This window comes from Bos indicus, chromosome 14, assembly GCF_029378745.1.
Source record: "Bos indicus isolate NIAB-ARS_2022 breed Sahiwal x Tharparkar chromosome 14, NIAB-ARS_B.indTharparkar_mat_pri_1.0, whole genome shotgun sequence".
In the NCBI taxonomy this organism is placed as follows: domain Eukaryota; kingdom Metazoa; phylum Chordata; class Mammalia; order Artiodactyla; family Bovidae; genus Bos; species Bos indicus.
In genome coordinates, this window is record NC_091773.1 from 22,384,624 (window position 1) to 22,456,712 (window position 72,089).

The 72,089-nt window shown below is 45.7% G+C and overlaps 1 long non-coding RNA gene across 3 annotated transcripts; it reads right to left on the reverse strand.

Annotated features, from left to right (window-relative positions):
- Positions 1-16,263: 16,263 nt before the first annotated feature.
- On the reverse strand, positions 16,264-36,311 carry LOC109568677 (uncharacterized). 3 transcript variants are annotated; one of them, XR_011570572.1, is made up of 4 exons: positions 36,206-36,311; positions 35,643-35,791; positions 18,761-21,750; positions 16,264-16,904 (listed from the first exon to the last, which is right to left on the reverse strand). It is a non-coding gene; the product is annotated as an uncharacterized lncRNA (long non-coding RNA). The 3 variants fall into 3 exon arrangements; XR_002182294.2 differs by adding an exon at positions 34,789-34,823 and having other exon boundaries at positions 16,264-21,750; XR_002182292.2 differs by having other exon boundaries at positions 16,264-21,750.
- Positions 36,312-72,089: the final 35,778 nt, after the last annotated feature.

A 72,089-nucleotide genomic window follows, 5' to 3' on the forward strand; every position in this document is an offset into this window, starting at 1 on the left:
ATGCTGACAAAGTGTCAGTGGATACTTTGTTGTGCAGTCACTCAGTCGTGTCCAACTCTTTGCAACCCCATGGACTGCAGCACGCCAGACTCCTCTGTCCTCCACTGTCTCCTGGAGTTTGCTCAGATTCATGTCCATTGAATCAGCGATGCTATTTAACCATCTCATCCTCTGTCACCCTCTTCTCCTGCTTTCAGTATTTCCAAGCACCAGGATCTTTTCTAATGAGTCAGCTCTTCACGTCAGGTGGCCAAAGTATTAGAGCTTCAGCTTTAGCATCAGTCCTTCCAATGAAATTCAGAGTTGATTTCCTTTAGGATTGACTGGTTCTATCTCCTTGCAGTGCAAGGGACTCTCAAGAGTCTTCTCCAGCACCACAATTAGAAAGCATCAATTCTTTGGTCCTCAGGCTTCTTTATGGTCCAACTCTCACATGCATACATGACCACTGGAAAAACCATAGCTTTGACTAGACAGACCTTTGTTGGCAAAGTAATGTCTCTGCTTTTTAATATGCTGTCTATGTTTGTCATAGCTTTCATTTCAAGGGAAGGCAAGTGCCCCTCTTCCCCTTCCTCTTCCTGGGTGCCTGTGCTGTTGATTCCCATTTTACAGACAAAACAAAGAGTTTTGGTCCCTGTAGCTGATGACTCATCAATCAAAGTATTTCCCTTAGAAACACCAAATTGCACCAAAGGCGAATGCAAGGGGGAGGGACAGATGGTTGTAAAGGGTCAAAGGTCTTCTATTTTTCACGAAGGATTGCAAAATGATGGCTTTTCCAGTGGGGCATCAGCTGCCTCCCTGGGGCCCCCGGTCACTCATGCAGTAGGCACCGGGCACTGGAAGAGGGTGTCCTGGCCCTTGTTCCACAGGCTCCTCCGAGGGCCCCACCCAGGGGAGGGCCTTTCCCATCCCCCACTCTGCTTGCATATGGGGGAAGGTATGTGAGCCGTCCTGGTCAGAAATAGGATTCAGTGTTCTGAGTCCATTATCACACAAAAGAAAACTATCAAGGCTGTTCTGGGCTCCCAAGAACATACACAATCACCGAGCTAAGCTGAAATAATTAGAGATGGAAAAAACTGTACGTATGCACTTGTGCTGACCCGTAAAGAACATGCCTCCCTTGCTGGGATGTCTCTGAGCCGATCTGAGTCCTGGCTGCCGGATACACATCTTTGAACTTCATCCCAAGGAGAGCAGACCTCAGGCTACCTGGCAGAGCTGAAGAAATATGTATATGTATATATTTCAGAGTTCTTCCTTAGAGGTTATTATAAAATATTGAGTATCATTCCCTGTTGCTGCAAATGTTTCTTAAAAGCAGAAAAGAACTGGGCTTTCCTGGTGGCTCAGTGGTAAAGAATCCACCTGCCAAGGCAGGAGACACAGGTTCAATTCCTGGTCCAGGAAGATCCCACGTGCTGTGGAGCAACTAAGCCCGTGTGCCACAACTACGGAACCTGTGTTTTAGAGCCCGGCAGCTGCAACAAGAAAAAGAGAAGCTGCACTGAGAAGCCGGAGCACCAGCTAGAGAGTGGCTCCCAGTTGCCACAGCTAGAGGAAAGCCTGGGCAGCAACGAAGACCCAGCACAGCCAAAAATTAAAAAATAAATAAAATTATTAAAAAAAATTTTTAAAAAGCAGAAAAGAACTGATGTCTATTGACTGCTGACGGTGTACTAGGACTGGGCTCCATAAAGAAGTGAGGGTCATGACCCTCAGTTGGGGCCCAGCAGGAATGTGACTCCTTGCTGGGACCCGAGGCACCGCCTGCCCAGAATTTAGCATCCGGCTGTGGTCACCGGGCCGGTCTTGCTGCGCATGCTCACATGTGTTCCTGGTGGCCTGGAGGATACAGAAACCCTCGCTGTCTCAGGGGATGGACGGGTTGGGGGTCACTTGGAAAGGCCCGTGGCCGTGCTCTGGAAGCTTGACACCTCTGGGAGATCAAGAAAGCAGCAGTAAGAAAGTGACGCTTGGAGGAGTGGTGTCTGAGGCTTGTCACGAGTCCAGGAGGAGACGGTGCAGAAGCGCTCTGCGGAAATGCTTCTGGGGCTGCAGTGCCCGGGGTGCCAACGGCCAGGCCGGCAGGCCGTGGGGAGGGTGGAGAGATGGGCTCTGAACTGGGAACGGGCTAGATGTCTCCTGCTTCATCAACTCAATGCACATGAGTTTGAGCAAACTCCAGGAGATAGTGAAGGACGGAAGAGACTGGCCTGCTGCAGTCCATGGGGTCACAAAGAGTCGGACAGGACTGAGTGACTGAACAACAGCAGAAGTCTCCTAATTAATTTATTTTTCCTTTTTACGCCTGTATAAGAGTGGCATAGTAAAAACCTGCATCTTAAAAGGTCTAAGATGGATTCTTCACAAAATATAAAATCAAAAATTGGAACAATAAGAAAGCACTGGGTCATAGCGTTTTTTTTTTTTTTTTTTTCCTGCTTAGTGGCTTGTAAAATAGCACATCTTACAATTGGCAGCATTTTAGGCTTATTGCAATGTATTTCTAAGGTTATTTTACATAGGACGGTTTGAGGCACAGAGAAGTTAAGCAAGAAGCTCAAGGCTGCACATCTAGTTTGTTTTGTTCGTCGCTTAGTCATGTCTGTCTCCTGTGACCCCATAGATTGCAGCCTACCAGGCTCTTCTGTCCATGGGACCAGGCAAGAATACTGGAGTGGGTTGCCATTTACTCTTCCATCGGGTCTTCCCAACAAAACAACCTGCCTCCAGGCTGGTCCACTGTGTGGGGTGGTATGCATGCTATGGTCCTGCTGAGATTTTGGCTGGCCTTCCCCTCCCCGGCTTGTCTTTGTTCCTACCGGTTCTCTGAATCCGGGTCTTCAGGTAGGCTGAGCCTGAATCTGCCGGGATCAGCTTCTCCTGCTGATGGAGACACATTGGCATGACGGCTGGTGTGGATTCACCTGGACTGATCAGGCCCTGTGGGCATGGGGAGTAAGAACTGCGCTAGAGCACCCCTTCGCTTTTGTTTTCCCTTCAAGTTCCGTGTCTTGGGGATGCCATCAGGCCTTCCATATTTCCTACTGAGATGCACCCCAGCTTTTTCTGTAGCTTTCCTCTTGATGTTCCCTAAGTTTGCAAAAATCCACACCGTCATGGTGCCCAGACTGCATATTTACCTGGAGAGCACACAGTGTTCCTCTCTTTATAATTGTTCGTTGAGTGTCTCCCTGCCCCATTAGGTCAAAGTCACTGGGATAGAGTCTGGGCTGCCTTAGGCCAGCTACCAGATGAGCGCTCAGAAACTATATCTGCGACCCGAACTTTTAAAGCCTGAGGGCCTCAGAGGCCCTCGATCAAGCATTGCTGATGCACAGACGCAGGGCAGGCTGGGGTCTGGGACGATGATGCACCTGGTCCCCTGTCACCACAGGGGAGGGACTGTCCTCCCCGGGACCCAGATGACATCACCCCCAGCTCCTAGTTCCGTCCGCCAGGCCTGGGTCTCTGTCTGGGCCCCATTGTATACATCCTTCCTGAATATTCTATACAGAAGAAGTCAGTGCCAATTTATTAGAGCCAAACAAACGTGTTTGTAAACGTCACTTCGCCGTGGTTCAGCAGTGGGTTAGGAGGCTGACTGAGGAAGCTGAACAATGGGTGAGTCGAGGTTGAACCCGGGCACCCTGGGCAGGAGCAGGGTGAGCAAGAAGAAAACCTGGCGGCTGCTCGGCAGCGGGGCGGGGGCGGTCCCCGCTCAGAAAGCTAGTGTCTCAGCTCTCAGGAGCTGCTCAGAAGTGGGAGACATGTGCTTCTTTGCCCCGTTCATTCCCCAAACCTATGAATATGCGTTGTGTTCCTTCAGCAGAGGCAGTGCCTGCCGTCTGGGGCTGCTGGGTGGAGGGTCCTGGCTCTGAGTCATCTCTGATGTAGCTGCTGTTTGCATCAGGCTGGAGCCTGAAATCCCTCTTCCTCCTGTATGGACCTGCCAGCTCCTTTTCCTAGACCAGAGCCTTGGAACCCCCATCCTTGGGCGAGTGTGCCCCCCACCCTGCCCCTGGAATGATGGCAGCTTGACTAGAGTGCCCTGGACTAGGGGCACAGGGAGCCCAGGTCACCCACACTGTGGTCTCAAAAGGAGCCTCTGTCCAATCCTCAGACGGACACAGTGGCAGTAGCATCAAAGGCAAATTGTATGGGATGTGGGCTCAGGAAAGGTGTAAGAGGGGCCAACTCTTTGCTCCAGTGTCCTGCCTGTAATTCTGGTTCACATGGAATGAAGAGGAGAAAAAGACCAGGGCTCAGGGCTCTTCTTGGACATGGGGGATCCTAGAGGAGAACTAGGGTGAATCTGACTGTGCAAAGATACGTAGGCTTCCCAGGTGGCTTAGTGGTAAAGAACCCACCTGCTAATGTAGGAGACACAGGAGATGTGGGTTTGATCCCTGGGTCAGGAAGATCCCTAGAGGAGGGCATGGCAACTCACTCCAGTGCTCTTGCCTAGAGAATCCCACAGACAGAAGAGCCTGGCGGGCTGCAGTCCATGGGATCACACAGAGTCAGACATGACTGAGCACGCACGCACTAAAGATTTGTGCGGTGTTTGCCACTGGTCACACTTGCTTCCTACTTGACCTGAGGGATGTGGGCCTGGGGATGCTTAGGGGTGGAGCTCAGGACATGGATGAGGATAGCTGACCGCCCCGCCTCCAGCCCAACCCAGCTGTGGTCACCTTCTTGCAGAAAGATGGAAAGAACTCTAGACATGTGTGTCTGTGTGTGAGAGAGAAAGAGAGAGAGAGAGAGGATAGGAGCCACAGAGCCTAGAAACACAAGCCTAGTCAAACCGTTGCATCCTGTTTTACCAGAAGGATGGAAGCTACCGCGGGGTCTGGTCATATGAGTGGGAAGCATCACTCAATGGAAGCAGGTGAAAGTCAGGGTCCAAGCTCCAAGCTGGAGGGAGGGCAGGTGGGTGTGTTCGCAGGGGTTCTCACTAAGGATGTGGCTCCTCACAAGACCCTCGGAAGGGTTGAAGTTAACCTCCAGCTCTCACAGGTCCATCTGCTCTCGAGCTAGCACGCTGGTCAGTCCACAGCGATGCTCCTTATTTACCAGTGGGGACACGTGCAGCCCCTAAGCGGGAGATGTTGCGGGCGAGGACCCGGGACTCTGTTCAGACACACAGGCAGAGTCAGGCACAGAGAGAGGTCTTTGAAGAGAGGCGAGAACGTCACCCTCTGGACTGCGGTGCTGTCTCCACCGGTGTAGAGGTGCAGGCCCGGGCAGGAGGCTGGGGCAAGTGTGCCAGCTCCCCTTCCCTGGACCGCCATCCCCCGGGGTGTCTTCCCTGGACACCGGGTTTAACGACGCATCATCTCACGGCCTGGCTTATTTCTCCAGTGACTCTCTTCTGCATGGCAGCTGCTAGGGACATAAAGCCTTGGGGTCAGTGGCCTCGGTTACCCCCCACAGTGCTCCCAGGCTCTCCGTGGGGCACAGCGAACACCCCTTATCCTCTGCCCTCAAGATGCTAAAGGGCATTAGGGTCATAGATTTTCAGGCCTCTATCCCTCGCCTAGGAACCACCAACTGCTTTATAGAACCCCTAAGTTCTCTTCTAACAATGTTGTGACAGTTTCAAATGAACAACTAGGGGGCTCAGGCATACATATACATGCATATCCATTCTCCCCCAAAGCCCCCTCCCATCCACGCTGCCATATAACATTGAGCGAGTTCCCTGTGCTATGCGGTACGTCCTTTTTGGTTATCCATTTAAAATACAGCAGTGTGCACATGTCCATCTCAAACACCCTAACTACCCCTTCCCCTCGGCAACTGTGAGTTCGTTCTCTACGTTTGTTGAGTCTCTTTCTGTTTAGTAAGTTCACCAGTTTTTAGGATGATGCTCATGTACTCAGAACCCAGAGGCCAGTTCCCTTTCCAGAAAGAGAATCTGCTGGAAACGGTTGTGTTTCTTTCTCCACCTCTTCAGTGTCACGATGACAAGTGGCTCGTAGGTGTGGGGTCTGTGTAGGAAGTCTCTGACATGGCCATGCTGAGAATGTTTATTGTAGAAAGGGAACTTTTGCCCTGTGAGGTCACCTCCTCCCAGCTACCACTGGCGTTCTGATATTCTATCACAGGAAATGCCTGGTGGTCCACAAAGCACTCTTCCGATTGCAGCTGCAGAGAGAGAGCATAATTGCTGCAGTGGACAGTGAGGTCTGGGGACCCGCGTCCAGGGGTGGCCAGCACCTGGGCCCTGCGAGACACAGACTGGGAGGCTCTTTGTACAATCTCAACATAATCCCAGGAACCCAGGGCAGCTGACCTCTCATTGTCACACAGCTCATGTGGAGAAAAATGTACCAGAGGAGGCCCTTTCTGTTCAGCCGTGCTGTGGGGGATCAGATTTAGATTTGGTTTGTTGAGGCTGCAGTGACTGCCCATCCCCCTCCTCCATATTTTACCCAATTAATTTGACATTGATTATCCAAATCTCACCTTCATCGTTTGGGTGGGACAGTGGCATGCTGGAAGCATCAGCTTTGACTGGAAAACTGTCTCGGATCAGTGATTTTTGACCCAGAACATTAACATACACCAAAAGTTTACAATCCTTCTCTAAAACCTCAGTTCCCTGTGTGACACAGGCCAGACCCTGGGTTCTCTGGGCCTCAGCTTCTGAGCACCAAAGAATTGATGCTTTAGAGCTATGGTGCTGGAGAAGACTCTTCAGAGTTTCTTGGGAAGCAAGGAGATCAATCAGTCAATCCTAAAGAAAATCAACCCTGAATATACACTGGAAAGACTAGTGCTAAAGCTCCAGTACACTCACTGGAAAAGACCAACTCACTGGAAAAGACTCTGATGCTGGGAAAGATGGAGGGCAGGAGGAGAAGGGGATGACAGAGGATGAGATGGTTGGATGGCATCAGCAACTCAGTCAGTGGACATGAGTTTGAGATGGTAAAGGATAAGGAAGCCAGGCGTGCTGCATTCCACAGGGTCGCATAAAATCAGACACGACTGAGCTGCTAAGCACACACAGCTGGCCAAGTAGCTTGAGTTGGTCCATTGTGAAGGCTGAGGTTTCATTTGATGTTTCTGAGGAGCCATCAGAGGACTGGCCTGGAGAGCTTGAATGTGCCCATGATTCTCTGCAGTCAGATGGAAGACCAAGGTCAGGCAAGAACTGAATGTGAACCAGAGGGACCAAGACCATGGTGGGTGGAGGAGGAGCAGGTCCACAGTCTATGTGGCCTTCAGCTGGCAGCCTGGGATTTGGGGCCCCCACTGGCGGCTGCTCCACACCTCCCAGCAGCCACAACAATTCATGGAAATTAATAAATGCATTTATTGGGAGGGGTCATGGGTAAAACAGGAAAATCAGTCCCCCTGCTTCTCAGACAAATACTCCAGGATCGAGTTTCAATAGAAACACGGCCTCCTCCACAGTGCTGAGTATTTATAGCAAACAGAAGTGGTTCAAGCTCTCAGGTAGTTCAGCAAGGTTAAGTACGCTTCTTTTGTTTGTTTAGTTAACAAATGCATTTGGCTGAGGTTTGTCTCACAACTTACCCGGTACTGGAAATTCAGGAATGTGAATGGTCTCATTGCCCTCTGCTCAGGCTGTGGTCAGAGCAAAACAGAATTATTTTTGCTTAAAACTGACAGAAGAGTTCCGTAGAGTGAGAAGGGTCTTTTCCCACACATGGTGCCGGGAGAAGGGCTCTCCACATGTAGAAGAGTGAACGCTAACCCCTTTCTTACGTCACATACAAAACTAAGTCACAATACATCATAAACCTAAGTGTCAAGACTAAAGCTATTACATTTTTAGAAGAAAACATGAGAGTACATTTCTGTGACCTTGGGTTAGCTAATGTCCCTTTAGATGTGACCCCAAAAGCACAAGCAATCAAAGAAAAAAATAGGTAAATTGGACTAGATCACCATTTAAACTTTTTGTGCTACAGATAATGTATCAAGAAAGTGAAAAGACAACCCACAAAATGGGAGAAAACATTTAGAAATCATAGATCTGATAAGAAACCAGTACCCAGAATATAAAAATAGCTCTTCACATCAACAAAGAGACAAGTTACATAGTTTTTAAGGTGGGCAAAGGATATGAATAGCTATTTCTCTAGAGACGATATACAAATGGCCAATAAACACATGAAAATATGCTCAACATCATTAGCATTTTATTCAGTTCAGTTCAGTCGCTCAGTCATGTCCAATTCTTTACGACTCCATGGACTGCAGCATGCCAGGCTTCCCTGTCCATCACCAACTCCTGGAACTTGCCCAAATTCATGTCCATCGAGTCAATGATGCCATCCAGTCATCTCATCCTCTGTCATCCCCTTCTCCTCCTGCCTTCAATCTTTCCCAGAATCAGGGTCTTCCAATGAGTCAGTTCTTCGCATCAGGTAGCCAAAGTATTGGAGTTTAAGCTTCAGCATCAGTCCTTCCAATGAATATTCAGAACTGATTTCCTTTAGGATGGACTGGTTGGATCTCCTTGCAGTCCAAGGGACTCTCAGGAGTTTTCTCCAACACCACAGTTCAAAAGCATTAATTCTTCAGTGCTCAGCTTTCTTTATCATCCAACTCTCATATCCATACACGACTACTGGAAAAACCATAGCTTTGACTAGACGGACATTTTTTTAAAAAATTTTTAATTGAAGGATAATTGCTTTACAGAATTTTGTGGTTTTCTGTCATACATCAACAAGCATTACCCATAGGTACACCCATGTCCCCTCCCTCCCAGACCTCCCTCCCATCTCCCTCCCCACCCCACTCTTCAGCCTGTTGCAGAGCCCCTGTTTGAGTTCCCGAGTCATATAGCAAATTCCCATTGGCTTTCTGTTTTAACACATGGTATTGTAAATTTCTATGTTACTCTCTCCATATATCTCCCCTTCTTCCCCCTCTCCTCCCACCTTGTCCATAGGTCTGTTCTCTATGTCTGTTTCTCCATTGCCACCCTGAAAATTAGTTCATCAGTGCTGTCTCTTCAGATTCCATATATATATGTTAGTATACGACATTTATATTTCTCTTTCTGACTTACTTCATTCTGTATAATGGGCTCTAGTTTCGTCCACCTCATTAGAACAGATTCAAATGTGTTCCTTTTTATGGCTGAGTCGTATGTCATTGCATATACGTACCACAGCTTCTTTATCCATTCGTCTGTCAATGGACATCTTGGTTGCTTCCATGTTCTGGCTGTTGTAAACAGAGCTGCAGTGAACATTGGGATACATGTGTCTTTTCAGTTTCAATTTCCTCAGGATATATGCCTAGGAGTGGGATTGCTAGGTCATATGGTGGTTTTATTCCTAGTTTTTTAAGGAGTCTCCATACAGCTAGAGGGATCTTTGTTGGCAAAGTAATGTCTCTGCTTTTTAATATGCTGCCTAAGTTGATCATAGCTTTTCTTCCAAGGAGTAAGCATCTTTTAATTTCAAGGCAGCAGTCACCATCTGCAGTGATTTTGAAGCCCAAGAAAACAAAGTCTCTTGCTGTTTCCATTGTTTCTCCATCTATTTGCCATGAAGTGATGGGACTGCATGATCTTCATTTTCTGAATATTGAGTTTTAAGCGAGCTTTTTCGCTCTCCTCTTTCACTTTCATCAAGAAGCCCTTTGGGTCTGCCTCTCTTTCTGCCATAAGGGTGGTGTCATCTGCACATCTGAGGTTATTGATATTTCTCCCTGTAATCTTGATACCATCTTGTGCTTTATCCAGCCTGGCATTTTGCATGATGTACTCTGCATATAAGTTAAATAAGCAAGGTGACAATACACAACAGGCTTGACGTACTCCTTTCTCAATTTGGAACCAGTCTGTTGTTCCATGTCCAGTTGTAACTGTTGCTTCTGATCTGCGTACAGATTTCTCAGGAGGCAGGTAAGGTGGTCTGGTATTCCCATCTCTTGAAGAATTTTCCACAGTTTGTTGTGATCTACACAGTCAAAGACTTTAGCGTAGTCAATGAAGCAGAAGTAGATGTTTTTCTGGAATTTAAGGAAACATGAATCGAAACCACAAAGAAATACCACTTCAAACCCACTAGGATAAGCATAATAAAAAATCACTAGTGAGTGTTGGCCAAGAGGTGGAAAAAGTGGAACCCTCCTAGAGTGCGGGTGAGAACGTAAACTGGTGCAGTGGGTAAGAAAAGCAGTTTGGCAGTTCATCAAGATGTTACACGTAGAGTTACTATATGCCTCCTTTTGTACGTGCCCAAGAAAATTGCTGATATACAACCACACATAAACTTGTACATAAATGTGCTTAGCAGCATTATTCATCATCATCAAAACATGGAACAACCCAGGTGTCCATTAAATAGTGAACAGATACACACCAAGGGGTGCATCCAAGTGTGGTGCACAACAGATGTTATTTGGCCATAAAGCAGGATGATGTGCTGACATGCCCTACACCACGGAGGAGCCACGAACACACTGAGCTGCATGAAGGAAGCCTGGCAAAAAGACCATATACCACGTGATCCCGTTTGTGTGGACTGTCAGGAACAAGCAGAGTGAGAGACGGAAAGCAGACTAGCAGTTTTCTCGGGCTGGAGTCAGGGGTGGTTGGAGAAATGACTGCTCATGGGTCTTGACATTTGGAGTGGTGTCATTATCCTAAACTCAGACTGTGGAGAAAATGCACATCTCTGTGAGTATACTCACACTATTGAATGGTGTATTTTACATGGGTGAATTTTTTACGTGGGGGTAAATTCTATCCCAATTCTGTTTTTAACATAACTGACGTGGAGGGAGGGAGGTGATGAGACAAGATGGAGTGGCAACTCTGGGCCTCCCACACCCTACACTGCCTTCTCCTCCCCCACCCCGATCCTGACCCCAGGCCACCACAGGGAGGCCTTTTCCAGCTGGACTGTGAGAGGGAAGGGCCCCCCATACCCTCCTCCTACCTGACTCAGTCCCACAAACATAAAAGACAGAAGTCCCTCAGGCTGTTTTTGGTTATGGAGAAAAGAAAAACATGATGGATCCCACTGAACAATTTACATAAAGATTAGCATGGCTTTCTCAGCAGGATTTAAAAAAAGATGGTGTTTGGTTCTTCATAGAATCTTTTTAAAGTATAAATATTTACACACTACAAACTTGATTCTCTGTGTGACACTCCCTCTAGTCCTTTTCCTTTTCTCTATTCACTATACTTGTGTGTGTGTGTGTATATATATACACACACACACACAGAATATGTACCTAATGTTTGCTGTTCTATTTTTCTGCTTCAGTCTTAATCCCTACTTCCTCATAATATGATTTATTATGGATCCTTGTTGTTCTGCACAGGATTGTGGGGTCACAAGGATGCACCTTGTAAGGTTTCTGCTCTGAGAGTGTGGGTGGACCCAGCTCCATCAGCTGACATCTGACCCCATCTCCATATCACGTGGAGGGCAGGCAGCGCAGCCTGAGGGCTCCCAGGGGTCCTTAGGCCAGTTCCAGAGGTGACCAGACAGCCCTCCTTGGTGCGAGGACTCTCTGTCAGCCTCAAGGAAGCTGTTCCAGAGCTGTGTGTGCTCTCCCCTTCTTCATCCACCCTCACAAAGTGGGGGCCACATCACGTGGGATGCACCCTTGGCTGCCCTGGTCAGTGGAACACTGACCCGCATTTGTGTTTGGTTTTCTGGACCATTGGCATCTCGACAATGGTGAGGTTTTAACGCAGAAGGCTCTGCCAGTCCAGCATCAGATGGAGCTTCACTCTCCCCCACTCACAGGTGTCCGGTGTGGCTGAGGGTGGGAATAGTCTCCTCCAAACTTGACTCTTCGCCCTCCTCTCTTCCTGGTCCACACATCTGAGGGAGGCAGTTTGCTCACTGGATCTCTCAGTCCCCAGGATGGAATTGTCTCCCTTCTCAGCTTCCAGGGTAAGCAAGGTGATCAGGGTGACCGTTAAGAACCGGGAGGCATGTCTCCTGCTGGCAAACTGAGAGCTTAGCCTCATCGTTCTAGCGCTGCCGGCAGAAGACGTGTTTGCAGCAGCAGAGGAGCCCACACACGCAAAGACAAGAGCATACGGTTGGCACCACCGGATGTCTTCCCGTCCCCTACCTCGTTTCTGGTTACTGTAGCCATGGCCGCACCACCCAGTAGGGTGAACGGAGACTGCCCACAGGCAACGTGTGCAGACTTAACAGGTTATAAGGGCTGCTCTTCAGGCACTCACTCTGCTTGTTTTTTTGCTGCACTGATCTTTGCTGCAGTGTGCAGGCTCCCTACTTGTGGTGCTCGGGCTTAGTTGCCCTGTGGCGTGTGGGATCGTAGTTCCCCAACCAGGGAAGGAACTCACATGCCCTGCATTGGAAGGCAGATTCTTAACCACTGGACCATCAGGGAAGTCGCCAGTCATTGTAAACATAAGGACTAGACTCCATTTTCCAGGCTGAACTGGGACCCACAGACGTACCAGCTGACCAGGATACCACTTCATTGGCCTTGTCCATCTTCCACACTCACCTGGTGATGTGGGTTCCATTGAGTGGCCCCCACAGCTGTGGGCATTCTCTCCAGGGGCCTGGAGTGCACTCAGTGCTCTGCATCAAATCGGGAAGCCCAGGGGTAATCTTCCTTTTTCATGACAACTCGGGGCCTAACTTCTACGAGTGGTTCTAGGAGACCTGAAGGTATTTAAGAATACACCACCAGGAATCATGTGGCCTGTGGATGGCAGTGGAGCCCCTTTCCCAAAGCAGCTGTACCCTGGGTCTCAGGGGTGCACTGTGGAGGAATGCTGGCTTGTTATTTATGCATAGCTGTGGGCACTTTCTCCTGTGACGTGAGACTTTCATCCAGTTAGGAGAGGTGGCGTGGAACCTGCCCCTGGTTTTACCTGAAATGGTCAGTGCTGTGACCGCATCCCTGAAGGCCAGTTAAATTGGGCGAAACTCATTGGTCAGGATGGTCGTGGCTAATAAAATGTCCTACATGTTCTCTTGGACCAGAATTAATGCCTTGGGCTTGTATTCAGTTCAGTTCGGTCACTCAGTTGTGTCTGACTGTTTGAGACCCCATGGACTGCAGCACGCCAGGTTTCTCTGTCTATCGCCAACTCCTGGAACTTGCTCAAACTCATGTTCATCGAGTCGGTGATGCCATCCAACCATCTCATCCTCTGTCCTCCCCTTCTCCTCCTGCCTCCAATCTTTCCCAGTATTAGAGTCTTTTCCAGAGAGTCAATTCTTTGCATGAGGTGGCCAAAGTATTGGAGTTTCAGCTTCAGCATCTGTCCTTCCAATGAATACTTAGGACTGATTTCCTCTAGGATCGACTGGTTTGATCTCCTTGCAGTCCAAGGGACTCTCAAGAGTCTTCTCCAATACCAAAGTTCAAAAGCATAAGTTCTTCAGCACTCAGCTTTCTTTATGGTCCAACTCTCACATCCATACATGACTACTGGAAAAACCATAGCTCTGACTATACAGACCTTTGTCGGCAAAGTAATGTCTCTGCTTTTTAATATGCTTTCTAGGTTGGTCATAGCTTTTCTTCCAAGGAGCAAGCGTCTTTTAATTTCATGGCTGCAGTCACCATCTGCAGTGATTGTGGAACCCAAGAAAACAAAGTCTCTCACTGTTTCCATTGTTTTCTCATCTACTGGCCATGAAGTGATGGGACTGGATGTCATGGTCTTTGTTCTTTGAATGTTGAATTTTAAGTGAGCTTTTTCGCTTTCCTCTTTCACTTTCATCAAGAAGCCCTTTAGTTCTGCTTGCTTTCTGCCGTAAGGGTGGTGTCATCTGAGTATCTGAGGTTATTGATATTTCTCCCTGCAATCTTGATACTATCTTTTGCTTCATCCAGCCTGGCATTTCACATGATGTACTCTGCACATAGGTTAAATAAGCAGGGTGGCAATATACAGTCTTGACATACTCCTTTCCCAATTTGGAATCGGTCTGTTGTTCCATGTCCAGTTCTAACTGTTGCTTCCTGACCTGCATACAGACTTCTCAGGAGGGAGGTAAGGTGGTCTGGTATTCCCATCTCTTGAAGAAGTTTCCACAGTTTGTTGTGATGTACACAAAGGCTTTGACATAATCAATAAAGCAGAAATAGATGTTTTTCTGGAACCCTCTTGCTTTTTCTATGATCTAACGGATGTTGACAATTTGATCTCTGGTTCCACTGCCTTTTCTGAATCCAGCTTGAACAACTGGAAGTTCTTGGTACACGTATGGTTGAAGCTGGCTTCGAGAATTTTGAGCATTACTTTGCTAGCATGTGAGATGAGTGAAATTGTGTGGTAGTTTGAACATTCTTTGGCATTTCCCTTCTTTGGGACTGAAATGAAAACTGACCTTTTCCAGTCCTGTGTCCACTGCTGAGTTTTCCAAACTTGCTGGCATATTGAGTGCAACACTTTAACAGCATCGTCTTTTAGGATCTGAAATAACTCAGCTGAAATTCCATCACCTCCACTAGCTTTGTTTGTAGTGATGCTTTACTAAGGCCCACTTGACTTCAGACTCTAGGATGTCTGGCTCTAGATGAGTGATCATACCATCGTGGTTATCTGGGTCATGAAGATCTTTTTTGTATAGTTCTGTGTATTTTTGGCACCTCTTCTTAATATCTTCTGATTCTATTAAGTCCATACCATTTCTGTCCTTTATTATGCCCATCTTTGCATGAAATGTCCCCTTGGTATCTCTAATTTTCTTGAAGAGATCTCTAGTCTTTCCCATTCTATTGTTTTCCTCTATTTCTTTGCATTGATCACCGAGGAAGGCTATCTTATCTCTCCTTGCTATTCTTTGGAATTCTGCTTTCAGATAGATATATCTTTCCTTTTCTCCTTTGCCTTTTGTGTCTTTTCTTTTCTCAGCTATTTGTAAGGCCTCCTCAGACAACCATTTTGCCTTTTTGCATTGGGTTAAGTTTCCTTAACACAGAAAGTTAAGGGAAAATCCACTTTGATTTCTAAGGGAGACCCTGATGGTTTGTGGATTTGTTCAGCTGGTTGGATCCAGGACCCTGTGGGGTATGATTGGGGTCTGTACTTCAGGCTGACCTCCCTCTATTGCTCAGGGTCCAGGAGGTCTTAACCTTAACTAATTGCTGTATGAGACTAACTGAAGAGGCCTAGCCCTAGCCTCTGTGGTCAGATAAATTGGAGAGAATGACAGAGCAGTATTTTTACAGGAAAATCTACTAGAAACCGAGATGGTACAGAAATGAAGGGTGGATACTGTTTAGAAATAAATAATTCTTCATGGGTCCCCTGGATTCCTGCAAACTGTGCAGCAGAAGTACTGACTCACTGGACTTCTCTGAGTAAGAGGGAGAATTGGGTACTTCCCTGGTAGTCTCATGGCTAGGACCCGGGCAGGGTGCTGGGTTCCATCCCTGCTCAGAGAACTAGATCCCACATGCTGCAACTAAGACCCAGCACAGCCAAGTAAATAAATAAATATTAAAATTAAAAAAAGAAAAGAAAAGAGGGAGACATGGTTGGCAGGTCTGGGTGTGACGAGTTGTACAAGACGGCTCTGGAACCAGCACTGAGAGATGGGTGAGGAGGAAAAAGAGGAAGCCAGGGCTTTAGGGGCTCAGCTGGGGGGGGGTCTCTGGACTTGTCAAGAGATGGTTGGATTGTGCATTTTGAAGGTGAAACCACCAGAATTTGTTGATGGATTAGGTGGGAGTGTTTGAGAAAGGAGCACAGATTTCCTGTAGGACATCCTTAGTTTTCAGGGCTGTGATGTTTGCCATTTGTCAACTAATATGAATATTCAGTGAACAGCAGCTGCTCTGCAGCGCACGTTCATGTCACCTTGCCCCTGTGTTTGGTAAATTAAGATGTCACCTGCCCATGCACCATTCCTGATGCCCTCGGTCAGGCTTTGGTGTCTTCCTCCTGCATCTGTCATCCTCTCTTCTTGGTACATGGCTGCCTGTGCCAAGCCCGGTGGACTGTTACTGCCCCTCACCTGCTTCTGTCCCTGTGCAGACGGCAGCCCGCACCCCCTTGTTCATCACTGAGCACGCTGCACCCAGGATCAAGTCTGGGAGACAACGGCGGTCAGCCCAGAGGTGTTGATTATCAGTAACAGCTTAATAACAATCATCTATCCTGGGAAGAGTGGTTGTTCCTTCATCTCTAGAGTGGAGTCTGGGGTTCATTCACAGGGGTTCCTCTTACCCTGAAGAGCCTGGGATAGACAGTTATTACCCTGGCTAGCTGTGGGCAGAACAGAAGGGGCCAAAGCCTTATGGAACAGTTGGTATTAATTTTTATTTATTTAAAGAATTGGAGAAGAAAATGGCACCCCACTCCAGTATTCTTGCTGGGAGAATCCCATGGACAGAGGAGTCTGGTGGGCTTACAATCCATGTAGTCCCAAAGAGTCGGACACAACTGATCATGCAACACTCATTCTTTGAAAGAATATTTCAATAAGATGGCATTTATCTTAATTACTAAGTTTTTTTGGTGTCTCTGGAAAATTACCATGTGTCTTGTGTCCCAGCCGTGCTGGTGAGGCAGGTCGGTGGCAAGGAAGGTGTAGCGGGGCATAGTTTCAGGGCATGGCGTTTTTCTCAGTGTTAACGTGGAGAGTCTTGAAGAAAAATTTCTCAAAGCCCCAAGCTGGGCGTCTGAGTCTGCGAGGGCGGCCCCAGCAGACTGGGCAGCTTCAACAAGGGCCGGGCATCTTCTCATGGTGCTGGAGGCTGGATGTCTGAGGTCAAGCTGCCTAGAGAGAGGATTCTGGTGAGGACAACATCCTGGCTCAAGATGAAGTCTTCTCCTCTGTGGCCATGGAAGGAGAGAGATCTCTAGGGGCTCAGCTTCTTCTCTAAGAACTTCAGTCTTATTGGATGAGGGCCCCACCTTCACGACCTCATTTAACCTTAAAGTGAAAATGTCAGTCGCTCAGTCATGTCCGACTCTTTGTGACCCCATGGACTGTAGCCCATCAGGCTCTTCTGTCTGTGGAATTCTCCAGGCAAGAATACTGGGGTGGGTTGCCATTTCCTGCTCCAGGGGATCTTCCTGACCCAGGGATGGAACCCATATATCCTGCATTAGCAGGTGGAGTCTTTGCCATTGAGCTACCTGGGACACCCACAAAACAGGTTAATATTTCTTACCTCATGGGGAGGTAAAGAGGCTAACCTGATATACCTCTATATTTACAGAGAGACCTTGAACAAAATCCTCAGTATGTTAGGTTCCTGCCCTTTGACAGACTGGTTGGAGTGCAGGAAAGAGAAACTGGCACAGTGATGAACTGAGGGAGGCGATTCTGCTCATAGGCTTCAGAAACCCGAGGGCTGGAGGGTGACCCTCACAGGCTAGCTGCCATTTTTCCAAATCTCAGCGGCTGCCCACCCTGACCCCATGCGATGTTAGATCTCCAAGCAGACACCGGGCAGTCGTCCCAGACCCCCCAGATATCCTCAGGTCGAACAGGAAACTCTCCCCAGCCCTTGGATGGGAGGGGGGAAAGTGCTGAGTCATGACTTCGTTTCCTCCTGATTCCATGTGGTTCTTATCGTGTGCTCCAGGAAACATCCCCACACCCAGCTATTAATAATGATGATGAAATGAAGTGTCTGACTCCATGGGACTCGATCCGGGGTGGAGGTGAGGGTCACCTGCCCGGCTGAGCTGCCCCTTTCTCTGTCCAGGAAGGCGGGCGGTGGAGATGGCAGAGATGCCAGAGACACCCTTGGGCCTCAGCCTCACGCAGCAGCGAGGCTGAGGCCGTGGGCCGTGGGTGGGGGTTGGGTGGGGATGTTGTTATTGGCAGCTCTTCTCAAGCATTTCCAAGATCCCTTAGTGGGCAGAGAGCCAGTCAGAGAAACGCCATCCATGACCTTACAGGGCCCGGGAAGAACCTGCTGCAGGATGGAGGGTTTGTTCAGGTTAACAGGGAGCTACACCCACAGCCTCACAAGGCAAAAAACATCTTCCCGGGTAGGCAGGGGGGGCGGGCTGTCACCCTCGTGCCTTTTCTGTTCAAGCACGACACTTCACTGATGCAGTCCCTCCCTTCCTGTCCTCCGGTCCCCCGGTCCCCTTCACGGGCCTGACCAGGGTTGACAAGCAGGACCGCTGTCAGATAATGATTTCTGTTTGGTGCCTAGAGCTTTCTAGAAGTGATGGTCACCCGAGTGACTCACAGGAGAGGCTTAGGTTCTGTTTTTTTCTCCCAGGAGGGGAAAGACAGCTATGGCCATGCCCCTTCATCAATAGATTTTCTTGGGGTATTGCATTATTGGCTTCAGCAGCTCATCCTATTACCCAGAACCCAAGTAGAAAACTTCACTCAAACGAGGGGACTATATATATATATATATATATATATACACACATATTTGCCCTGGTTATATATATACTCATTGCCCAACAAATTCAGACCTCCCTGACATAAGGGAAAGTTTTTGTCAACTATTCTTGGTCCCTTCCCCTTATTGAACTCATACTTGAGAGGTTTCTTGTCACAGAATTTAATTTCCAGCATTGAGACCAGGTTGATGATTAACTTGAGGAACCGGGGAGGAATTCTGGTCACAGCCGGTTGCCACAAATGGAGGAGTGGAGCTTACCAGAGCAGTGAGGCTGAGCAGGCATGCCACGCCTGCACCTGCATGGCTCACCCCCGCAGCCGCCAGCCAGATGTGGCTCTCTAAATTTAAACTAAAATTAGTTACTGCTAAAGAGGCAGTTCCTCCGTCACGGAGACACATCTCACGTGCTCACCAGCTCCAGGGAGCTTGCTGCTCCTGCCTCAGCGGGGCAGATCCGGAACCTCCTCACCATCCTGGGAAGTTCTCTTGGGACGGCGCTGGTCTGGGCTGTGTCGTCTCTGGTATCAGATGAGGTGGCGTGTGGGGAACACCTTGTGCGCAGTGAAGCATAGCACACGTGTGTCACTGGTGACTAGGGTGGAGGCAGAGGGCCTCCCAGATTCCCTGAAGAGAAGTCTGATGGGATGATGTGGCTCTAGGGTACATGTCCGATCCTCTCACAAGGCAGCTCTCCTTTTCCTGTGACCATCCGCAGCGATGTTGTTTGTTGTTTATTCGCTAAGTCGTGTCTGCCTCTACAACCCCATGGACTGTTGCCCACCATACTCCTCTGTCCATGGGATCCTCCAGGCAAGAATACTGGAGTGGGTAGCCATGCCTTCTTCCAGGGGATCTTCCTGACTCCAGGACTGAACCCAGGTCTCCTGCATTGTAGGTGGATTCTTTACCGCTGAGCCACCAGGGTGATGAGCTCTCTTTCCTGGGAGACAGATGAGGAAAGCCTTATCTCTGTAGCTTCCAGGTTCCCAGGTGGCCCTCAGACAACCAGCAAGCCCCCTGGACAAGCCACCGAGGCTTCTCTCCACCCAGCCCCAAGCCCCACGTTCTGAGACAGCACAGAGCGTGTGAGGGGCATGCGGCTGTGCTCCCCCCATCCCCACGGTCACCCAACAAGATGCAGGAGAGGTGGGGACCAGAAGAGGGGCTGACCCTCACCGGTGTCACCTCTCAGCTGTGTGACTACCAAATGTCTTCACTTCCTCGAAGCAAAGTTTTTGGTTTTGTCTCCTTTAGTCAGTGTAAGCAGAGATAAGACATTCCCTCGGCAGGACTTGGGAGGAAGCAAGGGAACTGACGGGTGTGGGATGCTCAGTGCAGACCTGCACACGGGTTCCGGCGCACAGTAGGGCTCTGAGGAGGAGCAGCTGTGTTGACCCCAGCGCCGGCCTTGGTTCTGGGAGGCATGGTGTTTTCCTTTCTCCTGCAAAGCAGTGGGAGACTCTCAGACTCCTTGAAGTCCAGGTTTAGATCTGTCTACACGTCTGTGGGATGGGGCTGAACAGCTTCAAGTAAACTTTCCAGTGAGCAGGCGCGTGTTTCCATAAACGTCCACTTGACAGCCCCCACTGCCTTTCCCCCCTTGATAACAGAGTCCAAGTTTTGTTTCCCTGTCTTGCGTCCTGGGCTCCTTCCTTAGGTCTGGAGTGTTGAGTGTTGATTGGTCCAGGTGCTCAGGTTAATATTTGTCTGGCTGGTGACATAATTGAGAATTCTGAGAAGTGAAACGTTGGGTGGGGGAGGGGCAGATCCAAAGATGATTGGCCATAAAAATGAAGCCCTGACACTTGGACACACTGGGCCCTGGTCTTTCATCTGATGTGTCATGTGTAGTGACTGTTGTCCTCCTGTGTCCATGAGGAGACAGCCCTGCGACAAGGCTAGTGTCCTGGGCAGCCAAGGAAAAGGAGAGACCCTAGTCCAGGAGGACATCTTAGCTGTTGCCTTAACCAATGTACAGTCACCCTATTTCTAGACTTCTAAGTGAGATAATGTGTGCATGTCAGTCGCCCAGTCATGTCCAACTCTTTGCAACCCCACGGACTGTAGCCCACCAGGCTCCTCTGTCCATGGAATTCTTCAGGCAAGAATACTGGAGTGGGTCACCATTCCCTTATTCAGGGGAGCTTCCTGACCCCAGAATCAAACCCGAGTCTCCTGCATTGCAGATAGGTGCTTTACTGTCTGAGCCACCAGGGAAGCCCCAGTGAGATAATACAATATTTTATTCATTAAACCAAATGAGAAGCTGTAATTTTCTAGTATTTGCTGCCAACAGCATCTTAAATGACACATGGTACAAATAACCAATACATTTGCACTTGTAGTCACTTACAAGTGTCTTATATTGCACACTCGGCCCTGTGTGCTTCATCCTTGTAAGATTGTGTGGCACATTCTCAGGGTTGTGCATGTAGTGAGCACTTGACATGTCGTTGTTGGACAAACATGGGTGTGGGATACGGCCCTGAGGTTCCCGACAGTGTCCGAGGGACCCTCCGGCCTGACACGGTATCAGAGACAGCCGGGGGGCAGGCCGGGCTGCAGGCTGTTTCGTGTGATTCCACCTCGTTGTGCTTGTGGTGGGTCATCCTACTGCACACTCAGACTTACACGTTCGAAACTGACTTTGACTCCTTCCTTATTGTTTATTCCTCGAGTCACAAGTGTTGCTGACCTGTGGTTGTATTACTTTGGCCTTTCAGTTTATCCAGGGTAATAGGGTTTTAGGGGAAAACTGGCTTGTACTGTCCAAGCAAGTGAAATTGGTCTGAGACGGAAAGTCACGTAGTTTTTTTCTAACAGGAACGGTGTTTTTCAGGAGAAAAGTCTATTAGGGAAGCAAAACCAGGAGGAACATGTTGCCTGATGGATGGGTGGGGACAGAAAATGAAGGACCCATCATGATGGACAGACCCCTGGATACTGGCTCCTGGTCTAGGCAGCTCCCACTGCCCGCTTCACCCCACATACCCACACAGCTGCCCCGAGTCCCCCTTACTGTGGGTACACCTATGAGAAGCTATTAAGAGCCCTCGGTCGATTCCAGACTTGCTTTTCAATGAGTGATCATTTTTGATGATCCAGACATGAATCCTCACTCTTGTCACGATGTCAGCGTCTCAAAGGCTGTGTTTTGCCTGCACAACAGGCTCCCTCCTGGCTGAGCATCACACCTGCCCACCGTCCTTCCCAACAGGCTCCTGGGCAGTGAATCTGAGCTCCCTGGGAGAGTTGTCCCCAGGTAGGGTTATCCAGCAGGGACAGTGGCTTTCTGTGGGGTGTGAGGCAGAGCCTTGTGTAAAGCTGTGAAGAGCTGTGTGGTTCTATGCTGAGTCCTGCATCTTTCTTCTCAGCAGCAGCTTTCTTGATTGTTGGTTTCATCTGAAAAAAGTAAGTAGATTTTTCAGGATGAACTCTCACTGGAATGCTGGGATTCTATCTTTGTATCAAGAAATTTGGACTCCTTTCTCCAGACTGGAGAAGGAAGAAATGAGTGGGAGGGGAATACCAAGGAGGGGAATAAAAGAGAATACAGATCAGGAAAGAGAGCTTAGTGACGAAAAAATGAAAAAAGAAGACAAAGAAAGTAGCTAGTTGATATACAAACTAGATAATCAACAAACACCTCCTGTATAGCAAAGGGAGCTCTACTCAATACTCTGTAATAACCTATATGGGAAAAGAATCTGAAAAAGAATGGATATATGTATATGTGTACCTGAATCACTTGGCTATACACCTGAAATTAATGCAACATTGTAAATTGACTATACTATAATATAGAATAAACTTTAAAAAGTTAAAAAAGAAGGTAATTAGAGGCTTAAAAATGAGAAAGAAATAACCAAAACACTGAGAGCAAAGAAAATTCACTTATAAAAAGAAAATAAAAATGGTCTGTGAGATAGAAAACAAAAAACAACTAGTGATCAACCAAAGTGAAGAAGATTGTCTTACAAAAGAAGCTGACCTTTTACTTGACCAGTTTCACAAAAAACCAATTTTTTTATGGTGTATTTTAAGCATGACTCTTCTTATTGTTTAGTGGCTAAGCCATGTCCAGCTTTTTGCGACCCTATGAACTGTAGCCTGCCAGGTTCCTCTGTCCATGGGATTTCCCAGGCTAGAATCCTGGAACTGGTTGCCATTTCTTCCTCCAGGGGATCTTCCCAACCCAGGGATCGAACCCATGTTTCCTGTATTGGCAGGCAGATTATTTACCACTGAGCCACCAGGGAAGGCTTTAAGCATGGTTACCAGTTGCCTAATAACTGGTAAATTTTTTGATGATACTATAAACAGAGAGAAATAACTTTCTTAACGTTATAAATGACGTTGTCTGCTATGCCCTTTACCATCCTTTTCTTTATAGAACCTCGAAATAGCGAAAGTGAAAGAGGCTTGAAGAATATCAAATGTTTGCTCACTTCGGAGGGAAGGAAACCTCAGTCTGAAGAAGCAGCTTGTCCAGATGGTATGGCCAGTGACACAGGAGAGCCAGGACTTGACCGTCCCCAGCGGGGGATTCTGGCTGCTCTGGTGGCCACAGGCTCCCCCTTACCCTCTTCTCTCCCAAGTGGCAGACCTTTTGCTGTGCCCCTACCTAGTAAAATTGATTTGGCCTGAGGCTCATTCTTACTGAGTCTTATAAGATGGTTGGATGGCATCACCGACTCAATGGACATGAGTTTGAGCATACTCCAGGAGACAGTGAAGGACAGGGAAGCCTGGTGTGCCGCAGTCCATGGGATTGAAAACAGCCTGACGTGACTGAGCGACTGAACAACAAGAGCGAATTTAAATTAGTATTAAAATTACTAAAGAAGAAACATTCTAACATGAATATACATTAGAACACAAACAATTACTAAATAAGTAACGTTGTAACACATTACAGCTTCATAGCTAATATTTATAGAAATTTCACTACTGGCTAGGTATTGTGTTCAATGTTTTACATGAATTGACTCACTGAATCCTTAAATAAGTAACAATATAACATGGTCATGATGGAACTATTGACAACGTAGCTAATATTTATAGAATACCATGTGCCACTTATTTGTGCTCTTATGGGTTGAACTGTGTCCCCACAAAACGCGTATGTTCAAGTTCCTGACCCTCAGCACCCCAGGATGTGACTTTATCGGGCAATCAAGTTGTTGCAGGTGTGGTTAACTGAGATGAGGTCACTGAGGTAGGTCCCAACCTGATATGACTGGCGTCCTTTTAGGAAAGGGGAGTTTGGACACAGAATCAAATACAAGGGTGAGGAGGTAAAGAGACACAGGGAGAAACGGCAGCTAGGAGCCAAAGAGAGACTTCTGGCCTCCAGAACTGTGATAGAATAAAGGTCTGTTGTTTAAGCCACCCAGTTTGTGATACTTTGTGTAAGCAGCTTTTACAAACGAATATATAGGTATCAACTCATGTAATCCTTCCCATAAACCTACCAGGACATCTGTACTAAGGATGGGGTAGGGAGAGTTAGATATCAGTAGAAAGAAGCAATCAACCTCATCCAGAATGTGGAACATTCCAGGAGACAAATGATACAGTTTCTCCAACATAACTATGCTGTGATTTAAGGTGGGGGTGGGGTGGGAGGGGGGAGACTGTTACTGAATAAATGTGGCTTAAGATATATAGTAACCATGTTCAGCATTTGAACCTTACTCTCATTCTGAGTGAATAAACCAACTATAAAAATACATCTTTGAGAAAATCAGGGAAAATTGGCTGTGGCCTAGATATTGGATGATGATAAAGAAGTGTTATTGATTTTGTTGGGTGCGACATGGCACAGTGGTGATGTTAGAAAACATAACCTAATTAGCCGGAGACTGGGAAAGGGCTTGCTGCCTGGGACTTGGGTTTGGAGGAAATCAGAGAAAAAATGTTTGGGTCTAGATGATGCACGGATTTCTGTAGTTGATTCTCCCACTCTTTCTACCATCAAAAATATGTCAGAATATGTTTATAATAATGAGAAAAAGAAGCTATAAGATTCTACTGTTGCTGCCTTACAGATGAGGAAACTGAGGCTAGGAGGGGTTTTGTAAGCAACTTGGAAGAGCTGAGCTGTGAGTGGTGAGACTGGCCCCAGAGTGTAATTCCAATCAGGTATTTAAGAATATTAATATTTAATGACAACACAATGGTATTTTCCCATCCATTCGACACTAGTCCTCTGCAGTGTACATTCCCATCTGGGTACATCCCAGCACACTGGGTACCTGGGGACAATCGCCCCCATCTCAGAGGTGGAAGCAGACAGCACAGGTGACTTGTGCCACTACACTGCCACTACAGAAGGGGAAACCGGGAGCGGAATTCAGTTTTTGACTCTGGGCAAATGCCAGCACCAGATGGAATGGCCTGAGTGCTTCACCTGCAAGCAGAAGGATTTAGGGCTGGGGTTTCTGGATGGCGGAGACTTGTGGACACCTCGCCATGGTCAGCCCACTTACTTTTCGCTTTTAAAGGTTCAGTTTCTCTGTTTGCATTAAAAAGTAATTTTAAAAAGTAATTTTCTCTATTTGGTTGTTTATTTTTGACTGTGTTGGTCTTCGTTGCTGTGTGGGCTTTTTTCTAGTTGCAGCAACGTGTTTGGGCTTCTTTTGTTGCAGAGCACAGGCTCTAGGGTGCACAGACTTCATAGTTGTGGTGTGTGGGCTGAGTGGTTGTGGCTCCCAGTCTCTAGAGTGCAGGCTCAGTAGTGTGGCACATGGGCTTAGTTGCTGTATGGCATGTGGAATCTTCACAACCCAAGGACTGAACTTGTGTCTCCTGAATTGGCAGGTGAATTCTTTACCACTGAGCCACCAGAGAAGCCCTCACTTCTCTTATGGGCCTCAGGTGTCCAGTAGGTGAAAAGGAGAGAAGGGGCCCCACCCCCACCCCCTGCCCGCAGTGCCAGCCTCCCAACTGCTGAGACCTGCAAATACGCAAACAGAGTAACCCACCAGAAAAGAGACTAGTGAACAAAGGTGATGCTAGGCTTTTTCTGTAAACAGATTCACTGTTCACTGATTAGCTGGTGTGTGGAGAAAACTGTGGTTAGCAGCCTCAGAAAAAGCCATTCTGGAGTGAAATGGAGCTTCGGGAGGTTGCCGCAATTGCTACATCATCAGATTTCCACTCGGAAGATTTCAACGGCCTGAGATGAGAGCCAGGGCGTAGGTGGGAGACGCTCAGGCCCTCCGTGGGAGACAGCTCTGTGCTCCTGACCTTTTCCTGGCCCTTGGGTTGTGGATGGTACCCTTCTAGCCCCAACTTCTCAGAAGTAGCCTATGTTATCCATCAGGGCCTGTCCATCCAGTTCAAGTTCACAGTGATAAATCTCGTGGCCTCGGAGGGTCCTCACAAAGGTGGGTGTGGTCTGCTGATAGCCTGCATGATTAAGTGCTTTCCTGTGTCAAATATAGCCATAATATACCACAAACAGGCAGTCGAGTTTTATACAAACTGATCTGGCTGCTATCAGCTGCTCTGACATTTTATACTAATACTTAAAATAAATCTAGAAACAGGAAAGAAAGTACAGAATTATTGTTTCAAGCAGGCCGTGTGAGCTTATCTTCAAAGTGGCAGAGCTTCTATTGTTCAGGGACGGCTCACTCCACTGGCGTAAAGGTTAGTGGCCGAAGGGCCACCACGGATTGGCCGGTTCCGAGAGCTGGCCCGGGGCTCCATTGACTTCCTTTCCTTCTTGCTCACCTGGGGGCCTCTTAGTGCAGCTGGAAACAGCAACGCCCCTTCAGAAGCTATGGAGAATTTCTCCTTAAAATCAGCCAAACCATCCCAATGCTGAGGGCGTACTTAAACCTTGGTCTTGACTGCTGTGTCTCTGCCTGTGTGTGCTTCCTGGAACCAAAAGGAAGCTTGGGCTATTCCGGATTTTCTTTTTGAAATGAGAGACTGAGGGAGAAGTGTCCCATGAAATTAGGTTTTAAAAAAACCTGATATTTAGAAGAGAACATAGAAATCATCTTGATAATCCAGTAATGATCAGCTTGGGCAATGCACTGGAACAACTTGGGGAGATTTTTCTTTTTTTTTTCGTTGTTGGAATTTAGATGCTTTACAATGTCATGTTGTTTTCTGCTGCACAGCAAAGTATATCAGCCACACATACACATATACCCTCTCTTCCTTCAGTTTCCTTCCCAACATGGTCACCACCGTGTTCCCCATTAGTTATCTATTTTACACAGTAATGAATCTGCCTGCAATGCAGGAGACCTGCATTCAATCCCTGGGTGGGGAAGACCCCCTGGAGAAGTGGAGTAGCAACCCACTCCACCATTCTTGCCTGGAGAGTTCCATGGACAGAGGAGCCTGGCAGCTATAGTCCATGGGAGTCGCAAAGAGTCAGACACAACTGAGCAACTAACACTTTCCCTTTCTACATAGTAGTGTACATCTGTCAGTCCCAATCTCCTAATTCATCCCACTCCCTCTTCCCCTCCTTAGTGTCCATGCATTTGTTCTCTAGATCTGTGTCTCTATTTCTGCTTTGCAAATAGGTTCACTGTACCATTTTTTCCTAGATTCCATATATATGTGTTAATATACAATATTTGTTTTATTAACCCATATATTGGGGAATTTTTAAAAAATATTGATGTCAAGGACCTACTACCAGAAATTTCTAGGGGCGTTGATGTGTAAAATCTCCTTAGGGGATTCTAACAGGCAACTGGGTGGAGAAACACTCCTTATTCCAAGGGCTCATGAGATAGAGTGGCATCTGAGGCCCACAGAGACAGGACAGCTGGGGTCCCAGGGAAAGTGGGAGGCACAGCCAGGCTGTGGAACCTAGTGCTCCGCCCACTGTGCTCTGTGTCATGATTTACCAGTGCCTCAGCTCAGTTGGACTGAGCGACTTCACTTTCACTTTTCACTTTCGTGCATTGGAGAAGGAAATAGCAACCCATTCCAGTGTTCTTGCCTGGAGAATCCTAGGGACGCGGGAGCCTGGTGGGCTGCCGTCTATGGGGTCGCACAGAGTTAGACATGACTGAAGTGACTTAGCAGCAGCAGTTCAGTTCAGTCTGACTCTTTGCGACCCCATGAACTGCACCATGCCAGGCTTCCCTGCCCATTACCAACTCCCGGAGCCTACTCAAACTCATGTCCATCACATCAGTGATGCCATGAAACCATCTCATCCTCTGTCATCCCCTTCTCCTCCTGCCTTCAATCTTTCCCAGCCTCAGGGTCTTTTCCAATGAGTCAGCTCTTCGCATCAGGTGGCCAAAGTATTGGAATTTCAGCTTCAGCATCAGTCCTGCCAAAGAATATTCAGGACTGATTTCCTTTAGGATGGGCTGGTTGGATCTCCTTGTAGTCTTTTCCAACACCACAGCGCAAAAGCAGTTCAGTGCCTACGACGGAAATAAACCTAAAAATGGATCGAGTGCTAAATGCTTAGTTACATTTGCAACTGTGGGTCTGGGTACCCTCCTCATAGCTTTATTTCATAACATAAACTTTTTTTATTATTGACATAATCATAGGACTTTGTTTTTATTTTATCATTTCCCAAAACTCCTCTAATATTCGCCTCTCTTGCTCTCTCCTAACAATTTTGTGTAGATTTGAATTCTGAAAGACTTCAGAAGATGATGCTGATGTTCCCTCTGTAAAAGTGAGCCAGTGATGAAAAATACCATGGAGAGCCCAGAGTGGAGCTGAATTAAGCTGGGTGGCTATGTTGAGGACCACTTCTGATTTTATTTGTAAGAATAAGAAAGCTCATTACTGCAGACACTCATGTCTTCCTTTTTGGTGAACATTTTAAAAATTATTTTCTACAAAGTAAACAATAGTTGGTAAACAGAACAATGAATATTTGAGTCTGGAAAGTATACTTCTAGGGTTTTCCAGAATAGTCCTCTTTTAAGTACCCTATTTTGTGGATTCTATGGTGGTCCAGTAGTTAGGGGGCTTCCCAGGTGGCACTAGTGGTAAAGAGTCTGACTGCCAAAGCAGGAGATGCGAGAGATCTGAGTTCGATCCCTGGGTCAGGAAGATCCCTTGGAGTAGAAAATGGCAACCCATTCCGGTATTCTTGCCTGGGAAATCCCATGGGCAGAGGAGCCTGGTGGACTATGGTCACAGAGTCAGGCATGACTCAGCGACTGAGTCCAGCAGCACAGCCACTGGTTAGGACTCCACACGTTTTTATGCCTAGGGTGTGAGTTCAATCACTGGTCGGGGAACTTAGATTCTATAAGCCATGCAGCACAGCCAAAATAGATAAGTAAATACGCTATATTTATACTCACGTAAAAAGTAAAGAGGTCTTCCTGACCAGTCCCCGTTTCTTCATCCCGTTGGCTACGTAGCCACCCCTCCCCCTAACCCTCCCCACCTGACTGCCTCTGATCTCTGAAACGGTCCTTGTGCTCTGGGTCCTTCCTGTGTCCAGAATTAGGGCCGACACTGCCATCTCCTATCTGGGGACCACAGCAGCCTCTTCACAGGTGGTTCTGCTCCTCGTGCTTAAGAAATTGGAGGTTCATCAGGGACCCCACCATCCACTCTGCACACTTTTCCAATGCCAGCTCTTGGCTGCACCCCTGCCTTTCTCTGGGTTCACTGTGGCACCCCTGGTTCTCAGCCATGGCTCCCTCTGGGGTTGCAGATATCTGTGTCCTGACCACAGAGGTCCTGTTTGTTAATCTGGGGTCACCCGTGAGCCTGGGCACCTTCCAAGCCCCCTGGTGATGGTAATGGGGAGTTGGCTGGAGGGACCTCTGCTCAGAGCCCTGAGCTGCTTCCCTATTCTCGCCTCCCTGACCTTTGCACAAGGTTGCTCCTTTGGCCTGAATCTCCCCTCCCACCTCCTCTCTTGGCCACCTCCATGGCTCCCTCACAAGAGGAGGCATCAGAGAGGTCAGTGTGGGCTGCCAGGTAGGGCAGCCAGCAGGCGATTAAGGGAGATTGAACGCTGAGTGGGCCAGCCGCTCACCATCTTGTAAGAATACGAGAGGAAGGGGCATCATCGGGGGGAAGGGCCCTCCCTCCTGGAAAATGAGCTTTGTCTCTGCACTCTGGCTGGCTGTGGGCTTCCACCCACTCTGATAACACCGAAGAAGATTAGGAACGAGATGCTTTGGCGAGCTTGGAGGCCATTCCATTCATGAACTCCTGTGTCCTCTGCAAATTCCTCGCATAGCTCACTGGCTCGCATGCAACTCTCTCCCACCTCTGCGTGTTACAGAGGAGAGTCCTGGATCCCCGGTTTGATTTGCCTTATTGTGGGGCGGAGAGCAGTGGAGGCAGGAGGGATTGTTAAAACATCTTCAGGAACCGATCCTACACAACCATCACGCCCTGAAGACACAGGAGCGTGAGTTGTACAAATAGAGAGTGATTCAGCTCATTCAAGCAGCTTGAAAATGATCATTTCCTCTGACCATCTGTGATATTCCTCACTCTTCCTCTTCTCAAGAACATCTTTGACATTTTCTTCTGCTTTTTTAATTTTTTAAACATTTTTGATTGTGGTAAAAGTCACATAAGACATACTATTTTAACCATATTTTACTGTACGGTTCAGTGACACTAAGTACATTCACATGGCTGTGTAACTCTCACCATCATGTAGCTCCCAAATTTTTCACCTTCCTAAACTGAAACTCTGTCTCCATTACATACTGACTCCTCATCTCCCCTCCCCAATACTCCCCCCACCACCACCTCCCAGCCCCTGGCAGCTACCAGTGTACTTTCGGACTCTGATTTTGACTGTTTTAAGCACCGCGTATAAGTGGAATCAAACAGTGTTTGTCCACACCTACTGTGTATCAGTTCAGTTCATTCACTCAGTTGTGTCCGACTCTGCGACCCCATGGACTACAGCACGCCAGGCTTCCCTGTGCATCACCAACTCCCAGAGCTTGCTCAAACTCATGTCCATCGCGTCGGTGATGCCATCCAACCATCTCATCCTCTGTCGTCCCCTCCTGCCCTCAATCTTTCCCAGCATCAGGGTCTTTGCAAATGACTCAGCTCTTCGCATCAGGTGGCCAAGGTATTGGAGTTTCAGCTTCAGCATCAGTGCTTCCGATGGATATTCAGGACTGATTTCCTTTAGGATGGACTGGTTGGATCTCCTTGCAGTCCAAAGGACTCTCAAGAGCCTTCTCCAATACCACAGTTCAAAACCATCAATTCTTTGGCCCTCAGCTTTATGGTCCAACTCTCATATCCATACATGACTACTGGAAAAACCATAGCTTTGAGTAGATGGACCTTTGTCAGCAAAGTAATGTCTCTGCTTTTTAATATGCTGTCTAGGTTGGTCATGGCTTTTCTTCCAAGGAGCAAGCATCTTTTAATTTCATGGCTGCAGTCACCATCTGAAGTGAGTTTGGAGCCCAAAAAATAAAGTCTCTCACTGTTTACATTGTTTCCCCATCTATTTGTAACTGTATATAGTAATACATTTATATATAAAAACTGTGTATAGGAAAGCTGTATACAGAAAAACTGTATATAGGAATACACTGTTTGTATTAACAATATCTGTTCTGGGCTCCCCTGGTGGCTCAGAGACAAAGAATCTGCCTGCAATGCAGGAGACCCAGGTTCTATCCCTGGGTCGGGAAGATCCCCTGGAGAAAGAAATGGCAACCCACTCCAGTACTCTTTCCTGGAGAATTCCATGGACAGAGGTGCCTGGCTGACTACAGGCCGTGGACAGAACTGAGCGAGCGACTAACAACATATGTCCTACAGACAAATTCCACCTTCTTTTTTTTTTTTTTTTTACTTCTGATTCATGCAAGAATGTACAGACTTAACTGTAGAAGACTATAAAGGAAATTTAAATGAAAAGTGAAATTTAAATGAAAAATGAAATACAATGAAAATTAAATAAAAATTTAAAACACAAGTTCATGTAAACACAGGGGATTTTAGGTCAGCCCCAGTCCCAGCCCCGTGTGCTCTGTCTGGCCAGACGAGATGCTCTTCAAAGCTCGGTGAGTTTAGTTGCCAAGAGTAACAGTAAAGGACATGAGGTGTGGCTTCATCCCTGCCCGCTGTCCTGTGTACCAGTGAGTGACCCGAGCACCTTCCCAACCTCTTGACCCCAGTTTCCACATCTTAGAAATGGGTGTGACGCCCATTTGTGTGGTTGGTGTGAGGTCTAACCCGGCGGTGCTTTGTGAACAGCTTACCCAGCACTTGCAATACATATAACTTTAAAGGAGTGATTAGGATTTTGTTTTTTCTGGCAGTCTTCACCTTGGCATGATTGCACCACTTTCTTTAAATAGACCAGACTAAATAGTTCTCGTGGGTTAAAGGTGGTACAAGAGAGAAAGGATGTTCCTTGCGCAAGATCAAGTCCTGGTGTCACAAAGGACCATCTGTCCTGGACCAAAAGGTCCCTCAGGGGAAGGTAGATTTCAGGCTGCAGAGGGGCCCCTGGTTACAGAGCTGGTTTTCAGGTAGGGCTGTGGTGAGCTTTCTGGGGGTGCTGTTCCCCACATACCAGGCTACCCAACTGCCTCAGAGGTGGCTTCTCTGATCACCTGGTGTGCATGTGTACGCTCAGTTGTGTCTGACTCTTTGTGACCCCAAAGACTGTAGCCCACCAGGCTCCTCTGTCCATGGGATTCTCCAGGCAAGAATACTGGAGTGGGTTGCCCTTCCCTTCTCCAGGGGATCTTTCTGACCCAGGGATTCAACCTGTCTCTCCTGCACTGCAGGCAAATTCTTTACCTCTGAGCCACTGAGGCTTCCCTGATCACCTGGACCAAGTGGCTAATTTATTCTGTTGCACCATTTACCATCTCCTGGTACTTGAATTAACTGGCATTTATCACTTCTGAAAAGGGCAAATAATCACACAGAACTCTTTTCAAGGAGTGCCTGGGAAATGGAAGTACTGCACAGTTATTTCTGAAGAACGGACCTTCTGTCTGTTTAACCAGACAGACAGTCAAGGTTCTAACTTGACAAGAGAGAAACACTGAGCTTTAAGATGCAGTAGCCTTAGGTATGGGGGGGGGTGCGGGGCGGGGGGCGATGACTGTCTGTATTGTTTGCTGAGAGGATAAGGGAACCTGTGACCAAATCAGTCCTCAGCAAGCAGCACAGTCAGAGATGAGAAATCCTAAAGCTCTTAGGAAAATACGTCCCCCCAAAAGAGAAGAACTCACTGAAAGACATGAGGAACTTGAAGGCATTTAGGGCTGATGATAATATGTGCCAGCATTGTCCCTCCTTGCATCCACCCCAAGTTTTTCTTCTTCTCTTTAATCAAGTTACAAATAAGACCTGGATGAGAAACTGGTCACTTGTCTTTGCTGTGGTTCAGTTGCCAAGTTGTGTCTGACTCTGCGACCCCGTGGACTGCAGCACACCAGGCTTCCCTGTCCATCACTATCTCCCGGAGTTTGCTCAAACTCATGTTCATCAAGTCGGTGATGCCATCCGACCATCTCGTCCTCTGCCATCCCCTTCTCCTCCTGCCCTCAATCTTTCCCAGCATCAGGGTCTTTTCTAATAAGTCATCTCTTTGCATCTATATGCTTGTCTTGTCTATGATTTTTTTTTCTGGCCTTACCATGGGGCTTGTAGGCTCTTAGTTCTCCAACCAGGAATCAAACCTGTGCCCTCTGCATTGGAAACTTGGAGTTCTAACCGCTGGACTACTGGAGAATTCCCTACTTATGATGTTTATACAATCTCAGACCAGGTTTTTGCACCACTTGTCTTTAATCACCAATCACACTGACAGCCTCCTTGCATGTGAAATCTTGGGTCCAGCAATCAGGAGCCTCAGGCGTAACCCAGACCTCACCTGTGAGGTGTGTGTCACTCAGGGCATCACACTGAACGAACCAGGCACCATCTCAGCTCAGATTTCACCAAATGCCTTCGAGGTTCCATCAGCCTCAGCCCAGATTTCACCAAATGCCTTCGAGGTTCCATTAGCCTCAGGCCTCCCAAGCAGGAGAGAGAGGCCCAGTGCCGCAGGGATGACATGGTTCAGAGACAGAGTCGATGGCCCCTAGCGCTGGGGGTCAGTCTGTCTGGGTTTAGGTGTGACACCACCTGTGGGGCGAGGACAATGCTTAATAAAGCTTAGACCTGCAGATGTAAACTGGACAGAACCTAAACAGATAACCTCTGGGAAGATCCTTCACCTGAGATTCTCAGTGGCTTCGAGGAAGTCTCTGTGAGATTAGAAAATGTAATTACATCTGATAAAGCGATTGCCGGCACTTTTTTTGAAGACGGGGCTTTATCAGGTCCATTGTGTGAAGGTTAATGGAGGCAGGGGGGTTTCCCGCCACTGGTCTCTCACCTCTGACAGATGAACTCTGATTATATTAGAATGTTTGGAAGTGGCTCCGTAGTCTTCAGAGGGCGAGCACATTATGGTGGACTCTGTGTGGTCTAAGCTGGCCGTGGAGCCCACAGACCTGACTCTGAGTTACTGTGTGATCCATCCAGGGAGGCGGGATCCAGGGGACTCTCTCCTCCCCTGCATGCTCCTCCCCACCTGAGCTCACACTTTGCAGAGCCCTGACCTTGTTATCTCACTGTTCCGTCTCCCTGACTCTGTCCTCCCCCTCCAAGATGGAAAAACCCTTGGAAGACAGGCATTCGCTTGCTTTGTATTCCCAGAACCTAGCACAGATTTTGTTCCATACATCAGTCCCCATAGGATTGCTGACTGAACTCAACTGGCTTGGAGAAAGCTTGGGTTTTCCTGCTGGTAGATATTGGAATGGTGGGTGAGGGTTGAGTGGACCAGAAGAACCTTTGAGGACCCGTCCCCTCCCCATCCCTGTGGATGCGTTGACTATTTACTAAGCCCCAAGGTTAGGGTGGGGCAGGAGCAGAGAAAATCGTCCTGAAAGGACGCTGTTTACTCTGTGCTGACGACAGGAGCGACTAATCTAAGCTTCTCATTTCACAGACAGGGAAACAGAGCTCCAACAAACTGCAGAAAAGATTATCACTAAACTTACTTCTTTCTATGACGAACTTCGTGACGGAGGTTCCAAGCGACCTTCAGTCACGCCACCCCAGAAGTATTCACTAAGTCTAGTGAAGAGGTTCAGACCCACTGAGATAAAATAAACATTTCTTTCTTTTCTCTTTTTATTTTGTATCAGGGTAGAGCCGATTAACAATGTTGTGACAGTTTCAGGTGAACGAAGGGATTCAGCCACACATATATATGTATCCATTCTCTCCAATAAAATACACATTTCTCTTCTTTTACAGTCAGGTAGGGAAAAGGACAACGCTCTAATGATAGTGGATGAGTTTAGATCCCCAAACTGGATCCAAAGAGTCTTAACAACACACAGCACAGCTAAACACGTAAAAAGCAGACACTTCAAGTTAAGAAGTTTGTAACATGATTTAGAAAATGTCACTTACGTCACTTTTATCCAAAATTAGGTTTGATGAATATCCTGTTAGGAGAAAATGTGGATTATGGTTTGTCTCCCAAACCTCCTCCCCCACAGCCTATTTCCACCTTCCCCTGCCCCCTTCACCCCGAGCTTAGACCTAACAAGCTCCCTGCTAAGCCCCAACAAGTTATCAGTAGTCCTGACACCCCGACCCCCTCGGAGAACAGACGGAAATACAGCTTCACAAATATGGAAAGCAGTTCTCAGCTAGTCAGTGTAAAGGGGTGGGGGGAGTTGCTAAAAGAGGTACACCTGTTTCTAAAAGCTCCTGAAGACACACACTGTTGGTGGCAGCCAAGTACCAGTCTTCCCTGATTGCTTGTTACTCCACACAAAAGATGGAACTTACTTTCATAAGGTACTTCTGCCTGCATTAAATCTCTTTGTATCTGGTGAGGATGCCACAACAGTCACCCCATCTTACGGGTGGGAGAGGATGCAGCAGAGTGATGGGGCAGCCAGCCTGTGGCTGCCCGGTGCATGCAGCATCAGGGCTGGGGTACTTTCCTTCCATGTCCAGCCCACAGACTCGACTATACAGAAGAGAACGTTTTAGACCCTGCCACCCATCCCTCTCCAAGGAATCAGCCTCTTCTTTCTGTGCACCTCCATATCCAGCGGGCATTCTTGCTTGGACTCTTAGAGCAAAGGCCATCAATACTAAGACCCTCTGATCCGGAAAGGAAGGAAAAGACAAAGGCAGGACCACAGAGCACATGGCAATGACAATGCTTTCCCTTCTCTGAAACACCTGGGATTTCATTTCTCTGTAGAAACCCTCAGCAAGCGATGCGCAACCTCCCCCTTAGAAGCCAGTACCTTCTCCATCTGGGAGGTGACACAGGAAGCAGGTGATTTCCAGGGAACTTTCCATCACTCCAGTGCCTTCTTATTAACCATCTCCAGCTGGCTGGTTACCCAGTCCTTCCACGCCGGTGGCGATGCAGAGATGTCACATGACCCAGAATCTGGGGCAACAAGAATAGTTGGCTGCAAGTAGGAATTGTTTCAGTGTAGGGATTTTAAAATCCACATGGTAGTAACACCCATTCTAGGCTTATTTAAAGCAAAACAGTCTCTTGCAACTGAAATTGGTCCTTAAATTTCCTTTAAAATGAAAGTTTTGATCCAGTCACTGATTTGTATAAAGCCCTTAAGAGCATCTTCTGTCCATGGGAAGCATCCGCATGGTTCCACACACAGGTGGCTTTGAGATGTACAGCAGGCTCTGGGTAGGCAATTGCAGAGACAGTTTCTCCCATTGTTATCACCCTGGAAATGTGTGCTGTCATCTTTACATGTTTATAAAAGCCAGAGCAAGATGAGAGATTTATAAATGTCCTCAAGGCAGATCCAGGAGCCTATAAATCAGCCTTACTTACATGGCTGGCAGCATGGAGCCCAGGCAGTGGAACAGAGCCATCCTCAGGGGACCAGTCCGGGAGACTGAAAATGAAGACAGACAGCTGGAAAACTGGGATTTAACCACCTTGTCTTTGCACAGCCACAATGGGACATTGTTAGGCCTGGGTTCCATGAGACAATGGGCCTCGATAGGACAGAAGAGCCATTCAGAAGGACAGCTACATCCTGTGCCTTGGGGCAGGCTGGGCGCCCTTTCAGTTTGTTCTTGCTGCACAGTGTATGTGTAACAGATTATTCGTCCTAATTCGCTTCCTGCCCCTCCTCCCCCATCACCTTTCTTCTCCAGACTTCCAGGGAGTCCAGGGTGGTTTTTCTCTCTGGAAATGCTGGGTGATTTGTCAAGGGACCCACTGCTGAAATGTACATCATTGCTTTTCCTGGTCACTTAAAACTGAGATGAGAGAATTGCCGGTGGTCCAGTGGTTAAGAGTCTGTGCTTCCATGACTGGGGGTCTGGGTTTGATCCTGGTTAGGGAACTAAGATCCCTCAAGCTGTGCTGCATGATAAAAAAAAAATGAGATGAGTACATTGGTGTATGGATTCTAAGGGCAATCTGCTAGAATGTGTTTGTACCCCAGATTCTCCAAGTGTGAACTCAGCCCACTGATCAAATTCCTGGCTGTACATAAAAAAGAATGAAGTAATACCACCTGCAGCAACATGGATGGATTTAGAGATTGTTGTACTGAATCAAGTAAGTCAGACAGAGAAAGACAGGTATCATATGATATCACTTACGTGTGAAACCTAAAAAGAACAGTGCAGGTGAACTTATTTACAAAACAAGTAGAATCTTTTATGTAGAAAACAGTTTCTGGTGACTCAGCAATAAAGAATCTGCTTGCCAATGAAAGCAGGACTTCCCTGGTGGCTCAGATGGTAATGCATCTGCCTACAATGCGGGAGACCTGGGTTCAATCCCTAGGTCAGGAAGATCTTCTGGAGAAGGAAATGGCAACCCACTCCAGTACTCTTGCCTGGAAAATCCCATGGATGGAGAAGCCTGTTAGGCTACAGTCCATGGGGTTGCAAAGAGCTGGACACCACTGAGCAACTTCACTTTCACTTTTCACTTTGCCAATGAAAGAATCATGGGTTTGATCCCTGGGTCGGGAATCCCCTGGAGGAGGGCATGGCAATCCACTTCAGTACTCTTGCCTGGAGAATCCTATGGACAGAGGAGCCTGGCAGGCTACGGTCCATGGGGTCACAAAGAGTCAGACATGATTTAGAGACTAAATAACAAAAAATGTAGAAAACAAAACCTATAGTTACCAAGGGGTAAAAGGTGGGGATAAATTGGGTAGATTGGGATTGACATATACACATTACTATATATAAAATAGATAACTAATAAGAACCTAGTGTACAGCACAAGGAACTCAACACTCTGTAATGACCTATATGGGGAAAGAATCTAAAAAGAGCGTAGGTACATGTCTATGTAAAACTGATTCACTTTGGTTGTACATGTGAAATTAATACAACACTGTGAATCAACTATACTCCAATAAAAATTAAACAAAACAAATTCCTGGCTGTAATTGGATGAAGAATCTACTATTTGGTAACAAAGAGCCCTTCTCATTTTTATAGGGGACTGCTTTACAGATATAAAACATCAGTGAAAGTCGCTCAGTCATGCCTGACTCTTTGTGACCCCATGGAGCATACAGCCCATGGAATTCTCCAGGCTAGAATACTGGAGTGGGTAGCCTTTCCCTTCTCCAGTGGATCTTCCTGACCCAGAAATCGTACTGGGGTCTCCTGCATATTGTAGGCAGGTTCTTTACCAACTGAGCTATCAGGGAAGCCCATGACAGCTCCATAATTTTTTGCAAAGAATATAATCTACTAAGGAGAAAAATGAAAAAGATTAAACTGTGGTCATAAAGAGGCCATTGTAGCATAAAGCATCATGTAATATTCATATCCAATATTGTAAAACTTTTACAAGGAGGTCTATTATGTAGCTATTTTATAGAATCATGTGAAATCTGTGCTAGCAAATGAATAGCATTACATAGAAAAGTAGAATATAAATAGTTTACAATACAGTATTTTATATTCTAAAAGTAGAATATAAATGTTACTGTATTGACAGAAGGTACCATAAACCATATCGGCAGGTAGGCAGACTCTTTTGGACCCCATGGACTGTAGCCCTCTGTGCATGGGATTTCCCAGGTAAGAAAACTGGAGTGGGTTGCCATTTCCTTCTCCAAGGGATCTTCCTAACCCAGGGATCGAACCTGCATCTCTTGAGTCTGTTGCACTGGCAGGCAGATTCTTTACCACTGTGCTACCTGGGAAGGTCCAGCCAAAGACCACAAGGTAATAGCTAAAACCAAAAATAGTTGCAGCAGGAAGGAGAATTATGGCTTTTAAAAATCTTTACTTTTAACATTTAAAATAATTTTATCAAGAAGAATGTTCCAACGATAAGAGGACAGGTCCCACGGGAGTGATGATTTGTTCAAAGGGTCTGGAATCGAGTTCACTGCACGGGATACACTGCTTTACTCTCGCAAGTTGTATTTCTCTCCACCATATTCCTAGGACCGAGGGCCAATCCCGACTTTGGGGACACACCCAGGACTCCTGGAATGCATAGTGAGGGGCCCCAGAGAGAGGCTTACCTTTTCTCCTTCCTGTGAAGTCGTTACAAGGGGGAAGGAGAAAATTAACAAGAATCAGTCCATCCAGATAATGCCCTACCAGCCTTATCTCCAATCCGATGAGTATTAGATATTCATTTGTGAGGAGGGGAAACGGGGATTCAGATGTTAATTAAATATTCAAGGTCACCTAGTGAGCAGATACGGCAAGAATGTGAGCCCACGTGTGGGCTCCAAAGGCCACATTCTTCCCACGATACAACCAAGCTGCCCCAAATATGTTTACGAAGAGCACATTCTCCTCTGTCTCCAATGAAGTCCACTCCATTCCACCAGGGAGGACTCCGAACAGCCAGTGCACTGGCCGGGAGGGCGGTGCCAGCCTGGGTAACAGTCAAGGATGCCACGATGCTAAGCGCTTTTGGTGGATATTCTCAACCTTCACCCCATAGGCAGTCCCATCTTACAGTGGAAACTGAGGCTTAGAGAAATTAGAAAGTTGCCTGGATTACACAGCTTGTGTGTGGTGGAGTCAGGATTTGAATGTCTGGCCCCAGAATATCAGAAGTGCCAAAAAGAAATACCAGGAATATACATTTTCTCCATTTCTGAGATCTAAGGCAAGTAGAAGGGAAAAAACATAATCAAAAAACACAAAACAAATAAATGAATACAAAGGCTTCCTTCATTTTTAGCTCTAGTTCACTGAAAAAGGTGTTAAAGTGTAGATTCTCTGAGGGAAGTACCTGAAACTTACTAGGGAGATTAAGCTAACAGTGGTTTTCCCTGGGGTTTAAGCTCACCTGTGCTTCTCTGGTGGCTCAGATGGTAAAGCATCTGCCTGCAATGCAGGAGACCTGGGTTTGATCCCTGGGTTGGAAACATGTCCTGGAGAAGGGAATGGCAACCTATTCCAGTATTCTTGTCTGGAAAATCCCATGGACAGAGGAATCTGTCAGACTACGGTCCATGGAGTCACAAAGAATTGGACACAGCTGAAACAACTTAGCATGTCTACCGCACGCCTGCCTCCCACCCGCCCCCCGCGCCCCAGCAAATCAACTACCTCCTAGAGAAACAAAGTTGGCACTCCCATCTCAGCTCTGAGAAACTCATTTCTACCCTCTTGTAGATCTTACTCCTTTAATGCAGAATGCTTTGTTTTATTTTTATTTATTTATTTTAAAAAATTTATTTTAGTGAGTAGGAGCTTTCCTGATAGCTCGGTTGGTAAAGAATCTGCCTGCAATGCAGGAGACCTGGGTTCGACAGGTCTTGGGAAGATTCTCTGGAGAAGGGAAAGGCTACTCACTCCACTATTCTGGCTTGGAGAATTCCATGGACAATATAGTCCATGGGGTCGCAAAGAGTCAGACACTACTGAGCAACTTTCACTTGGTGAGTGTAGTTGATTTACTGTGTCATGTTGATTTCTGCTGTACAGGAAAATAGTTATACAAATATATATATAAATATATATATACTTTCTTTCATTATAGTTTATGCCAGGATATTGAATAGAGTTCCCTGTGCTCTATAGTAGGACCTTGTTGTTTATCTATTCTATAAGTAATAGTTTGCATTTGCTAATCCCAACTCCCACCCCATCTCTGCCCCACATTCCATCTCCCCTTTGGCAACCGCAAGTCTGTTCTCTATATCTACAAATCTTCTGTTTAGTAACAGATGCTTACTAAAGCATCTTTACTTTACTGTTTGCTAAACAAATGCTTCTGTTTAGAAACATTATTCAAAACACCATTACTCAAAAGACAACTTTTTTATTTTTCCTTCTTCTTTTAACCAGAAAGTTACATTTTGGTATAAAATAAATGAATTTTCAAAAAGCTAGAGATTACCAGATAGTTTGAAATGGCAGATTCAGTCTCAAAATCTAAACCAAATTAAACCCTAATTCCAATTGTCAGTTTCCAGAGCAAATGAAAACAATAAACTAGACTCTCTGTCCCTCTCTGTTGGTTGAACACTAGGTCATCCTTCCAGATAATCCCGCCCAGAAATCCTTGTCTGACCCCTCGACCCCCAAGTTGTTTTTGCTGTTTAGCTGTGCTCAGTCGTGTCCGATTCTTTGTGACCCCATGGACTGTAGCCTGCCAGGCTCCTCAGTCCATGGGATTTCCCAGGCGAGAATACTGGAGTGTGTTGCCTTTCCCTTTTTCAGGGGATCTTCTCCACCCAGGGATTGAACCCAGTTCTACATCACAGGTGGACTCTTTACCATCTGAGCCACCAGGGAAGCCATCATGCAAGTATGGGCAGTGTCTAAACCTTAAAGAAATTTTGTGATAAAAGGCACTGCATTTTATCAAAATGCAAAAAATGATGGGATAACATGAAAGTTAAATTTTAGCCATTTTTAAGTGTGCAGTTTGGTGGCATGAAGTACAATCCCATTGCAGTGCAACCGCAGCCACCGTCCAACTCCACAGTGCTTCCATCTCCCCAGACTGAATGTCTCAACCTTTTACACCATCTTCCCTGTCTTAGACGTTTTCACCAGTACAAAGCCCCTTCTCACATTCATGATGATAACTAGTAAGTCACTAGTGCTGCAACCAATATCCATTTTCGATGGTCAGGATGCTGAAAAGTGAATCCTCAGTGTCAGTTGGGATCTGTGGGCTGAAGCCTGGAAAAGCTGGCTCTGGGGGGGTGTCGAGGATGTGCAGTGAGTGGATGGCCCCCGGGCATGCTTTCCTGATCACACATGTGTGAATTCGAGCTGAAACTAGCTGGCATGCGTGTGCATGCACACACACACACTTGCACACTGACTGTACTGAAACAAGTTGAAGTAAGTCACAGAAGCCACTACAACCAGTACAAAGCATGACCCTGGACACTGAGCAGGCGCCCAGCAAGTGTTTACTGAGGAGAAAATAACAAGAGAGAATGAATAAGAGTGGAGAAATGGGCTGTTGTGAGTCACAGTCTTAGGAATCTGACACTTGGCATTTTGCATTTCTGACTTTCAGGGCCACTATAGCTTTCATATTCTTGCAACACTGATAAAGACAATTGTTCTGGCCTGGACACTGCCTAGGGGTGTCCCCGAGTCCTGCTTTCCTAGAATTCCCTGTGTAGAGTCACCACCCTTCTCTCCTGCCCACCCAGCTTCCTTGAGCCTCGGGTAGCGCTGGCATTTCCAGAGGAGCAGAGTGCCCTGGGGATGGAATCACTTCCTGTGGCCTCCGACCAGCACAGATATGCCACAGAGCCATGGCCAGGGGTGAGCCATGCTGGAACTGAAGATGGGCCCAGTGGGTGCTGTCTCCCCTTGTCCCTGCCACGATAGGAGTGTTCACACACTGAGGATGGGGAAGTCATTCTGGCTTGTACACAATTTAACTCGGGCTTTATGCCAACAAACTAGAGAGTTTGTGGCCTTTTAAATGGTCATCATATATTTGCTTTAACCATGAAAGAGAAGAATGCATTTAAAAATCAAAACGGAATAACTGTGGGGTCTTCTGTAGTGGCTCAGTGGTAAAGAATCCCCCTGCCAATGCAGGAGACATGGGTTCCATCCCTGATCGAGGAAGATCCCACATGCCGTGAAGCAACTAAGCTCGTGTACTGTAACCATTGAGCCTGTGCTCTAGAGTCTGGGAGTTGCAACTACTGAAGCCCATACACCTAGAGCCCGTGCTCCACAACAAGAGAGGCTGCAGCGATGAGAAGCCCATGCACACCACAACCAGAGAGTAGGCCCCACAGATGGGAACCAGAGAAAAGCCCGAACAGCAATGAAGACCATAACCAGTCCAGATTCAGGCAAAGGCAACATCCTATGTGTCTCCAACATTCTGGCTTTTTGGGGGGAGGGGGCTACGCCAGCTTGGCTTGCAAGGTCTTAATTCCCTGACCAGGGATTGAACCCAGGCCCTCTGTGAGAGCAGAGTCCTAACTCACTGATTGTGACGGAGCTGGTCTGGGGACACGGGCAGGAGGGTGGCAGTGACAGGGGACATTGTGTACACACGTGGAGCAGCAGGGGACCACTGCTCCAAATGTCAGGTGCCCACCTTCCCCGTCCTTCCCCCACTGCCTGGGGCCTCGTGGGGCTCTCTCTCTGTTCTCCTTTAACCACAGTTTTCACTCTGACAGAACTCTGGTTCTCAGGCTCATTTCCTCCTGTCTTACGATCAGGACCCTGAAATGGAGTGAGTGATTAAAAAAAAAAAATTGATGAGAATTAACTTGACATTAGCCTTGTCTTTAGCATTCAGTCCCCTAGGCGGCAGCTGGCTCCTGGACTTGCCCATCACGGGTCCTGGGTAATTTGGACCTTGTGATTGTCTATCTCTCTGTCCTCCAAAAATCACCCCATGTTCCCTCTCCCTCTGACTTACGTTGGGAGGAGAGAAGAGGCAAGAGAGAGGACGGTATGTGAAGGGAGCCGAGTTCCTGGCATCTCTCTTTAAAATTGAGAGGAATGCTCGCATTAACTTGTGACATGGAAGTATTTATGCTAATTAGGATATTAAAATTCATGGCTAGTAACAACTTCTTTGTTTATTGCTGAAAGCTAGACATAATGTGAGAAGACCTTTCAGGCATGTTTATAATTCTCTTTTGGGCGGTCCGTGTTACAGATGAGTGAGGCAAACCAGTGAGGTCAGCTGATCTCCTTTTTTATCTTTCCTTTTTTAAAAAGTAAAAGCTGGAGAAATGAGGCTTGTTTAGATCATATGTGTTTCTCTGGAAAATATCTTCATTGTTCAGGGTGAGAAGTTGAAGGGTTATTTTTGTGCATCTCTGTTTTTAGCTGCAGATCAACACTGCTGGCTCACGGTGAAAGCCCCTTTGTGTGAAACATCCCTTTCTGCATCAGTCCCTTGGGCATAGCACGTGCCAAACCATCAAACCTCGTAGGCTGGCGGATTATCTGTGGAGAGGAAACATCTTGATACCTCTCTGAGATGTGTTATGTCAGAGAAAGTGTGTCACAGATGCCCCTGCAAGGGCTGTGATGCCAGGGGCCAGGCCCTCCAACTCACCTGCCCAGGGACTGTTAGCTGTCACCTCTCATTAACCAACTGTGTACACTTGGCTGCCATCTTCTCAAAGACGCTTACGCAGTGGTACTTTGCAACGACGTCAATTCTTTTCCTGTCTGACCTAGAAGATTACAGTGACTCAATGCTGGCTGGTCAACCTTAAAGATTAAATCGAGGACATTGGCTTAATGATTTTAACAGTTAGTGTAAAGGATTTCCCAAGTAGGAGAATCACGGTATCAAACATGGTTGGGAATTTTATTCGGTCTTAAAGAGAAAGTAAGCAGCACAGTGAAGGCAGATTTGTATGATTGTATTTTTTAACGAATGAGCTTCACATTAAAAAAATCTAAACAGAAATGAGGAGATAAGAGTCTTAGGAACGGTCAACATATGCTACACTCATAAAATGCTCCACTATGTGAATTAATATCTGATTGTATGTTGATAATTATGCAAGAATCTTTACTATTCTATGGTGATCATTGTTTTCTGAGTTGAATTCCTTTAGGTAAAACTTTTATTTGCTCTAGTTCAGCATTTTCAAATATTCATATGCTTAAGAATCTCTGGGGAGCTGGGTCATAATGCAGGTCCTGGGGCTGTGTCCTCAGACCTCGGTGGGTCTGGGCAACTGGCTGCCCATCCTGGGCTACCTTGCCCAGGTGTATCTGGACACTGGGTGTAGCACCCAGGTCAAATGGAAGGAGTAGGGTGAAAAGGAGCCTCCTCCTTGCATTGGAGAAGGAAATGGCAACCCCCCCCCAATATTCTTGCCTGGAGAATCCCAGGGATGGGGGAGCCTGGTGGGCTGCCGTCTGTGGGGTCGCATAGAGTCGGACACAACTGAAGCGACTTAGCAGCAGCAGCAACAGCAGCAGCAGCAGCCTTGCTTCACAGAGTGTGATTTCCCTCAAATTTACCAAAGTCTTATCTTTTCTCTTTAAGGAGAATCAGCTCAAATGATTTTAACAAAAACTACCGGGCATAGACTCTGCGGATGAACAAGAGAATTAAGACAAGTGTTGACAACCCAGAAGCTCCTCTTCCTTTGGGATTTATTTTCCCTGTTGCTTTTCTGGAAGGCAGCAATCACCCGAGGCTTCTTGGGAGCTCTATGGTTTCCATCCTCTGCCTCCCTTTTCTTTAAATCAATGTAAAACACAATAGATTTTCTTTATTTACCCTTTCTCAAGTGGAGACTGAGCCTGACACTTGGCAACATGGAGTCGTACAAAAGAAACAGCCCAGCTGATCCCAGACCTTAGGACGGTCACAGATGTCGTAGCGTTCAGAAAGCACTCCTATGCTGCAGCTGAAATGCATGCCCTGACTATTTCCAAACAGCCAACTCCTGCCCATGGCTTTATTGTCTATGCCCCTTCCTCCACGAAGCTTTCCATGATCTTCCACTCCCACGGGAGAGATGTCACAGTGTCCTGAGTAAAAGCACAGACTCTGGAGCCAGACATACTGTGTTCAGGTCTCAAACGCCATTTGGCATCTGCGCAACCATGGGCAAGTCGCTCAGCCTCTCTGTGCCTGCATCTCCACCCCTATAAAACGGGGCTATGAAGAGCACACTTCACAGCTCCATTAATTAAATGTGTCAGTGCATGTGAAGCTCCTGTAAGAATGCCTCGCTTACATAATTTAATGTGTGAAAGTATTACCCTCCTGACCTATTTTATTTTTCACAGAATTATCCCAAAGCTCTTTAATGAGTGCCTTCCTTTTTAAAATTTATTTTTAAAATTTTTATTGGAGTATAATTGCCTAAATGCTGTGTATGTTGTGTTAGTTTCTACTATACAGCACAGTTAATCAGCCATGAGTATACATATATCCCCTGATTTTTGGATTTCCTTCCCATTTAGGTCACCACACAGAGTACTGAGTATAGAGTTCGCTGTGCTCTGTTCTCAGTAGTTATCTATTTTATACATCGTCCTGAATATATGTCAGTCCCAATCTCTGTACTTTCTGAGTTCCAAACCAACTACCTACAGGTTTTGGCTACCCTATAGGATCCATAAACTTGATTTAGACAGACTGATTGAGTAGAACAGACAGCCCAGAAAAAAACCTTTGTGTTTATGGTCAGATATTCTTTGATGAGGCCACAAAGACCATTCATCTGTGAAATGATGATCTTTCTGATGAATGGTGATCAGAAACCTGGCTGTCTTCATGCAAAAGAATGCAGTTGGACCCTTTTCTTACATAGAATAAAAAATTAACTTAAAAAAAAATCTAAACATAAGACTGCAAACTATAAAACTTCTGGAAGAAAACATAGGGGACATCTTAATAACATTGGATTTGCCAGTGATTTCTTAGATATGGCACCAAAAAAAATGGGTGTTTGGACAAATAGACAAATGGGACCACATCAAACTTAAAAACTTTTGTGCATGAAAGGACACTAAACAGAGGGAAAGGCTGCCTATGGAATGGGAGAAATATTTGTGTTGAACCAGTGCAAGTGGAGGGCTGAGAGACACAGTAAGTGTGTCTACTTACTGACCCCAAGTAGACACACGCTACTTGGGGTTAGCATGGAATACACAAGAGAAAGGCTTTGGTGCATGTGAAGGTCACTGGTCATGGTGAGGGCAAGAAAAGTTCTTAAGGGAGAGACCAGCCTTATCTCACTGATGCACCTGTCTCCTGGGCTGAATGTCACAACTTGTTTGTGGAGCTGTTGAGGCAGCAGGACAGTATGAAGTTCAAGTGTTGACGGTGTAATTTGCAAATCATATATCCTACAAGAAGTTAATATCCAGAATATATAAAGAATTCCTACAATTCAAAAGCAAACAAAATCAAATAACCTGATTTTAAAAATGGTCAAAAGACTTGAATAGAAGTTTTTCCAAAGAAGATAAACAAATGGCCAAAAGACATTTGAAAAGATGCTCAACATCACTGATCAACAGAAAAATGCAAATAAAACCACAGTGAGATATCGCTGCACACTAACTAGAATGACTACTATCAAACACACACACACACAAATAGCAAATGTTAGTAAGGATGTGGAGAACTGGGAAAGCCAATTTGTCCACTGTTTGTGGATTGTAAAATGGCGCAACCTCTATGGAAAACAGTGTGGCAATTCCTCCAAATGTTAAACAGAATCACCATATGAACCAGCAATCTTATTTCTGGGCACGTACCCAAAGTAATTGATAGTAGTCTAGGAGATATTTGCATAGCCAGGTTCATAGCAACAATTTTCATAATACCAAGAGGTGGAAGCAACCCAAATGTTTATTGATGGATGAACAGATAAATGAAGGTGGTATGTCCATACAATGGAATATAAGTCAGCCTTGAAAAGGATGGAAATTCTCTTGCATGCTACCACACGGATGAAACTTGGGGACATTATGCTGTGTGAAATGTCAGTCACAGAAAGACAAATACTGTACAGTTTCACTCCTAGGAGGTACTTAGAGTATCAGATTCACAGAGTAGAGTGGTGGTTGCTAAGGGATGGGGGTGGGAGTGGAGGAATTTTTGTTTAATGAACAGAGTCTCACTTTTGCAAGATGAGAGAGCTCTGGAGATGGATGGTGATGATGGTGGTACAACAAGGTGAATGTACCTAACACCACTGAGTTATATACTTAAAATTGATTGTTAATACTTTGGTCACCTGATGGGAAGAGCCGACTCATTGGAAAAGACCCCAGTGCTAGGAAAGATTGAGGGCAAGAGGACAAGGGGGCGACAGAGAATGAGATGGTTGGATGGCATCACTGACTCAGTGGACATCAGTTTGAGCAAACTCAAGGAGACAGTGAAGGACAGGGAAGCCTGGCGTGCTGCAGTTCACAGGGTTGCAAAGAGTCAGACATGGCAGCAAAGGAACAGAAACAGCCATGTTACAAAAAAAACAGGTGCATCATTTTCTCCTTGTGACCCCCTTTTAACCCTGGATTATGGGGATTCTTTGTTGCAAGTCAGCAAAACTAACTCTAAATAATGTCAGTAGAAAAGGAATCGACTGCCCACACAGTGTGTTTAACTGGAAGATGCCCAGTTTTTCATCTCCTAACACATCACATCAGAAACCACCTCATGATGGATACGTCTGTAGTGGATGAGGTAGGCGCTGCCCACATCCTCTGTCAAGTCATCTCTCAAGGGCTGACAGAGGGCAGCTGTCAGCTGGGCTTTCCCGGAGGGAGCTGCCTGACCCCAGGCTGCCCCCCATGCTCAGTGACTAGTCCACGTGGGGTTCCAACCTCTGCTCCCCACCTGCACACTGGGCAGTTCTGCAGGTCCACCTGCCCCTGGGCTCCCTGTGGGGGTGCTGAGCCTCCTGGGCCCTCACCTGCTCACCACTATTGTTCTGGGGAGCCCTCCCCCATCAACCTGCTGCACTCACATCTCCTCAGAGGCTTTTTTCCCGGGGACCTGGCCTGAGACAACACGTCACCAGTTGATTAAGTGTCTCTTTTTCTTTCTTAATGTTCCATAAAATGAAGGTGTGACTTACCACCGATGGCGTCCTAGATTCCTTAAAATTAGCTGGGAGTCAGCCAAGTTCGAGAGTGGGGGCGTGGGGGAGGTGGAGAAACAGGCGGCAGCTGGTGAAGACCGGGTCTCAAAGGAACCTGGACACCCTGCTACTGAGATGGTTTTGTCATGAAGGAAAGTCACCTGAGCAGACCTGGTTTTGGAAAGTTGTGGCTGATTGAGGGGGCATTAGAGGGTGAGAAAGCACAAGGTCTGGGTCAGAGGAAGCAGAACCAGCAGCTGAAGAGTCCACTGCAGAGGCTGGTGAGGAGTGGGTTCACGCAAGGTCCTTGTGTGAGCTCAGTTGCTCCATGGAGTGTAGCCCGCCAGGCTTCTCTGTCCGTAGGATTTTCAGGCAAGAATACTGGAGGGGGTTGCCACTTCCTACTCCAGGGGATCTTCCTGACCCAAGGATCAAATCCGCGCCTCTTGTGAATCCTGCATTGACAGGTGGACTCTTTACCACTAGCACCATCTGGGAAGCCCTCACAAGGTCCTTAGGGAGGTGGAATTTGAGATTTTGTGATGTTAATGGCCATGCAGATTTCTGGAAGGACTCTCTGGCTTGGCTTGGAGACCACATCTCAACAAGCTCACAATGTGACTGCCCACAGGGTGCCCCATAATTGTGTATGCCACTGACAAAGGAAAACATGTTCCCAATTCAACTGTGAATTTGAATCCCAATCTCAGGTGTGTCAAAAAGCAACAAAGTGTGCATTTTAGACTTGGAAAGACACAGTACTCTCTCTCAAGTTGGTTGAAGCCGCCCACTCTGGGAAGTCTTCCTGCCTCCCTAAGACCGAGTGAGATGCCCCCTGGATGTTTTCATGGCAAGCGGTGCTCAGTCTTGTGTTACTCCTGTCATCCTCTTAATGCTATTTTGGACTTCATGAGAAGACATCTGTAAAAGCCTAACCTGTGATCAGCTCTCTTCTGGGCTCAGGGATCAGTAAGTGGAAACAGGAGGAAATCCGATCGGATCGCCCACCGTTGTCTTGTGATCTCTTGTCCACTTGACTGTGGACTCCTTGGCAGAGCATCATTGCAGCCCAGCGGCTGGTACCATGCCCGACACATGTTGGGCACAATAAAGGTTTGTTGTGAGAGCGATGAATCCATTAAAGGTCATTTCTCTTGCAGCAGCTGGTACAGGAACCCACCCTGGACAAGACCTTTATCTGTTCACCATTCTCCAAGTTATTCTTGATTTTGTCTTTGCTTGGTGATCACCATAGTCTTGAACACTCACTCCTTTTTCCCTATAATCCTAACCATACTAATGCCCTGGCATGCCTAACCTCCCCCATTATCCATCTTCCCCACCAGCTGGTTCATTTGTTACAGCTGATACAGACACATCACAATCACCCAAAACCCACAGTTCACACTGGGATTTGCTTTGGCAGTGTATGTTCTGTGGTTGTGGACAAATGTCTCAGGACATACATGTATTGTAACAATATCATTCAGAGGATTTTCACTATGCTTAAAATCCTCTGTGCTCACCTATTCATCCCTTTCTACTCACCCCTAAACCCCTGGAAAACAAATATCTTTTTACTGTCTTCATAATTTTATCTATTTAAGAATGCCATGTAGTTGGAATCATACAGTATGTAGCCTTTTCAGGTTGGCTTCTGTTACCTATGCTATGCCATGTCACTTCAGTCGTGTCTGACTCTTTTGCAACCCCATGGACTATAGCTTGCCAGGCCCTTCTATCTATGGGATTCTCCAGGCAAGAATACTGAAATGGGTTGCCATGTCCTCCTCCAGGGGATCTTCCCAACCCAAGGAACAAACCCATGTCTAATTATGTCTCCTGTATTGGCAGCAGAGTTCTTTACCACTATCACCACCTGGGAAGCCCTCTTTTACTTAGTAATAGGCATGTAAGTTTTCCTCCATTCTTTTCTTGGTTTGAGAGCTCATTTATTTATATGTTTTAAAATGCTGAATAATATTCCATTTCCCAGATGAACCACCATTTATTATTCATCCATTCACCTATTGTGGGGTATCCTGGCTTCTTCCAAGTTTTAGCAATTATGAATAAAGCTGCTACAATTATCCACATTCTTACAGATCAGCTCAGTTCATGGTTATTTCTTCATCCATGCCCTCAACTCCACTCCTCTGTCCCACTCCACAGGCCGAGCCCAAATAGAAACTCGAGGGCAAAGAAACCTGCTGAAGCCATCTTATGGCACAAAGCAGAGAGTCTGATAACAATCTCGAGGGGAGGTTGGTGTCATAAAGAAAACGTGGAGCACCCTCTTTTCCTCTAAGGGCTTCCCATCTACATAAGACATTGCAAAAATCGTGAAACCCAGGTAACACATGAGCTGTAAAGTTAATTGATGTGAGATTTAGTCAAAGAAGAAATGACTATGAGCTGAGCTGATGAGTGAGAATATGGGAGAGATGAGAGTGGACCTGGGGGCTGGCCTTTCTAATTCTGTGTTGCGGTGGCTACATGCACCAGGTCACCCCTTCTCTCCCTCCAGGTGCTACAGCAGCTCATCCCTCCCTCTTGGAAGGCTTTCTCCAGCCCTTTTCTTCCTAGCTCACACTGGGTGCCACCCACCCACAGTTCAGTTCTCAGCTTCAAGGCCCATTTCTCTGGGGTACTCTCTGACCACCTGGGACTTGCTAAGGATGGTTCCCCCTTCCTATGATAACTGAACAGATGCCAGGCAAAGTATTTGCATCTTTATTCAATTCAAACAGATCTGCACCCTACAGTATGAAACATTCACTGTATTCACGCAGTTTTAGGCAGTGTGGAGTAATTCTGGGGACGCTGATACTCAACTCTTGGCAAATGATGCTGGGTGCCATGGATGGCCTGGCACAGACCGAGTTTTCTAGACCAAAGAGGCATGTGCAGCACATGGTTCTAGCATCCCTGCCTGCCCCATCTTACTCAGGGTGCTGGGTCGCCATCAGTCTGGTCTCTTGTGGATGGTGGGCTCTGGGCAGCAGGTCTGGTTGCCTCACTCCAGCACCCGGAACCTGATGTGGACACAGCAGCAGGTGTACAGGGAGGGAAGCCCACCAGGGAAACGTGTACATGTGTGTCTGTGTGCGTGGATGTGTGTGCTTGTGTGTGGGAGCACGTGTGCCCATAGGGACAGGTCCAGCTCAGGTCTGTCCCTCCGGAGAGAGAAGCACAGCTGGCAGGGTCCCTGTCGGTGGCTGTGGACAGTGAGCAGGGACTGCAGCCCCAAAGGTCAAAGCTTTAAAGGGCTCGCACCTTGGTCCTTGCAGAGCCCTGAGTGCTGCTTGGGAACCAGCAGCGGCAGCAGTGGTGGCATCACCAAGCTTGCAGCAGAGACCTTCGGGCTCCACCCCAGACCTGCTGGAGCATCTCCACACACTCCCCCAGAGACTGGCGCACACCTCTGAGTGGGAGACTCAAGGCCTCCCCAGTTCCAACTTAACGTTTTGTCCAATCACTCCTGACTTCAACCCTCCCAACATTTTCAAATGATGAACTTTTCATTGATGCTGTTGTTTAGCTGCTCAGTTGTGTCCACTGTTTTGTGACTCCAGGGACTGTAAGTTCACCAGGTTCCTCTGTCCATGCGGATTTTCCAGGCAAGAATACTGGAGTGGGTTGCCATTCCCTTCTCCGGGGGATCTTCCCGACCCAGGGATCGAACCCAGGACTCCTGCATAGCAGGCAGATTCTTTACTGTCCAAGCCAACAGAACTTTAAATCAGTTTTAAGAAAGTAAATGCCTGCTTATGAGCTCCTTGAGGGTGGGTCTGCTTCCTGTAATCAACCCGCAACCCTGGAAATGAGCGTTAGTCCTGTTCCTGGCACAAACTGGTGGCTGGCACACAGCAGTGTAGTACAGCCTTGGTTTATTTTCATTATATCCCTCCTAGGTATGTGTGAGTTGGGGGGATAATGACCAAGTGTCCATGCTCTTTTTTTTTTAAGATCTTTTTTTATGTGGACCATTTTTTAAAAGTCTTTACTGTATTTGTTATGGCTTCCCAGGTGGCTCAGAATCCTCCTGCCAATGCAGGAAATGTGGGTTCGATCCCTGGGTTGGGAAGATCCGTTAGAGGAGGAAATTGCAACCCACTCCACTATTCTTGCCTGGAAAATTCCATGGACAGAGGCGCCTGGAAGGCTACAGTCCATGGAGCCACTAAAGAGTGGGACACGACTGAGTGACTAACCAACAGCAACTTGAGGGTTGAGCGGAGTCAGACAAGCCTTTCTGGAGGGATCACCTTGAAAGATGACTTGGTATTCAACCAGCAGAGAGGGACAGAGAAGTCTTGTATTAGTTTACTATTATCATTTCATTTGTTCTGGAAACTGATAGTTGGAATTACTTTAGTTTAGATTTTGAGATTGAATCTGTAATGTCAAACCTCAAGCTTTTGGAAAATTCATTTACTTCATATAAAAATGTAACTTTCTGGTTAAAAGAAGAAGAAAACATAAGAAGTTGCCTTTTGAGTCGTGCTGTTTAGTAGAACTTTCTGTTCTGATGGATACCCGTGCAGTTTCCTATAGTAGCCACTAGCCACGCATGGCTGCTGGGCACTGTTAATACAGCCAGCACAACTGAGAAACACAGTTCTAAGTCACATTACATTTTAATTAATTTAAGCATAAATAGCCCAAATACGTGTCTATAGTATTGAGCAGTGAAGCCTTGGGACACTAACACAAATATACTGATTTCGGGGGGGGAAATGGATTAAAAAGAGACAAAATATAATTTCTTTGAAATACTGAAGGGTTTTCATATCAAGGAAAATATGACCTGGAAAAATATTATTCTCTCCCCAAGGTGTTTTGCCTAGGTGCTTGGAATCCTTCCAAATTTTGTGGGAAAGATTGTTCTGTGAACAACCTGTGTACAATTGGGAAAGACTGTTCCGTGAACAACCTGTGTACAATTGGGAGGTGCCTCTTACACTGGACAATTTTGTTTATCTTCCACTGAGATATTTAATTTTATTTGCTCATATGTGTTATATCCCTAGAAAAAGAATCCCAGGATTTTCCCTCCTGCGGTTTTTTTTTTTTTTTTGAACTTTTATGTTTTGGTCACACTGTGAGGCATGTGAGATCTTAATGCCCCCAACAAGGATCAAACTGCATCCCCTGCATTGGAAGTGCAGAGCCTTAACCACCTGGAGTCCCCTTGCTGTGTATTTTCGATTTGCTTCTTTACGGTCCATGATATCAGCTGGGGTTGTTAGTACAGTGAAACCACACTGAAGAGATGCAAGCAGGTTTTCTACCATTCTTCTAGATCTTTAAGCATCAAATCTGGGGCTGATCTTGCCACATTGTGTAACTCGCCTGTGAGGACCCCAGCGACTTCCCCAGCTCTGCAATCATCAGTGATTTCTAATTTAACCGTGTCACCACGTTTCACCATCACAGAAACCAGAAGACGGCTGTGGAGCATGGCCTGATAAGCTGGCATCTGCCTTTCTTTTAGCTGAAGGTGCCATGAGATCATCTTTCCTTCTCCCTGTGAACTTCCCCCATCTTCATGGCTATTGTGCAGGGTCTTATTTCCATGGCTATCTGACCCTGGTTTCCCAGCTGGGATGCAGCTGGAGTTGAACAATGGGCGTGCCCGGCTCTGTTAGCTCTGCATCTTCATACAATGTCCCCATTGGATGGACCCACCTTTGGTGTGTGGGAATCTGCTAGGAGGAAACTTTTTACCAGGTGCTGCCTAACTGTTGAGAGACCACCATGCACATCACCTCTATTAACAACACATCTTTCCAAACACTACATTTCCAATATCTAAATTAAAAAAATAATAATTTACTTATTTGGCCGTACTAGGTCAAATAAGTTCTAGGATCTTAGTTCTCTGACCAAGGGTTGAACCCTGGCCCCCTGCTTTGGGAACTTGGGGTCTTAGCCACTGGACCCCCAGAGAAGTCCTCCAATTTCTAAAATTTTAATTTACTGGAACTACAGTTGGTGAAGCAATATTTCCATAAAATAAGAGAATTTGACCAGTGCTCTATTTTCTTTGCCTATTTTGTAACCTCTATTTAAAGTAGTCTTTGATACATTTTTCACTTTACATTTACTAACTGAAATGTAGCTAGCTGTATCCAGTAAAGGACTTTAAGATTTTATAATTTTGTAAAGAAAACAAGCACTTTGATAGACATGATTATGACTACATTACATCAAATGATAAGGCTTGACTTTGGCAAAGAAACAATTTTCCCCCAACGTGGGAAATTTCTAATAAATAGTTTGCAAGAAACCAAAACTGTGAATTTATATATAAGGATTCTGTTGGAATGAATCTCAATTATTTTACTTACCAGTTGAGAAAAAAGGTACCAGAGTAAAGAGGTTATTTTTTTATTTTTTATTTTAATAAAAAATTTGAAGTATAGTTGCTGTATAATATTATATGTTACAGGTGTACAATATAGTGATCACAATTTTTAAAGTTTAAACTCGATTTACAGTTATAAAATATTGGCTATGTTCCCCATGTTGTACAGTATATCCAGGCAGCTTTTTTTATACCTAATAGCTTGTACCTCTTACTCACCTACCCCTAAATTGCCCCTCCCCTTTTCCCTCTCCCCAGTGGTAACCACTAGTTTGTTCTCTAGATCTGTGAGTCTGCTTCTTTTTAATTATAGTCACTAGTTCATTGCATTATTTTAGATTCCACATACAAGTGACAAGGGAAGAGGCATTTATTTATTTATTAGGCTTCACCATGCGGTTTGTGGCGTCTTAGATCACTGACCAGGGATTGAACCTGGGCCCCCCAGCAGTGAAAGCGCCAAGTTCTAACCACTGGATTACCAGGGAATTCCCTCAGTTCAGTTCAGTTGTTTAGTCATGTCCACCTCTTTGCGACCCAGTGAACTGCAGCATGCCAGGCTTCGCTGTCCATCACCAACTCCCGGAGCTTCCTCAAACTCATGACCATTGAGTTGGTGATGCCATCCAACCATCTTATCCTCTGTCATCCCCTTCTCCTCCCGCCTTCAATCTTTCCCAGCATCAGGGTCTTTTCCAATCAGTCAGTTATTCGCATCAGGTGGCCAAAGTACTGGAGTTTCAGCTTCAGCATCAGTCCTTCCAATAAATATTCAGGACTGATTTCCTTTGGGGTTGACTGGTTTGATCTCCTTGCTGTCCAAGGGACTCTCAAGAGTCTTCTCCAATACCACAGTTCAAAAGCATCAACTTAGCTTTCTTTATAGTCCAACTCTCACATCCATACATGACTAGTGGAAAAACCACAACTTTGAATAGGCGGACCTTCGTTGGCAAAGTAATGCATCTGCTTTTTAATATGCTGTCTAGTTTGGCCATAGCTTTTCTTCCAAGGAGCAAGCGTCTTTTAATTTCATGGCTGCAGTCACCATCTGCAGTGATTTTGGAGCCTCCCAAAATAAAGTCTATCACTGTTTTCATTGTTTCCCCATCTATTTGCCATGAAGGAATGGGACTGGATGCCATGATCTTCGTTTTTTTGAATGTTGAGTTTTATGCCAGCTTTTTCACTCTCCTCTTTTGCTTTCATCAAGAGGCTCCTTAGTTCCTCTTCACTTTCTGCCATAAGGGTGGTGTCATCTGTACATCTTAGGTTATTGATATTTCTCCCAGCAATCTTGATTCCAGCTTGTGCTTCATCCAGCCTGGCATTTCTCATGATGTACTCTGCATATAAGTTAAATAAGCAGGGTGATAATATACAGCCTTGATGTCCTCCTTTCCCAATTTGGAATCAGTCTCTTGTTCTATATCCAGTTCTAACTGTTACTTCTTGACCTGCATGCAGATTTCTCAGGAGGCAGGTAAGGTAGCCTGGTATTCCCATCTCTTGAAGAATTTTCCACAGTTTGTTGTGATCTATACAGTCAAAGGCTTTGGTGTAGTCAATAAAGCAGAAGTAGATTTTTTTCTGGAGTTCTCTTGCTTTTTCTGTGATCCAGCAGATGTTGGCAACTTGATCTCTGGTTCCTCTGCCTTTTCTAAATCCCCTTGAACACCTGGAAGTTCTCAGTTCACGTACTGTTGAAGCCTGGCTTGGAGAATTTTGAGCAATACTTTGCTAGTGTCTGAGGTGAGTGCAATTGTGTGGTAGTTTGAACATTCTTTAGCATTGCCCTTCTTTGGGATTGAGAAATGAAAACTGACCTTTTCCAATCGTGTGGCCACTGTTGAGCTTTCCAAATTTGCTGGCATATTGAGTGCAGCACTTTAACAGCATCGTCTTTTAGGATTTGAAATAGCTCAAAAGGAATTCCATCACCTCCACTAGCTTTGTTTGTAGTGATGCTTCCTAAGGCCCACTTGACCTCTCACTCCAGGATGTCTGGCTCTTGGTGAGTGATCACACCATCGTGGTTATCTGAGTCATGAAGATCTTTTTTGTATAGTTCTTCTGTGTATTTTGCCACCTCTTCTTTATATCTTCTGCTTCTGTTAGGTCCATATTATTTGTATCCTTTATTGTGCCCATCTTTGCAAGAAATGTTCCCTTGATATCTCCAATTTTCTTGAAGACATCTCCAGTCTTTCCCATTCTATTGTTTTCCTCTACTTCTTTACAATGCTCACTGAGGAAGGCTTTATTATCTCTCCTTGTTATTCTTTGGAAATCTGCATTCAGATGGATATATCTTTCCTTTTTTTCTTTTCCTTTATCTTTTCTTCTTTTCTCAGCTATTTGTAAGGCCTACTCAGACAACCATTTTGCCTTTTTGGGTTTCTTTTTCTTGGGAATGATTTTGATCACTGCCTTCTGTACAATGTCACGAACCTCCATCCATAGTTCTTCAGGCACTCTGTCTATCAGATATAATCCCTTGAATCTATTTCTCACTTCCACTGTATAATCGTAAGGGATTTGACTTAGGTCATACCTGAATGGTCTAGTGGTTTTCCCTACTTTCTTCAATTTAAACCTGAATTTGGCAATAAGGAGTTCATAAATTCCCTGAAAAGAGGTTATTTTAAAAAGTGGAATTCCAATTGCATCATTGTGAAGTCAAAGAGGAAAACTGTTCCCACTGAAAAATTCTGTGTTTGTACACATCAAAAGGCTAGACTTTAAAGTTTTCTGTCTGTTCTCCAAGTTTCTAGGGTTCAGGTCAATCATTACACCAGGTCAATGTACAGAGTAACAGAGCTCTCATCTTCCAGCTCCTGTACAATTAGTCCTGGGGCTTTGCCATCGCCCAGCACTGCTGTCTCTAAAGACTTCAGGTGCTACCCGTCCTGCTCAGGAACCACCCCCCCCACCTCCTCCCACATCTCTGAGCTTCAGCGGGGTCATTTTATAGCTGAGCCACATATGATCCATGTGTATTTTTGAACAGACATTTGGGGAAAGATACACATCTCATGCTAATTCACTGGCTGCAGATTTCTGATTCCAGGCATGTGTTTGTCTGCAACCTGGGCTGTCTTGGGATCATAAGGAATGACACTGGTTACCTGTAACAGATTGAGAACTCAGGTAGACAAAGGTCACAGACTAAGAAGCTGGCATGCCAAACACAGGTAATGCCAGTCATGATTCTAAATGGTTAGCATGTATTAATTTAATCAATCTTTCCAGCAAGCCTATGGGACAGCTACCATCACTTTTCTCACTCTATAGACAGAGTGTGTGTGTGACAAAGTAATGTGTCACCACTCACAGCCCCAGCGCTGCAGGACTGGACTTGAACCCAGGCAGTTTGCCAGCTGCTCTCACCCCTGCACTCTGCACTCTAGCATCTCTCTGGAGGGCAAAGCACTGGGGTTTAGAGTATCTCCATTATTCCAGGTGATTATCTAAGAGTCATTTTCAAGCTTTCCTTTGGTTTCACAATTTGGCCCACATCACCCCTGTTGGCCCCAGGTCTGCAGGCTGCAGAGACGTGCACCTCTGAGGGCTCTGGATTTAAACAGCGCTGTTCTCCTTGGTCTTCTGGTCATCGGATGATTTTTAGTTCCTTACTTATTCTCATTCACTCAGAAATGGAATTTGAAATGTGCTACGGTGCAAGATGAAAAGATGATTTTTGCAAGGTGTGGAGGCTTGCAAAAATCAACCCAGGGCTCCTGGGAACAGGGGAGCTCAGAGTACCCGCCTCCACTTCTTCCCCCAACCCCCATTTGGAAAGCAAGTGCTCCCAGGAGGGTCCCAGCAGGTGTAAATTTCTGGTCCCCACTGAAGATGTTTCCTTTCCACATCATCCATCAATCAGCCTTGCCTGTCTGGAGGGACCCTCTACCTCCGAAGAGAAGGCACTCCGTTTTCACACCACCTGGCTAGAGATGAAGGCAAGATAAGGACCATTTAGGGATCAGATACCATGTGATAGACCTTTAGAACAAACATTTATGGAGGCTTATTTTGTATAAGGCAATTGCCAAAAGCAGTCTCCGCCCAGTAAAGGGTGGTAGACAGTTTAAATCCTGCTAATGAAGCTTAACAATGAGGATTAGGACTAGGCTAGGGGGGTGGGAAAGAGGCTGGCCAGAGGACAGTCAGTTTGCCTTGATTCCAAACCAATTTGGGATGTGTGGCTAAGAACCGCCCTGTGTTCTCCTGGGCAGAGATGTTCATAACCTCTTCCAGGTCTTCAACTTATCCAAACTAATGTTAATAATCTTAAGACTTCTGTTTAGAGCCTGCAAGGCACTGTGCTCAGTTCTTCTAAAGAAGTTTCCATTCTTGGCTTGGCTAATCACCACCTGTACCCTACCCCGACCCCTCCCCACCCCTGCATCAAACATTTGACAACATGGTGAGAACTCTTCGGGTTTTAAACAGTCTCCAGTGGATCCTACCTCTCCTTGAAGAAGTCGCTGGTCATTGTGGGGGAGCCGTGGCTGCGCGGGTGCAGAAGGGCCTAGAGGAGCTATCCCATGTTGAAGGTCAGGAAAGGCGGCGGTGAGGAGATACCCCTCGTCCAAGGTAAGGAGCAATGGCTGCGCTTTGCTGGAGCAGCCGTGAAGAGATACCCCACGCCCAAGGTAAGAGAAACCCAGGTAAGATGGTAGGTGTTGCAAGAGGGCATCAGAGGGCAGACACACTGAAACCATACTCACAGAAAACTAGTCAATCTAATCACAATAGGACCACAGCCTTGTCTAACTCAATGAAACTAAGCCATGCCCGTGGGGCAACCCAAGATGGGTGGGTCATGGTGGAGAGATCTGACAGAATGTGGTCCACTGGAGAAGGGAATGGCAAGCCACTTCAGTATTCTTGCCTTGAGAACCCCATGAACAGTATGAAAAGGCAAAATGATAGGATACTGAAAGAGAAACTCCCCAGGTCAGTAGGTGCCCAATATGCTACTGGAGATCAGTGGAGAAATAACTCCAGAAAGAATGAAGGGATGGAGCCAAAGCAAAAAGAATACCCAGCTGTGGATGTGACTGGTGAGAGAAGCAAGGTCCAATGCTGTAAAGAGCAATATTGCATAGGAACCTGGAATGTCAGGTCCATGAATCAAGGCAAATTGGAAGTGGTCAAACAAGAGATGGCAAGAGTGAATGTCAACATTCTAGGAGTCAGCAAACTGAAATGGACTGGAATGGGTGAATTTAACTCAGATGACCATTATATCTACTACTGTGGGCAGGAATCCCTCAGAAGAAATGGAGTGGCCATCACGGTCAACAAAAGAGTCTGAAATGCAGTACTTGGATGCAATCTCAAAAACGACAGAATGATCTCTGTTCATTTCCAAGGCAAACCATTCAAAATCACAGTAATCCAAATCTATGCCCCAACCAGTAACGCTGAAGAAACTGAAGTTGAACGATTCTAGGAAGACCTACAAGACCTTTTAGAACTAACACCCAAAAAAGATGTCCTTTTCATTATAGGGGACTGGAATGCAAAAGTAGGAAGTCAAGAAACAACTGGAGTAACAGGCAAATTTGGCCTTGGAATATGGAATGAAGCAGGGCAAAGATTAATAGAGTTTTGCCAAGAAAATGCACTGGTCATAGCAAACACCCTCTTTCAACAACACAAGAGAAGACTCTACACATGGACATCACCAGATGGTCAACACCGAAATCAGATTGATTATATTCTTTGCAGCCAAAGACGGAGAAGCTCTATACAGTCAGCAAAAACAAGACCAGGAGCTGACTGTGGCTCAGACAATGAACCCCTTATTGCCAAATTCAGACTTAAATTGAAGAAAGTAGGGAAAACCACTAGACCATTCAGGTATGACCTAAATCAAATCCCTTATGATTATACAGTGGAAGTGAGAAATAGATTTAAGGGCCTAGATCTGATAGATAGAGTGCCTGATGAACTATGGAATGAGGTTCATGACATTGTACAGGAGACAGGGATCAAGACCATCCCCATGGAAAGGAAATGCAAAAAAGCAAAATGGCTGTCTGGGGAGGCCTTACAAATAGCTGTGAAAAGAAGAGAAGTGCAAAGCAAAGGAGAAAAGGAAAGATATAAACATCTGAATGCAGAGTTTCAAAGAATAGCAAGAAGAGATAAGAAAGCCTTCTTCAGCAATCAATGAAAAGAAATAGAGGAAAACAACAGAATGGGAAAGACTAGGGATCTCTTCAAGAAAATCAGAGATACCAAAGGAACATTTCATGCAAAGATGGGCTTGATAAAGGACAGAAATGGTATGGACCTAACAGAAGCAGAAGATATGAAGAAGAGGTGGCAATAATACACAGAAGAACTGTACAAAAAGGATCTTCACAACCCAGATAATCACGATGGTGTGATCACTGACCTAGAGCCAGACATCTTGGAATGTGAAGTCAAGTGGGCCTTAGAAAGGATCACTATGAACAAAGCTAGTGGAGGTGATGGAATTCCAGTTGAGCTATTCCAAATCCTGAAAGATGATGCTGTGAAAGTGCTGCACTCAATATGCCAGCAAATTTGGAAAACTCAGCAGTGGCCACAGGACTGGAAAAGGTCAGTTTTCATTCCAGTCCCAAAAAAAGGCAATGCCAAAGAATGCTCAAACTACCGCACAATTGCACTCATCTCACACTCTAGTAAAGTAATGCTCAAAATTCTCCAAGCCAGGCTTCAGCAGTATGTGAACCATGAAATTCCTGATGTTCAAGCTGGTTTTAGAAAAGGCAGAGGAACCAGAGATCAAATTGCCAACATCCGCTGGATCACGGAAAAAGCAATAGAGTTCCAGAAAAGCATCTGTTTCTGCTTTATTGACTATGCCAAACCCTTTGACTGTGTGGATCACAATCAACTGTGGAAAATTCTTCAAGAGATGGGAATACCAGACCACCTGATCTGCCTCTTGAGAAATCTGTATGCAGGTCAGGAAGCAACAGTTAGAACTGGACGTGGAACAACAGACTGGTTCCAAATAGGAAAAGGAGTTCGTCAAGGCTGTGTATTGTCACCCTGTTTATTTAACTTATATGCAGAGTACATCATGAGAAATGCTGGACTGGAAGAAACACAAGCTGGAATCAAGATTGCCGGGAGAAATATCAATAACCTCAGATATACAGATGACACCACCCTTATGGAAGATAGTGAAGAGGAACTAAAAAACCTCTTGATGAAAGTGAAAGAGGAGAGTGAAAAAGTTGGCTTAAAGCTCAACATTCAGAAAACGAAGATCGTGGCATCCGGTCCCATCACTTCATGGAAAATAGATGGGGGAACAGGGGAAACAGTGTCAGACTTTATTTTTCTGGGCTCCAGAATCACTGCAGATGGTGACTGCAGCCATGAAATTAAAAGACACTTACTCCTTGGATGGAAAGTTATGACCAACCTAGATAGCATATTCAAAAGCAGAGACATTACTTTGCCAACAAAAGTTCGTCTAGTCAAGGCTATGGTTTTTCCTGTGGTCATGTATGGATGTGAGATTTGGACTGTGAAGAAGGCTGAGCGCCGAAGAATTGATGCTTTTGAACTGTGGTGTTGGAGAAGACTCTTGAGAGTCCCTTGGACTGCAAGGAGATCCAACCAGTCCATTCTGAAAGAGATCAGCCCTGGGATTTCTTTGGAAGGAATGATGTAAAGCTGAAACTCCAGTACTTTGGCCACCTCATGCAAAGAGTTGACTCATTGGAAAAGACTCTGATGCTGGGAGGGCTTGGGGGCAGGAGGAGAAGGGTACGACAGAGGATGAGATGGCTGGATGGCATCACTGACTCGATGGATTTGAGTCTGAGTGAACTCCAGGAGTTGGTGATGGACAGGGAGGCCTGGCGTGCTGCGATTCATGGGGTCGCAAAGAGTTGGACACGACCTAGCGACTGATCTGATCTGATCTGATCTGTGGCACCTAGTTCAGGAAGACAGTCCACAGGGGACCTGCCCTCTCCTGCCTCCCCTGCTCCAGGCCTGTGCGCTCATTCACTTCTGCAAATATTAGGAAATGTGAACTATTAAAAACCCAGACCCGCAGGCATGGTCCCTGGGATGTGACTCACTCTGGGCTCCTGGTTTCGGTGGTGGTTCCCATGGAAACCTGTCATACCTATTCCAGTCCCAGGGACCTTTCTGCCCTTCCAGCCTCCTACCCCAGCACTTGGTGAGGCATGACCATCACCACTGGCCCGAGAGGGAAACAGGGGGCTCCGGCCGCACACAGAGCAGAGGTCCCAGGTCTCAGAAGCTGATCGCTTACTTTCAGGTGGGATTTAGTTTGCCTCAGTGAGATGTTTCTTAGCTCTGTAGGGACTGGCATGCTAGCTAAATCACTTCAGTCATGTCCGACTATTTGCGATCCCATGAACTGTAGACTGCCAGGCTCCTCTGCCTATGGGATTCTCCAGGCAAGAATACTGGAAAGGGTTACCATCCCCTCCTCCAGGGGATCTTCCGCACCCAGGGATGGAAGCTGCATCTCTTATGTCTCCTGAATTGGCAGGAGGGTTCTTTACCACTAGCGCCACCTGGCCAAAAAAGATATGCTGTCAATATGGAGTGAGTGTGTGTGTGTGTGTGTGTGTGTGTGTGTGTATGTGGGAAATGAGAGACAATTTTCTTTTTCATGACTGCAGCTTTTTCATTTTCAACTGTTGCTGTTTGTTACTATTACTGTTGTTGTTGTTACTGTTTTGTTACTGTTTTTCTGCTGCTGCTGCTGCTAAGTCGCTTCAGTCATGTCCGACTCTGTGCGACCCCATAGACGGCAGCCCACCAGGCACCCCCGTCCCTGGGATTCTCCAGGCAAGAACACTGGAGTGGGTTGCCATTTCCTTCTCCAATGCATGAAAGTGAAAAGCGAAAGTGAAGTCACGAAGTCGTGTCCAACTCTTCGCGACCCCATGGACTGCAGCCCACCAGGCTCCTCCATCCATGGGATTTTCCAGGCAAGAGTACTGGAGTGGGGTGCCAGTTTAGGTCTATTTTTTCTCAAAGTTGATGTACCATTTTCACTCCATTGTAAGGCAAAAATTGGTATTCTGAATCTGAGTAAATCCTGAAACTGCTGTCAAATAGAAGTGTTTCATGTTTAATGCAAATGTTAATAGGACTTCTTTAGATGGAAATGAAATGCGGGTTTCAGTCTGTCAAATCTTAGGAATCACTGAATTGTGGAATTCCCCCCCTCCTTTTATGTTATTTAGTAAAAAAAAAAAAAAAGGAAGAAAACGTTTACTGACAGTGGATTTTGGAACTATCTCACCCACTTTCGAATCAATTATTCTATTTGTGATTCTTCTCTTGGAACACTTATAGTCTCTCCTGGGAGGCAGTCAGGGAACCGCAGTAGGACGTGTGTATCTGTCATTCTCTTGAAAACCAAAATCAAGTCTCCTAGAAAACAGCCTTGAAACTAGAGCCAGAAATGATGATGAAATTAGCAGGTTTAAAAAAATCTTGTTATGAGTTCATAGAGGCAGAGGAGAAGACAGTTCCTCGTGGAGGGGAGTGGGTGAGCTGGACGGCTCTGGGTTTGGGTAACAGAGCCTGTCACCTTGGTCAGCTACTCACCCTTAAGCCCCTTTCTCTGTGGTCTCTCCAGGCTTTTTGTCTTTGTTACCTAAAATCCTCCTCCAAGGCTTCTTCTAGTTTCTATTTTTTTATGTGCAAAATATTCCCACATCACTTTTGGAGTCTTTTTTGGGAAGCTCATTAAAAACATTCACCTGAATGGATACACATGTGTATGTACGGCTGAGTCCCTTCACTGTTCACCTGAAATGACCACAGCATTGTTAATCGGCTGTAGTGAAAGTGAAGTGAAGTTGCTTAGTCGTGTCCAACTCTTTGAGACCCTGTGGACTGTAGCCTACCAGGCTCCTCCATCCATGGGGTTTTCCAGGCAAGAGTATTGGAGTGGGGTGCCATTTCCTTCTCCAGGGGATATTCCCGACCCAGGGATCAAACCCACGTCTCCCATATTGTAGGCAGACGCTTTACCGTCTGAGCCACCACGGAAGTAATCGTCTATACCCCGATACAAATTAAAAAGTTTAAAGTTTAGGAAAAAAATTCTCCTGGATTCTGGACCTTCTTCTGAGGGTGATGTCCCTTTATCTGTGATGTCATCAGAGCCTGGACAGGTGATTAATATTTTTAACATGTTTTTATTATCTTATTTTTGGATCAATATTTGAAACTGTATCTAACAAAGCCCTTTGAGTCTGGTGTTTTGTTTTGTTTGGTGTTTGGCCAGTATCAAAGTCTCTGGAAAAGAACTTATTAGTTACTCCAGTAAGCAAACAACATCCCCTATTATCCTTTGATATAAAATTTTTTTTGTTCTGGTGCTTGCTATTAACTGTGTGTTATTTCATGATTGAAATTGTTCACACTTTTGCCACCAGAGCTATTGACTGGGCTCCTTTAGAATATTCCCATCAGTGTGGGTTTGGAGTTTTGTTTTTCAAGCGTTTCCTTCTTTCCTGATGTTATGGAATACTCCAGACTTATCTCATTTTCTCCCTGCCCCACGGCTCCTGCAAGCAGCTATTTCTCCTAGAAGCTCTAGTTCCTGGTACTGATGAGAGATGTCAGAAGCTAGGATCCAGGCATTTGTTGTGCTCGTTGGTATCAACATTTCATTGCTTATGGGTCCTTTAAGGTGAGAGAGCAGGGAAACAGCCATGTGTACACTAAGCTGTGTGTGTCCATATATCTCTAAGTATTTCTCTATGTAAGCGTCTGTACCTGTAGTGAAACTGAATGTGAGTTCATCCTGAAGTCTCCAACTTCCTTATATCACCACATTGGTTACTCCCGTGCCTTCCTCTGGTTTTTCTGTTAATGCTGGCTCCAGCAGTGAGAACTATGACCCCTTGCCTGACCTCCACTTGCTTAATTGTTCAGTTCCAGTGTACATGTATAGCAGTGTCAGTATTTTTAGCTTGCACCTCCATGTAGAACCACGTTACCAGAGGACACTACTCTATACAGTTTATTTGCCTTTTGTCTTACAGACTCCACTCATTCCAAAGTTACTTAGGTCAGTTGTTGTTACTGTTGTCTAGTCACTAAGTCGTGTTCGACTCTTTTGCGACCCCTGACCATAGCCTGCCAGGCTCCTCTGTGGAATTCTCCAGGCAAGAATACTGGAGTGGGTTGTTATTTCTTTCTCCAGGGGGTCTTCTCAACCTAGGGCTTGAACTTGCATCTCCCGTATTGGTAGGCAGTGAACCACCTGGGAAACCCACTTAGGTCAGTACCTCCCCCACCAATCTCCTCAGCCCTTTAGAGAGATGCTTTCATTCATTTGTAATACAATTAATTATCTCATGTCCAGTTCTTTGTGACCCCATGGACTGCAGAACTCCAGGCTCCCCTGTCCTTCACTATCTCCCAGAGTTTGCTTCAACTCATGTCCATTGAGTCTGTGACTCTATCTAACCATCTCATTCTCTGCTGCCCTCTTCTCCTCCTGCCCTCAATTTTTCCCAGCATCAGGGTCTTTTCTAATGAGTCAACTCTTCGCATCAGGTGGCCAAAGTATTGGAGCTTCAGCTTCAGTAACAGTTCCTCCAGTGAATATTCAGGGTTTATTTCCTTTAGGGTTGACTGGTTTGATCTCCTTGTAGTCTAAGGGATTCTCAAGAATCTTCTCTAACAACACAATATGAAAGCATCAATTCTTCGTAAGTAGATTGTGGTATCTCATTTTCATGGGTCTTCCACTTTTATATCAAGAATCAGTTGGTTTATTAAATTATTTATTTTGCTGAACCTCACAGCATGTGGGAATCTTAGTTCCTCAACCTGGGATTGAACCTGTGTCCCCTGAATTGCAAGCAGAAAGCCTCAACAATTGGACCACCAAGAAAGTCCCTGGGTCTTCTACTTTTAACTTTTCTGTGAGTGAATAACTAAACGACTTCACAGAGTGAGTTGAAAGCTGATATATGGTTTCTTTTTCTTAGAATTTTTGAAGAGTAATATTGAAAGTAGTCTAAAATAAAAACTTCTCTGTTATGTAAGCGCGTATGATTTGTTAAGTCACACCTTTATGGTATAAGTTTGTTTCATTAGTTCACTGCCTCTTTCTGAATTTTCTGAAAATTCTAAATAATAAATTATAAGAGAAAAAATTCAAAATAATTAACAACATTTATTGGACACTTACTATGGGGATAGAAAAAACTAATATATTAAAACAAGTTCTTGTTACCCAAGTTTTTAATCTAATAATTGTACATATTACTTGTATTGTACATTGAAAGAAGCTTGAAATAATGACTGCTGATAAAGTTGATGAAGAAGATACATTTTTTTGTTGTTAGAAATTTGGGAAGAAAACTTTTTGTTTAGCCATATATTATTGCCTTCAAAAAACACAATTGGCTTAAAGGATATCCATTTTTATATTTCATTTTATATTCTTTTTTAAAAATGTATTGCTGTTTTTTTTTTTTTTTTTTCTGGCCTCGCAGCACTGCATATGGGATCTTAGTTCACTGACCAGGAACTGAACCCTGGTTCCCTACATTGGGAATTGGAAGACTTAACCACTACTGAAACACCAGGGAAGTTCATATAAAGAATTTTATATTCCTTTAAGTTTTTCGTTTATTCTTAACATAGCATAATATGAAATTAGACAAAATCTTTCTTCCAGTGGGACATTCTGGGCCGTTCTTAGCTCCAGGCCCCTGCCCTTTCCCACTGCCCTAGCTTCTGTGTTAAGGCCAGCTGATATCTACTGCTTCTGCTTAGAGCCCCGGGAACTCATCTATCTCTGATTGTCCCAGTAGGTACCTCCTTCATCCTCCCTGAGATTTGGGTTGGGTCAGTGTGATTTATGCCAGTAGGTAATTTTATTCATATTTCTGCATTGTTTCAGGAGGCTGAAATTGAGTAATGATGTAACCTTTAACACCAGCAGGCCTATTGAACCCACATTGGGTTTATTTAAGTGAATTCCATCCGGTCCTCGCCTGTTTTGATTTTTCCGAATCTTTGAACTCTGCCCCCTCTTTCTTCTTGATAAACCTGGGGTCTGCCCTTACCATCCTGCTTGGTCTCTTGAGATTTGCAAATTACAGCTCTGATTTGGATTAGAAAAGACATTCCTGTACATCTAAAAAAAATCTCCACCCAGCCATTACTGATAGAGTCACGGAACAGACTTGAAATCACCAGCTCCAGGATAAAGGAAAGATAAATCAGTGGGAGTTGAGTCTCCCTGTCATGAAACCTAGTTCTTGACCCTCAGAGTTAGGAAGCCTGGCAGTCACTTGCTGCTTCGTATTTGGTCTTTTAGCTCCTGGTGTTCCATGTGAGGGGCTGGAGGGCTTGGCCCTGAGATGGCCACGGTGAGGCTGACCTGCCAGGTATTCATGTGGGTGGTGTGACCAACCGGACCTGTTCCCCAAATGTTTTTAATGCCCCATAATCACCTTCAGGTCTGACTCATCTGGAGCTGTCACTTGTGAGGCCAGAGCTGTGGCTTTGCATCAGGTCTCAGGAGTTAGGTTGTCATTTCTTTTTTATTTAAGATTTGTTTGTGTTTTTTTTTGGATATAGACTATGTTTAAAGTCTTGATTGAATTTGTTACAATATCACTTCTGTTGTTTATGTTCTGATTTTTTGCCCACGAGGCATATGGGATCCCTGGCTCCCCAACCCGGGCTCAAACCTGTGCCCCCTCCGTCGGAAGGTGACATCTCAGCCACTGGACCACCAGGGAAGTCCCCAGGTTGTCATTTCCGTATTTCTGGAAGCCAGTATAATCTCAGAGCAGGTTTCCACCCTAGATCATCGGTGCAGTGGAAAGCGAGCTCGTTCACGCTGCATCGATCTGCAACAAGGTCTTTTATCACAGCAGGAACAGCGGGTAGTCATGGGAGGCAGAAATCAGAGCAAAACCATAGATGGAAATTCACCCTCTTTTTTCACCTCAACTCTAACACTTGAGTGTTTCCTTCTGAATATTTTCTATGTGTACATACAAGTCCGTTGGTAGTATTGTCAAAAATGATATATGGTACACACTTTTCTGACCAGTTTTGTTAGCCAACCATTTCCATTTTAATCCATTTTCTTCTCAGTGCTTCTCTGAACCATATTCATATCTCCCTCAAATGTCTTGGGTAGGGTTTTTGACCTGATGTCCTGCATTGCCTGTGGCTGTTATCACCCTATATGTCAGGAACGGTTTCCATTTCTATCAGCATTTGCCAAAACTGACTATTGTGTTTCATGAGAGCCGGTTCTCACAACTGACTCGGATAAACACCACGAACTTGGAGGGGCTTCAGACATCAGACCCTAACTGGCCCTCACTGAACACTGGTTCTTGACCAATACGGCTTGTTTTCACCCTTCTTTTACTCTGGACTCTGCCCTTCCCAGAGTGCTAGCCTTCATTCCTTAGTTAACATAATCACCACACCTAGATCCACCACCTTCAGCCCCTGACTTGCCCCCTGAGAGAAGTACTCTGGATTTCCTTATTGCTGTGTGTTTCCTTGCCTGGACAGGAAATAATAACTTAACTTTGTATTTTCTCTTTCTTTCTTTCAAGTTTAGTTGATTTACAGTGTTGTGTTAAGTTTTACTGTACAACAAAGTGATTCAGCTATACCCATTTATGCATTCTTTTGACATTCTTTTCCATTGTGGTTTATCCCAGGATATTGAATGTAGTTCCCTGTGTTAAACAGGCAGGACCTTGTTTATCCATCCGATACGTAATAGTTTGCCTCTACCACCCCCATACTCCCAGTCCAGCCTCCCCTACTCTCCACCACACCCCCCGCTCCCTGGAAGCCACGAGTCTGTTTTCTATGTCTGTGAATCTGTTTCTGTTTCCTAGCTAGGCTCATCTGTGTCATATGTTAGATTCCACATATAAGTGATATCATATATTTGTCTTTCTCCTTCTGACTTAATTTCACTTAGCATGATCATCTCTAGCTGAATCCATGGTGTATTCTCTTTTCCTTTGATCTCTGATGGCCTTTGCTTCATTCTTTGAAACCTGAAATTTTAAAGAGATTAATTAGTAAGCTCTCGATGCCAGTATGAGAAGCCTTCAGCATGATGACTTGATCACTGCTAAGGCCCACTAAGTTGGGCCCGAGCTGGAGAAGGTAGCTCAGGCCAGATGCCTGGCTTCCTCATTCTAGGGCTCACCTGGCACTAACTTACCTGTTGGATCCTCCCCCAAGACTGCATGTTCCATGGTCTATTTGATCACATTTTCATTGTGGTGGTTTTTAGATCTGTTTTCTTCTATGTTTCTCTGAGATTGTGTGGGGTTGTCTAAGAAAGAATTCTTCTGTAGTTTGTTGATGTGCTCAGATTTCTTAAACAAAAAACTGGATTTTGGAGCCCTCTACAACAATGAGAGAATTCACAAGGTTTAGGCTGGGCCCATGTAATGTACAATTTTCCAAACTCATCAAAGTCCGGGTTCTCGAATTTTGTTTTAAAAGTACTTCATTTTAGTTTGACAAATCAATGTCTCAATTTCCTTTTGCCTTCAAGGTAACAAGGTAGATTTGTTTCTGATTTTTGAAGTAGAGCCACGAGTCAGGGAGTGGGGTGTGCTGTTTCTCCTGGACACCCTCTGTCCCTGGACAAGATGCTCACCCGCTCCAAGCTTCGGTTTCCTCCTAACATCCCTGTGCCAGAATTACTCCTAGGACTGGAAAACAGGATCGCTTGAAAACTTTTACTTGCAGGGACTGAATAAATGGTGTATGGGGTGAAAATAATTTATTGTTTCAACTTGCATTTTCTGTTATCTTTTAGAGTGAGTTATTATAAATTATCCAAGAAAGAATTGGCAGAGCTCCAGATGTGGGGGAGATGAACAGCAGAGGCAGAACTGGCTCTGGTTCCAGGCTCTTTGGTTCAAGCTCTGCAGGGTTTTGAAAACCCTGGTGTCTGCCCTCAAACATGACTATCAGGTTCCCTCGAGGAAGGTACAAGTGTCAGAGAGCTGTCTGTTGAAATCGCTTTCATTACACCCAGAACATTTTGCATTTAAAACACTGAAACTATGGAATAAAACATGTCACTGGGAGAGAAAAGCATTAATGACATGGTTATGATGGTAATTTTGTGTGTATACTAACTGTAGTATCGAGTGCTGTTCTGAGGGCTTTACATATTTTAACTGTTAATTCTTACACTGGTCTCATTAGGACAACACTATTATAATCATCTAACTAGTCCTTCTTTTTTCTATTTTTGCTTTATCTTTTTATTTATTGTAGTAAAATACACATAACATAAAATTTACCAGTTTTAAATTTAAAATGCACAGTTCAGTGGCACCAAGTCCATTCACCATTGTACAACCATCACCACCATTAACCTCCAGAACTGTTTCCTCTTCCCAAAGTGAAACTCTGTCCCCACTAGACGCTGACTCCCCACCCCCCCTCCTCCAGGCCCTGGACACCACCATTCTACTCTTTGTCTCTATGAGTCTGCCTTCTCTGGCTACATCATGTAAGTAGGATCATAGAGTATTTGTCCTTTGGTGTCTGGTTTATTTCACTCAGCATGGTGTCCTCAACCTGGAGAAAGGAATGGCAACCCATTCCAGTATTCTCGCCTGGGAAATCCCATGGACAGAGGAGCCTGGTGGGCTACAGTCCGTAGGGTCACAGAAGAGTTGGACACAACTTAGCGACTGAACAATGTCCTCAAGGTTCATCTGTGTTGTAACATGTGTCGGAATTTCCTTCCTTTCTAGGCTGAATCATATTCCATTGTACGTATAAACTACATTTTGTTGATCCGTTCATCCATCAATGGACATTTTGTGTTGTTTCCACTTTTCGGCTGTTGTGAATAATGCAACTATGAACATGGATGTACAAATCCCTCTTCAAGTCCCTGTCTTCCGTTCTTTTGAGTCCATATCCAGAGGTGGAATTGCTGGATTATATGGCAACTCTATGTTCAATTTTTTGAGGAGTCACCATTCTGTTTTCTACAGTGGCTGTACCATTTTACATTTCCACTTGTAGTGCACCAGGGTTCCAATTTCTCCACATACTTGTCAACATTTTTTTTTATGCTGGTAATTCTTGATAAGTGCCTAGAAATTCAATGGAAATGGAACAGAATCAAAATAATATGATATTCATAAACACAAACCCTTACGGTTTCATACCTGGGCAAGGTATAACTTTGATGGCTGATTTCCTTAATTTCTTTAAATGTTAGACTGTTGGTATGTTCATTATTTTTTATTAACTAGAAAATTTTT